The sequence below is a fragment of the Silene latifolia genome, chromosome 3 (assembly GCF_048544455.1).
Source record: "Silene latifolia isolate original U9 population chromosome 3, ASM4854445v1, whole genome shotgun sequence".
Lineage (NCBI taxonomy): Eukaryota > Viridiplantae > Streptophyta > Magnoliopsida > Caryophyllales > Caryophyllaceae > Silene > Silene latifolia.
This window is the reverse complement of record NC_133528.1, coordinates 77480345-77552433: the sequence shown is the minus strand read 5'-3', so window position 1 is coordinate 77552433 and position 72089 is coordinate 77480345. Positions and strand designations below refer to the sequence as shown.

Sequence of the window (72089 nt, the reverse complement as noted above, 5' to 3'; positions counted from 1 at the left end):
TTTGGATGAGTGTGCAGATAAGCCAGATGACGATGACGCTGTGTTGGATTTGCTTAAAGATGATTTAGATGAGCGTGAACTCGCCGACGCTGAGGGAGAGCAAGTGGAACAGATGATCAGTACCCTTTGCTCCATTGAGGTAAAGGTGCCTGAGCGTAAGCCTCTTCCCTCTCATCTAAAATATGTTTTCTTAGATGATACTGAGCAATATACAGTCATTGTTAGTGCTAAACTTGATAATGATCACCGACTTCCTTGTTAGTCATGCTTAAGAAAAACAAGAAAGCTTTGGGTTATTCCTTGGACGATATCAAGGGGATTAGTCCCGATATTTGTATGCACAGATAGAGCTGGAGGAAGATCACAAACCTTGCGAGACAGGTCGCGCCGGCTGAATCGAAGATGCAAGATGTTGTGATGGCTAAGGTAATGAAGTCGCCGACGCAGTATTATCTATTTTGTTGGTCATTCTAAGTGGGTGAGTCCAGTGCAGGTGGTCCCGAAGAAAGGAGGGACTACCGTGGTTAGGAATGACAAAAATGAGTTAATACCTACTAGAGTAGTGACTGGTTGGCGGATGTGTATAGATTACAGACAGCTGAATGCCGCCACCAAGAAAGATCACTTTCCCCTTCCTTTTATTGATCAAATGGTAGAAAGGTTAGCTTCTCATAAGTTTTTCTGCTATTTAGACGGGTATTCAGGGTTCTTTCAGATCCCTATTCACCCAGATGATCAAGCTAATACTACTTTTACTTGTCCTCAGGGCGTGTTTGCTTATCGCAGGATGCCTTTTGGTTTATGTAATGCCCCTGCCACCTTCCAAAGGTGCATGATGGGGATATTTTCAGAGTATATATTGAGTCTATCATGGAAGTTTTCATGGACGATTTCAGTGTTTATGGAAGTGATTTTTCTAACTGTCTGTCTAACCTTGATAAAGTGTTGCAGCGCTGCATTGAGGTTAATCTCGTTCTTAACTGGGAGAAGTGCCATTTCATGGTCAACGAGGGAGTTGTCTTAGGGCACTTGGTTTTTGATAGGGGAATAGAAGTTGACAAAGCAAAAGTGGAAGTGATTCAGCAATTACCTCCTCCTGTTAATGTCAAGGGAGTGAGAAGTTTCCTTAGTCACGCCGGCTTTTATCGCCGGTTTATCAAGGATTTCTCAAAAATTGCTAAACCACTTACACACCTGCTACTTAAGGATTCCCCTTTTGTATTTACTGATGAGTGTCTTTCTGCTTTTAACAGGTTAAAGCAGGCTTTGGTATCTGCGCCGATCATACAGCCTCCCGACTGGGAATTGTCGTTCGAGATAATGTGTGATGCCAGCGACTATGCACTAGGAGCGGTGTTAGGCCAAAGGAAAGACAAAGCTTTAAATGCAATCTACTATGCGAGCCGAACTCTGGATGAGGCTCAAGTGAAGTACACCACCACTGAAAAAGAGCTGCTAGCTGTAATTTATGCCTTAGAGAAATTTCGTTCTTATTTGATTGGGTCAGAAGTTACTATTTTTACTGACCATGCAGCTTTGAGGCATCTCCTTGCTAAGAAGGAGGCTAAACCACGGCTATTAAGATGGATACTCCTTCTTCAGGAGTTTGATTTGCAGATAAAAGATAAGAAAGGAGCTGAGAACGTTGTAGCTGATCATCTATCGCGACTGTCGCGACAAGAGGGGGAAGATTCTTTACCTATAGATGAGTCTTTTCCTGACGATTCTTTATTTGTTGTATTGTCTTCTATTGTTAACCAAGAACCTTGGTATGTAGATATAGCTAATTACATTGTCAGTGGCAAGCTGCCGCCTGACCTTTCTCATCAGCAGAGGAAGCATTTTCTGTATAACGCTAAGCAATATTTCTGGGATGATCCTTATTTGTTTAAGGAATGTGCGGACGGTCTCTACAGACGGTGTATTCCGCAGTGGGAGACCAAAGTAGTCCTAGAAGGCTGTCACTCCTCTCCCTGTGGTGGTCACCATGGTCCATCGCGCACCGTGGCTAAGGTACTTCAGTCTGGTTTTTACTGGCCTTCTTTGTTTGCTGATGCTAAGTCTTTTGTTTCAGCTTGTGATGCCTGCCAACGATCAGGGAACATTTAAAAGAGACATGAGATGCCACAAAATGGTATCTTAGAGGTTGAGGTTTTCGATGTCTGGGGCATTGATTTCCAAGGACCGTTTTCGTCTAGTAAAGGTAACAGGTATATTTTAGTAGCTGTCGATTATGTGTCGAAGTGGGTTGAGGCAATTGCCTCACCCCATTGTGATGCCAAGACCATGATTAAAATGTTCAAAAAGGTCATATTTCCCCGATTTGGTGTCCATAGGGTCGTCATTAGTGATGGGGGAATGCACTTTAAAGAAAAGAAACTAACTTCCATTCTGTCTAAGGTTGGTGTTCAACACCGGCGTGGTTTAGGGTATCATCCCCAAAGTAGTGGTCAGGTTGAGGTCTCTAATCGCGAGATTAAAGAGATCTTGTCTAAAGTAGTTTCTAAATCACGGAAGGACTGGAGTCTTAAATTAGAAGACACATTATGGGCCTACAGAACTACCTTTAAGACACCGATTGGTGCATCACCTTATTGGTTGGTTTATGGGAAATCATGTCATTTACCTGTTGAGTTGGAATGTAAGGCTTGGTGGGCAATTCGTGAGCTTAACTTTGATCCTAAGTTGTGTGGTCAGAATCGTCTTTTGCAGCTAGATGAATTGGAAGAGTTTAGGCTCAATGCCTATGATAGCTCGCGCATTTATAAGGAAAAGACGAAGAGATGGCATGACAAAAGAATTCTACCTCGGGAATTTCATGTCGGGCAAAAGGTGTTGTTGTTTAATGCCAGACTGCGATTATTTCCTGGCAAGCTGAAGTCCAAGTGGAGTGGTCCTTATACGGTGACAGTTGTTACTAAATTTGGATCCGTTGAGCTAGAAAGCCCCGAGGGAAATCGGTTCAAGGTGAATGGGCAATATGTGAAGCATTATCACGAAGCAAATGAAGCAGACAATCGTGTTGAAGTCTTGTACTTCGACGAGCTTGACACGCCAGTTAATTGATGCCAGAAAGGTCGTGCGGGACCTCTTAAACCTGCGCTTTCCGGGAGGCAACCCGGACTGTTTTTATTGTATTTTTGTTGAACTATTTCTCTGCCTTTAGCTTTTTGTTGAACTTTAACCGCTAAACTATGCGTCTTTTATACTTCCCTTGCTTCTTATACGTGTTTTGCAGGTGCATCACCTCGATCGAGTAGTTTTTTCTACTCGATCGAGCACTTTTGCTTTGATAATCACTCGATCGAGTAACATTATTACTCGATCGACAAGCTGCAAATCCACGACCACTCGATCGAGTAATAATTTCACTCGATCGAGCATTTCTGACACCATTTCACTCGATCAAGTTGTTCTATTTTACTCGATCGAGCTGTTTCGTCTTCCAGCTGATAGTTTTCATCTGTTGAGCTGCTGTGTGACTACCTATGACCTCCCATGTTCATGGTCGGTTTGGGGAGGTCCCTCTTCATGACGTATTGTAAGTATTCTGACTCCAGTTATCCTTTTCTCCTTAGTTTGCATTCCTTTCCCTATTTTTGGTACAATGAGGGCATTGTACGGTTTGGTTTGGGGAGGTATGCATCCATATCTGTGTCTGCATGTTTTCTTGCATTTCCGTTTGCACGTTTATTTATTTCTGCATGCATTGTCGTTTTTATATTCAAAAAAAAAATCACATAAATTTCAAAAACTTTCACGTTTAATTGAGTCGGAACGTTTGAACTTTGACGCTACATTGAATCCCTACCTTCGCCCTGCATATTCTTGACATTTAGTTGGCATGATAATGTGCATAATCTATGAGTTTTTGTTTCTCTCTTATCTGAACGAATAGATTTGACTCACATATTGGCAAGCTACATTACATTCTGAGGTTAGAGCTTTATAAACTGGTGACATTCATGACCGGTTTCATTTAGGATATGAGTAGTACTCTCTGTAAGGCATGTAACATCAATTTGCATAAGCATGAGTCTAGTCTTCTTAATACCTGTATGCATTCGGTCTGTGGATGGTGACACATGTTAGGAGAGGCAGTTCCCTTTATTTCATTCTGCCCATGAGCTTCACATAGCCAAATTGCCTTTTTGTCCTATTAGCTACATCCTATAATTTCGCCTACCCTAGCCGAGCTAGTGATGAGTAGCTGTTTGGACTGCTTTACTGCAGTTTGGTTACATATATCTGATTTCAGAAGTTGGTGGAAGAATCGAAGGGAATGAAAAGAAAGAAAATGTTGTGAAAAAAAAAAAAAGAAAAAAAATGAATGAAAATGAAAAAATAAGGAATTGAAGAAGAAAAATGAATAGAAAGAGAAAAAAATCATATATGAAAAATGAGAAATTGTATAGATGATTTTTACTCCCATGTCTTATTTATATTTTATGGGGAGTTGACAAGTTTATGGTGTTTTGTGAGTTGAGTGCATCGAATTTGCACCGTTCTGTATTGTTATATTGAGTACGAAGTTGGGATGCAGTTTCATAATTTGGATCCGTGTTGCTAGTTTGGCTATTAACTCCACATTTCCAAATTCATCTTAGCCCCTTCTTACACATTACCTCACTTACCCAAATATAAGTCCTCGGCATGTGTCTTGGTCATTAGTTTGGTTGGAATGCATATGTACGGTTGTAGAGACTTTATTCATGTTAACTGCATGCATGTTTTTATAGGTCGAGTTAGGTGAGTGTCTTTACTTCTTTCTATCCTTCACTTATATACTCACCCTGTGCCTAAAATTGAGTGATGAGCGACCCGTGAGAGTCCGATATCTTTGAGTCTTGCAAGGTCGACGGTTCAGTAAGTTTGAAACATTGATTTAACTCGTTTGCATTTATCATTTGCCACTTGTTAGTTGTTGCATTAAACTGGTTTTGGCGGATGATTTGTAGCTAATGCGTTGATCCCGTTCCACTGTTTATTCTTAGTTGCATTCATAGTTTGCTTGAGGACAAGCAAAGGTTTGGTTTGGGGAGATTTGATGCGTGTATTTTATATAAGGTTTTTACCTCATTTTTACACGCATTTATGTACTATTTTACGTGGCATTTAGCTACAAATACCCCCGAATATTCTACTTTGGTTTGTCTTGTGTAAATTGCAGGTATAGACTGAAAAGAAGATAAATCGAGCCCAAACTCGTCCCTTTTTGCATACATTTATGGAGAACAAGGAGCCGGAGCTTGGAATCTATCACTTTGAAGACGCGTGAGCTAATTTCGGAAGGTGTCATAGTGCCTAACGCGCCAAAATAGCTCGATCGAACATCATTCTAGTCGATCGAATGCTTTATATCATGAAGATCACTCGATCGAGTAGTTCTTATACTCGATCGAGCAGGCAGCATTAAGGAGTTACTCGATCGAGTAGTTCTTATACTCGATCGAGGGGAATTTTGCTTAGTTTACTCGATCGAGTGGTTTATTTCTACTCGATCGAGTGGTTTGCCTTGTATTTGTATTTTTCCACCTATTTTCGTATGGGCTTTTGTAATTAGGCTTTGGATTAGATTTAAGGGGGAGATTTTTGTGTGCTACTAAAAGCAGTAGACTGCGTAACTCTTTCATACTTACCTCTCCTGGATCTTACTGACGGCTTCCCTCCTCTTTACTCTTTTCTACTCGGATTCAGATTTGTAATCGGTATTATTATTCCTTTTTAATTTCTTAATCATAATTGCTATTTGAATTCCTTCCTGTCTATTGTTACTTTCATTATTGCTTTATTCCATCTCTTTATTTTCATTTTTATCATGTTTAATTCCGATTGTCTATATATTATTGTTGTTGAGTCGATAATGATGTGTAGCTAATTCCCCCTTGCTGAGACTAGGGAATCCATGATTATGAAGGAATAGTAATCGCCATATTAGGTTAATGCTTGTGTAGTCTTTGTTGTTAATCGCTACTATCAATTGTATCTGCCTAATTGAGTCGACGCAATTAGGCATTTTAATCCTAGTGAACCTCGACCTGGACCGGAAGGTTGGAAAGGGTGAGACTCGTAGAGAACATTAGGGCACCGTAGTGAGGGCGGAAGCTAAGCTATTTGTGCTTTAGGGCGAATTGAGACCGGAAGGAGATATTCACTGCCCTTTAGACCATACTTGCATTGACCTGAGACCTAGATTGCTTGACTGAATGATCATGGTGAACCGACTGTCTTAGCTGCTTTCTCCATATTTGCTTAATCTTTGTTCTCTTGCTTTTCCTCTCTTTCTTAGTCTTTTTAGTTTAAAACAATCAAATTCAACCCCCCAAATTGGTTACCGTGACGAACTTAGACAAAGCCGACATTTTCCCATCTCCCTGTGGAGATCGACCCGACTTCCCTAGCTATATTAGTTAGAGCCAGTTGGTTATTTTTGATAGGTATACGACAACCCTGTCAGGAATAATCATGCTTAATCTAATATGTTTTCATAATTAAATTGCTAGTTTGTTGTAATGTCAACCTATGCACATGTTATGTTTGATGAAATGTTAAGCCTATGAATCCTTGCATTTACAACCATCTCTTACCTTCTCAACAAGACTTGTAAGATATAAACCAACTCGAGTCTTGTTAGACCATGCATAGAAGTTGAATAGGAGGAAAGTAAGTCGACTTGTAGGTGTTGTACAATCTAATCGATTCGGCTCCGGGACCCAACTCTTCCTATGAACCGTAAGACATAAACCAACTCGGTTCCTTTACAACATTAATTGCTTGCAACTTTGTGAACATGTTTGTATGGTTAACGCCCATGAAGCCCTTATGAACCCATGATATCCTAGCACTTTTAATCATTTGTTTACATCCTTCCTTTTATTGCTTGTTTACTTTCCATTGCTTGCATTAGTTTAGACTCACCAGCTACAAACCCAAATCAATTGTGACACTAGCATAAATTGAGATAGATAGACTTAGAACCCAAATCACACCGTCCCATGGATCGACCTCGACTTAACCACTAACTAGTTGTTTTGTTGAGAATATAAATGTGTTTGATTGGGCGTACAACGACACGCTCACGTCACATGCTATGTTTGATGAAATGATAGATTATGAAACCTTGCATTTACACATCTCTTACCTATTCAACAAGACTTGTAAGATATAAACTAACTCGAGTCTTGTTAGACCATGCATAGAAGTGACTAGGAGGAAACTAAGTCGACTTGTAGGTGTTGTACAGTCTTGACCGACTCGGCTCCGGGACCCAAATCTTCCTAGGGATTGTAAGACATAAACTAACTCGATTCCACTACAACAATAATTTGCTTGCAACTATGTAAACATGTTTGTATGATCACCACTATGAATCCCCTATGAACCCATGACATCCTAGTGCTTTTAATCATTTGTTTACATCTTTTAATTTATTACTTGCTCCATTTTATTGCTTTCATTAGTTTAGACTCATCAACTTCAAACCCCAACAATTGTGACACTAGCATAAATTGAGATAGATAGACTTAGAACCCAAAGCACACCGTCACGTGGATCGACCTCGACTTAACCACTATCTAGTTGTTTGTTGAGATTATAAATGCGTTTGATTGGCCGTGTGACGACAACGTCTCATCAAGAATATAAGTGATTATTATGGAATAAAATTATAAGAACGCTGACTAAAAAATAGAACTTACTAAATTTATTGGATTTCCTTTTCATTAATGTAATCAATTAATTGAAAAAAAAATCCTAATCACGATAATGGGGGGAGTGAGAAGAATAGAGGACGAGGAAGGTGACGATACGAAAAACACTATAGAGTAAAGAGAGAATGAAATCGGAGGAGGAATGGTAGTCGGAGAAAAATAAGTAGTAGGAGGAGAAGGGGAAGGAGGAGAATGAGGATGAGGGGAAAGGAAAAAAAGATTTCGTCGATAAAGAGAATGAGGGGAAATAAGAGGAGGTAGATATAGGAATATAGAAGGACGCGAACGCTCGACTAAAAAATAGAACTTACTAAACTTATTGGATTTCCTTTTCATTAATGTAATCAATTAATTGAAAAAAAAATCCTAATCACGATGTCATTTTCTTGAATGAAGCATGATGAAATTGGAGCTGTAAGAGGAGGCGGAAAAAAGGGGAATAGAGGGGGAGATGAAATAGGAAATGGAATAAGGAGGATGAGGAGACGAGAACGTTATAGATAATGGGGGGAGCGAGAAGAATAGAGGAAAAGGAAGATGACGATACGAAAACGCTATAGAGTAAAGAGAGAATGAAATCGGGGGAGGAATGGTAGTCGGAGAAAAATAAGTAGTATGTGAAGGAAATGTAGATCTTTATACATACTAACATACTCATATATGTCGAAATTAATTTGTCATAAAATTAAATACGGATTTTATGCATGCAAACAATATGAAAATAGAGGAGAAATCATATTCTTACATTGTGATTTCGGTTTATATGGGCACAAAAGAGATCTCCTTCTCTTTTGTTCTTGTGCTTTCCTAAATGGATGAACAAGGACTCAAATGTAGAATCCCTCCCAAAAGCATATACCCAAGGAATACATCTTAAAGACTAAAATAATATGATCTAGTATTAAGATTAGTCTTACTTAAAAATTTGACACAAAATATTATTGTTCTCTCATATATTTCGGTTGAGAGAGAATGATTTTTGAGATTTTTATTTCTCTAGAGTTTCCACATAAGATAGAGAGAAAGCCATTTCTTACACTAGAAATGTTATGTATGAATTGTGAATGAATAATGATCAAAAAGAAAAACTCTTCTTCTTTCCTTAGGGTGGCCGAAATTATGGCCTTGGGTAGCATGCCCAATGCCTTTAGTTTTTGCTCTTCTCAAAAGCTTAGGCTTGCAAGGCTAGAGATTAGGCTTTAATAATTATGTTTTCTCATATTAAAATAATCAACATAATTATTCCACTAAATCTCCTTCTAATTTTCTAAGACATACAAGATAAAATGGAAGGTCCATTTTATTTTGTCATTTGTCAATTGTGACATATGTGATATGTTACTTGACATGTGAATTTGTAATGTATTTTTAACATATTAAAAATCAACATACTCATAAAATATGTCATTTACAAAATCGACTAGTAATTCGTAATTACTTGTACCAAAAATGTTTCCAAATTATAAACTACAACATTCTGTATTTATAATAATTTATTCATCCCGTTTCAATTGTTTCTATAAACAATAATTTCATCCAAGTAATAAAATAGTTCGATTACTTAGACCGTGTCTTATTTAATCATATTTACAATAAGATACGTAAATTTTACTCACAAAATCATCCGTCAATTTTAAGCAATTTAATTAACTCGTATCGGTATACGATTAATTAAATAATCAATTAAGAGTATTTCCCTATAGGTATGACCTAAGGGGATCAACTGATCACCACCGTCGCACGACAGTAATGTCAAACTCTAGTCAGCCAATCATTACCGATATGTGTGGACCAGTTGACTGTAAAATATTACATCCCACATGTATTCTTAAAATGAGATTTAATAATGATATTTAAATCATTTGATCGCACTATTGTTGAGGACACATTTCCTAACAATCTCCCACTTGTCCTCGACAAGTGTGCGTCACCAATTCTCTTGTCCTATTACTATCTCCCACTCAATGCAAGGTGTCTTTCAGGTCGTACTTGCAAGTGATCATATCGAGAGTGGTTTCCTCGATCTGGAGAATAACCGATTGACCGGATTTATCCACTCTGGATACCTTCCGAGCGTGGCCACGCATTTCCAATTCATTACTCCTCGAGTGGCCCCGAGATATTGTTTTAACCCTGACAAGGGGATGGACAATTCCTATCGCACTCATTCCCTTCGACTAGCCACACCATCATAACCCAAAATATGCCCATTTGACCCCATTTACGAAGGTCGTAGTAACACAAATCAAAGTTAATCAAAAATCGTGCCATCTTAGGTGAATAGTCTTTAGTCAAAAGAATCGACTCATTTGAATACTATAGTAGCTCTCGCCACGACCAGGCTATATAAATTGCCAGAACTCTATAAGCGGTCATAAGGCCCGACAAAATGTTCCTAACAGTCTGCCTATGTGATCGACTAGTCATCTCACATGACTCTATGGCACTTGAACTTGCCATCAATCGCATCACACTCTAGTTACTTCGAGACGTCACCTCATACAAGTAACTATGGGCAAATACAATGTTAATCCGTGTTCACTTTAACGGGGTTCAATTGTCTCCACAACCCGTTTGGATGTAACAAAGTATAATAAAAGAGTTTTAAAATAAAACTCGAACGACAAATGCGATCATCACACATGAATAGTCAATGCCTGATTACTATTTCATGTTCTATAATCTAATTTGATCTTGTACGTAGTTGTTCATTTCAATTCAATTGAAATGACATGACTCATCATGTTTAGCCTATGAGAAGGCTTTGGTTAGTAGGTTTTATCAACTTCTTGTACCTTACTCAACCTCACTACATACTCGTTTTCCTTTGTAATGTATACATTTGCATTACAAAACTTTCTGAGTACGTGTCGAGATCCAATCAAGACATAGGCCCTCTAGCCTAAGAATAGCTCCCACTGTTTTCATAGTGTGCGGGACTTATCCTTCTTGCACATCTCATGATTGCAAGTGTGCTCAATTTCCGTTATAAATATCTCTTATTGTTCTTTATTGCCTAGAACGATTCTAGAAAATCTATTTCTTAAATAACATAACCACAATGGTATCTTAACCATCCTAATGTGTTTTGATTATGGTTTTGTCGGAAACCATGCGCAATCTCAATTGTCAATTGTCACTTGTGTAACACCCTTACACAAAATTGCATCATAAACACTTTGCATCATAGCCTTAATGCTTCTGCAAGCACTTAAGGGTAATCTTTATAGCTTACTTGGTAAAGATTACTTAAATTCGATTTTGAAAACAATTCATCATACTCAAAGCATATGAAGCGTTATACATCATTTCTCATTTAATTGATCCGGCAGCGGAAGCAAATGGAATCAATCAAATATGTTCAATTTAATTGAACTAGTCATGAATCTTATTAACATAAGACTTCTTATTGACGCTAATAACATGTGGATTTATCTTCATAAATCTGGATATTAAAGATGTATTGTAATACTCCAAAAGTCTTAAATCATTCCTAATGATCAATATGTCATCCACATATCGGACTAATTAAAATTTCCGTAACTCCCACTAAACTTCATGTATAAACACAACTTCTCGACTTATCGAGAAATGTTTTATCACATGATCAAAATGTTGATTCTAACTCATTGATGTCCTACTTAAGACCCTCTCTTAAGTTTCACATTATCTTAGGATTGCAAGAATCTACTAAACTCATGATATGTATTGAATACATTTCTTCTATTGAAGAAGTGGGTTTTAGATTCACTCGCTATGTATTTCATAACCTCATAATGAAACACAATCCCTAAGAAGATCCAAATAGACTTAAGCATTTCAATTAGTGCAAAACCCTTTGCAACCAATCTTGCTTTGAAATCTCTCTTTATTAGTGCAAAACCCTTTGTCACTAATCAAGCCCTTCTATTTCGGATTTTCATGGCTCTAAGCCTTGTATTGAGTTGTGACTTAAGCCTTGTATTAAGTCATATGTTCATTACTTTATAGAAGTAATCAACTTGAATCAAACAATTTCTTTTGTAAGTTATAAGCTCTTTACTTTCTTAAAAGTAGCATGAATTCATCATTTTTAACAAGTGACGAATTTAACCTCCTAGGTTTTAAAGAAACAATATTTTACACAAAACGTCTCATGTAGCCAAGAAAGACCAGTTTCTTGTGACATAACATTCTTTGTGGCTCTTGAATAATTTTCTCCCACTCTGTCTTCTAGAAATAAACTTGTATTTTAGAAAGACAGCTTCACGAGCCACAAACCCGGTGTACTCGTGATAATTGAAAAAGGGAAAAATGAGCATTTGTTTCTTGTGAAAACTTACAACCATGGTACTCTTACCATTTCATATCTCATATGATTCGATTTAGTGGAAAAATAATTTAGACAAAAATGATAAAATCCCCAAAAGGATCAAGTAACTCAAAGTAACTTGATTGAAGTCCAAACCTTATCGAATAGCGTTTGAATTCTTATCCATCCACACATTATTTCATAATGCGTGCTAAGAGAGATTAACTTGTGATACTATATCACATTTCCTTTGGCTTATATCAAAGTCTTCACTTTGATAATCCCATCACGACTAAATCGTGATTCCTTGAACTCTTGAACTTCTTCAAAGATTTCTCTATTTACCTTATTAAGTGAACACACTAGTGTCAACTTAAATCGTTGGTAAAAGAAAATGATCAACCTATTTTGGATCAATGATTTACAATCTCGATCTCCTTTTTCAACCAAAAGGCACGAGATATCTTGCTTTGAATACAAGATACGCATATACCATTAATAGTCTAATGGTTTCAAGAGTACTTGATAACTCTTTGCGTTTATCATTCCAAAAATTAAGGTTTAATCTTGGGTTACCAATTTGAATCTTACATCATCTACATGATATGTCATTCTAGTTTGGTTTAGAATATAATCACCTTGATAATGGGCTAGCCATTTATCAAATCGTGGTGTATAGGGTCACAAAAGTGAAAACCTCTTTTGTCTCTTAACAAGTTTATATTCTTATTTAGAGTTTATGCACTTAATAGTCACAATTAAGCACCACTTTAAATCCAAAAACTAGATTGAGTACACAATTACTCTATCTCTCGACTTCATTGTTGCTAGTCGTCATATTCTAATCATCCTATGTATCAAACATAATGATGAAAACCACCACCGGTTTCTAATATTGACGAAGTAATACTAGCAAAGTTTATGTTTAATCAAATAAACATTTAACGAAGAAGGTCCCATTAGATGTCCCACAACTAACTTGTTGATTCTTCAATAATTTGGGGTAGTCCTTTCTCGTGTCTAACATTTAAGACAATGGAAACTTTATCGGTCGGGATTGATATGTTTAGTATTGTCATTCTCAACAACTTTACCTTTAACATAACCTTGTATCAATTCCATTCTAATTTTACTTCTTTAACCTCGTCCTCATCTTAACGGTTTAAGAGAATGCTCCCACTCATTTCAATGAGTCTTTACTTAGAGAAGCAAAGGTGAATCTTATAAAGATTACTCTTCAATTTAATCGTTTTAGTCTTAAAACTTTCATTGAAGTGGTTGCGTTATTTTGGTCAATTACGAATTCTGACAAAACTAATCACCAAAACAATTTATCGCTTCAAGGTACTTAATTCAATTAAGTATATGAAACATAATCCATTGTAAGTAGAAGTGTTAGTCAAAAATCAAAAACCTGTTTGATAATGAATAACTTTAATCTATACTCTTTACAAGAGATCCTTAGCAATGGTTCGTTTGAGGTTTTAGAAGCAAATTCAAATTTTGTCTTTAGTTACGATGTTTTAATGGAGATTTGTATCAAAATCGAAATGATATCGTATATGAATTGTGGTAAAGAAATAGAACAATATAATAACGGAATAGTGGAAAACTTAACATTTATCGTTTTATTAATACTTGTAAAACAAGTATAGCATTTACATAGTGACCTCTACCCAACTATGATAAATGATTCCAAGACCCAAATTCATATTAACTTAGGGCACGGTGTGCCAAATTACCCTTTATTAACATAACTCGGTGGATTAACCTTTTAATCGATTCTACTTTTAGAACTCTTGGTCGATGATGTTTACATTAATATTCATCTCTAGCCCGAAACACATCCGGAAATCGTCGTGAATACTTTCGTTGAGTACAACCCAAATTTTGAATAAATGTGTCCATAATCCAAACCCATATCAATTTAGGGCACGGTGTGCCGAAATACCCCTTATTAACATGAATTCGGTGGATTAACATTCATCACCCACTTCCCCTACGTAACAAGGTTTGTACCCCGGGGTAGCCGAGCGCACTCCCTCGCGAAATAGGTTTTCATGGTTTCTACTATTTGGTAAGGCTATGTCTCAATTGATTGTTTTAGCGAGAGGTCATGTCAATTTATTATCTATCACGTTTTAAGTGAACTAAAGCGGTGAACTACGATAATTCTAATTGACACGGTCGATAAACTCGATAAAATAAGGATGCATGTCTTAGTTATGGCGATTTAGCGATGCATGTGACATAAAATAAAATGCAAGCATAAAGATAAATAAATCCTAGTATGGCCTTTCCTAAAAATAGAAAAACTATTTAACTATTACATATTCGGAAACCAACTCCATTGGTCCCTTGAACTTCGGTTGTGACACGCATCTCGAGGTAACACCGTCTTTATGTATCGCCATTCTTGAAGAAATCCGTCTTTGGGAACTCCGGAATGAATAAAATTACATAATAAATTACATAATTTCCTATTATACATATGTAACTAATATAAAATAAATCTATTAAATTACAAAACGGTGATACGAGATCACAATAAAATTACAACCGAATCGATATTCCCATACATTTCGGGAAATACCAATTAAAATCTAAGGCCATACTAAGTAAAATTACATAATTCAAAATTACATAAATTAAAATTATGACAATCATAAAGAAAAATGCAGCATTATAATATGCATGAACATGCTCAATTTTATGCTAAATCGCCTTTAATTAGCCAATATCGTATATTACTCGGTTTTTACGGATTTGCGTGATTTCAACATTTTATAATCACAAAATACATAAACTCATATTTATGCATAAGTTAATTACCCTAACCTCTTAGGACTCAAAATTTAGTCTTCACTAATAATTTGACCATAATTAACCCATATTAACAAAATTGTTCATAAATGGACCAAAAATTACAAAAATAAGCTATTAAACTTCAAATAAATCACAAAATTTCAAATAAATTCAAAATTTGAAATTTAAACTCATGAACATTCTGGAAAATTACCATGACACTCATAATGTTCAAAATCTTAGGTTAAAAATTTCGAAATTTTCCCGGAAAAACAATGTTGCGGTTTATCGATTTTTAATAAAATAATCATAAAAAAAACATGGAAAAATTATTTTCATTAACTTTTCAATTTTAGATCTGAAAAATATAATAAAATGCAACATTAGACGTTTTTCCTAAGTCATAGATTATGTTTTATTAATTTTTCACTAATAATGTCACTATTTATGCTATTTTTCTTCAAAAATCCATAAATCATGCAAAAAGACTTCTTTATAGCCAATTATTTTACACACATCTTGTAAAATTGCATGTGACAACATATTAATTTTCTATGACCAGATTCGAAATTTAACTCATATTAACCTATTTTTCACTTAAATCCGAATTTAATAATGAAAAATTCATTTTTCGAGCATAACAAGTCCAAAAATTATGAAAATTTACAGGTTATCTCAAAATAATATATGTGACAACATATCCAAAAATCAATGGAAAATTCGAAGTATAGCTAATTTTAGACCAAAAATGACATTTTTACTCATAAAATCACATTTAAATGCCATTATTGTAAATTATGAACAATAAAAATCCGAAAAATTAACCAAAATATCCTAAAACATTTTAGGACCAGAAATATTAACATGCATGGATTAATTTCGTGATATCTCATAATAACACAAATTTTACAAGTTTTATTTGTTATTCTTATAACTCGGAAAAACTTTTAACCGATTTGCATGCAAACAACCGTGGCTCTGATACCGATTGAAGGAAATGTAGATCTTTATACATACTAACATACTCATATATGTCGAAATTAATTTGTCATAAAATTAAATACGGATTTTATGCATGCAAACAATATGAAAATAGAGGAGAAATCATGTTCTTACATTGTGATTTCGGTTCATATGGGCACAAAAGAGATCTCCTTCTCTTTTGTTCTTGTGCTTTCCTAAATGGATGAACAAGGACTCAAATGTAGAATCCCTCCCAAAAGCATATACCCAAGGAATACATCTTAAAGACTAAAATAATATGATCTAGTATTAAGATTAGTCTTACTTAAAAATTTGACACAAAATATTATTGTTCTCTCATATATTTCGGTTGAGAGAGAATGATTTTTGAGATTTTTATTTCTCTAGAGTTTCCACACAAGATAGAGAGAAAGCCATTTCTTACACTAGAAATGTTATGTATGAATTGTGAATGAATAATGATCAAAAAGAAAAACTCTTCTTCTTTCCTTAGGGTGGCCGAAATTATGGCCTTGGGTAGCATGCCCAATGCCTTTAGTTTTTGCTCTTCTCAAAAGCTTAGGCTTGCAAGGCTAGAGATTAGGCTTTAATAATTATGTTTTCTCATATTAAAATAATCAACATAATTATTCCACTAAATCTCCTTCTAATTTTCGGTACATACAAGATAAAATGGAAGGTCCATTTTATTTTGTCATTTGTCAATTGTGACATATGTGATATGTTACTTGACATGTGAATTTGTAATGTATTTTTAACATATTAAAAATCAACATACTCATAAAATATGTCATTTACAAAATCGACTAGTAATTCGTAATTACTTGTACCAAAAATGTTTCCAAATTATAAACTACAACATTCTGTATTTATAATAATTTATTCATCCCGTTTCAATTGTTTCTATAAACAATAATTTCATCCAAGTAATAAAATAGTTCGATTACTTAGACCGTGTCTTATTTAATCATATTTACAATAAGATACGTAAATTTTACTCACAAAATCATCCGTCAATTTTAAGCAATTTAATTAACTCGTATCGGTATACGATTAATTAAATAATCAATTAAGAGTATTTCCTATAGGTATGACCTAAGGGGATCAATCGATCACCACCGCGCACGACAAGAATGTCAAACTCTAGTCACCAATCATTACCGATATGTGTGGACCAGTTGACTGTAAAATATTACATCCCACATGTATTCTTAAAATGAGATTTAATAATGATATTTAAATCATTTGATCGCACTATTGTTGAGGACACATTTCCCAACAGTATGAGGACAAGAGGAAGGAGGATAATGAGGATGAGGGGAAAGGAAAAAAAGATTTCGTCGATAAAGAGAATGAGGGGAGATAAGAGGAGGTAGATATAGGAATATAGAAGGACGCGAACGATAAGAGAAAAAGGGACAGAGGAAGAGAATGAGGGAAGAAAAGAAAGACAAAATATAAGGAGTAATATGCAAGGAGCAGTAATATGAGTAGAATTGGCCGAGAGGAACTAAAGGATTTATATAATAGGACAACGAGGATAAAAAGGGGGGTGGGGGGAGGATGAGGTGGTTGAGGATGCGATGACACATTGGAGAGAAAAAGGAGAGAGAAAGACGAGGATAAAAGGAGATGGAGAGAATGAAGGGGGAAAGAGGAGGAAAAGGAGTAGGAAGGAGGAGGAAAAGGACACGAGCTACGAGGATGATTGCTGCATAGGCTTTCATTTGTTTGTTTTGACGTCAAATGATAGTCCTTCTGAATTTAACTAATCTTCCGTTTTGAGGCCATAGATTCAAATTTGATTGCAAATTTGCTAAAAAATTAAAAGCATATTGCGTTACTTTGTAGATACAAGTAATTGTAAGTTATATACTATCATCGAATCAAACTACTTAGAGACCACATGCTACCTTAGAGTGTACATTTGCTACGATGAATGAGTGATGGACTGATGGATACTATAATTGCAGTCAAATGGATTTTTTACCTTATTTGTTGTACTTTGTTGGTGTCCTATCAACGTCAGATACATACTAGGTTAGTTACAATTTAGTGTTTATGTACGTTCAAACTATATATAACAAATGTAGGCAAACAGTATATGGAAGGTGTAAGGGAAGAGGAAGGGGAAAGAGAAGGAGAAGGAGGAGGACCACGAGGATGAAAAGGGGGGAGAGGATGAAGTAGTTGAGGATATGACGACACTGGATAGAAAAAAGAGAGAGAGAAAGAGGAGGACAAGGGAGATGGAGAGGAAAGAGGAAGAGGAGTAAGAAGGGTTAAGGGGACACCGAAGTCTAACAAAATTATCCATTTACACAAATTTATCCCTTTAGCTCGATAAAAAAATAGATTTATAGCTAATGATAATAAAAAAAAGGAATATATCCGGTGCAACTAATGACCATATAACTCGATAAAAAAAACTGATTTATCAAATGGCGTTACATGCGTTCCTATATACATACATTATGGCCAGCATGCCAGGACACTTCATAGGAAGCCAATATGTGAGCCAGGATTTGGAAGTAATCATCGATAAACTTCTGCAGTTAGGATCCCTTGTGCAAAGTATTCGGCCTGCACCCAGTACGGTTGATTCCAAGGTGAAGTTGTTGAGTTTGGTCAAACTCCCGAGCACAGAGGCGGCTATAGAGGGGGTGCAGGGGATGCACCCGCACCCCCTTTGTTAAAAAAATAAGTCTAATTTGTGTAATTAGGGAACATATTAATTATGTTGGTTTAGTGGTTTTGTGTAGTTTTTCTTTGTTCAAGGTCACGGGTTCAATTCTTCTTGTGAACATTTTTTATTCAATGTTTTTTCACACCATTTGTGTTATGTATATTATGCCCAATCACATAACAAATTATTATCTTAGAACCAGATTTCTCATTATAAAACATAAATCCGCAACTTTCATAATTTCATTAATTTTCCGCACCTCCATCGACCGAATCCTGGAATCGCCCCTGCCCGAGCATCATCTATCTGCGTTCAAACTAGAACAGATGTTTGAAAAATTTCATCATAATCACTTTGAGTTAGACAATACGTAAGACAATTGTTATGTTAGCAGTATCATTCATAAGTTATGTGTACTCTAAGGATTCAAATAATAGACACGGACGTTGTAGACAAATTCGATTCTACCTAAGGTAATCGTTACGTTCACTAACATAGTAAGGTGAAAAAAGAAATTATGCGTTGTATGGAGGCTTAATATCTTCAACATTGACGGAGAAACAACTAATTGAGTAAAATAGGTAATGTGAAAACAAACTATTTTTTTTTTTTTTAAGACAATAGTACAGTACTTTGTGTGTCTCCATCTTTCAAGTTTATTTCAACTACAAATCCAACTACACATAGTGGAACATTAAATTTGAGTAGTTACTTTTGTTCCCAAACACAAATGGTTCCCACATTTTTCGACTGTTCAAACTCCTCTTTCTCAATCTCTACCTCTTCCACTCTTTTGTACTCGAATCAGTTTAACTACTACTAGTACTAACTTCCATTACTAATTTTATTTGATTATTCTTCCAATTAATTGTTACTTTGGTTTGAATGGAACACCATCATCATATGTCTTTGCAATTCCTACTCTTGTTGCTCCCATTTCACCTCTCTTTATCTTCCCAACATGTAAGTAAGATCACCGCTTCTTCTTCCTGCTTTTTCTTTGTTTTCAATTTCCCCAATACCCTTTTCTTAGATTTCTATTTTGTTGCCAGTTTTCGAGTCTACATGCCCGACGTCTCGCCGCTTCAAATACACCAGGTTCATTTTATTATATATGGAGTACCATCTTATCATATTCATACCCGTATCTATCAAGTATAAGTGAGAATGATGGCAATTCATTTTCAGGGCTAAACTGGAGATTAATGATATTGTTCATAAACTGTACTATTATAAGTGAGACACTGACTACATACCCAACACACACATGGGTTAGGGCATCATAATCAATACTCTCAATCAATACCAAAATGCACATTACTTGTATTCAATTCAGGTCGCATAACCTGCCCTATATTTGTTGTCTTTCTAGGACATTGCCAATCCAATTGGATTCTCGGTGTAAACAACACTAAATGCTTCCAGTATATACAAAAACGCAAACCATGGGATGATGCAGAGATTTACTGTACACATCATGGAGGACACTTGGCTTCCTTATCATCTCTTCCAGAATTGATTCAACTTCAAAACTTGTGCCAAAACAATCTCACTGGTTGCTGGATTGGTGGCCGATCCAACTCTACCAATGCTCACACCTGGACATGGTCTGACACTAAATCTCAGCGCAACGATTCTCTTTTCCCAAATTGCACTAACAACTCATGCTACAAAAATGCAACTAATTCATGTACACTCCTCACTTATGGAGCTGCCTCCCTCAAGCCGGAAGGATGCAACAAGACTCATGCTTTCATATGCATGCTTCATATAGGTACACTCTCATTTCAACATTATCATTCCTGTGCCATTGTACCATTCTTAGTTTTTGCTCAAGTAGGCGATTTGATTACAGCTATTGTGATCTCAGCTCACGATTGCTTGTATGTATATCGCTATGACAAACTCTATTGCATTGAAACTTAAATGATGAGAATTAGAAACAAGTTGTTGTAGTTGAAGTCATCTTTGAAGGTAATGCTTGTCTAGGTAGTGTCTTGTTGCTTTTCTTCAAACATACATCACAACCAAACATACCAATCAAGTGAAACTACCGCATACCCTGCACATAATTTCACTCTATCCTCTAGAAATGCTTTGCTGCTATTAAGCCATTAGTTCTGGTTGTGATAGATCTAGTCATCTAGATGAGGCTATCTGATATATTAAGGACTCTACAACAACACCACCAGAGCCTTAATCCCAAAATGATTTGGGGTCGGCTGACATGAATCATCCTTTAGAACCGTCCATGGGTGAACGCACACCTCAAAATGCGAAAATATAGAAAAGAAAAAGTGAAAAACGAAAGGGGAGTGAAACATAATACAAAAGAAGGTAAACTTAAGGTTTTAAAATCGTAGTCCGGATTTCTTTTATAAATACTTAGAATTTAAATCGAGAATAAAGATTAAAACGATTTTGAAAACCGAAGTAAGACTTAAGGGTCCGTAAAACCTTAAAAGAGAACTAAGTATTAATATATAGGGAAGCTGTTGGTAAAAAGGTCTAATAAAATCGAAAAGAACAAATACATTTTTAAAAATTAAATAAAAAACATAAATATTTCAAATAACGTCACCTACTAAAAAACCACATGTATCATTTCCGTCCATTGTGCCCTCTCCGTCACCATTCCCTCATCAAGCCCGAGAAATCTCATATTGTGCTCTATCACTCTCAGCTAGGGGGAGAGTACGGATCGGAAATCCGATCCAAAGTGCTAGTTCGGATCGGATATCCAGATTGGAAAATCCCGAAGGCAGCTATCCATATCCGATCCAAATATTTCGGATATCCAATGTTTCGGGTATCCAAAATAATCAGATCGGATGTGGATATCTATCGGATATCCATACTTTTAATTTACTTGAAAATTGAGTTTGAGACACTATTGAATTCATCGTCTTCCATGATGATTTTCTTTAGTTTTCTTACTCCAATGATTTTGACATAAAATTTAGGTATAACTAACATAGTTTTGGTACACTTTTTAACGTTAATGTATCAAATAAAAGTGTGCTATTAAAGAAGAATGCTTAAAACAACGCTAAAAGTTAAAAAAATAACACGGAAAAAATGGAACGGTTTAAAATCATAGTCCAAACTCCAACGTAGGATCATTCTAAACACCCTAGTATAAGAACTACAATCTAAACAAGCTCATTTAATAAAAAATTGGTCATAAATGGCAAGAAAAAACAGTAAATACTAGAAAAATATTTTTTCGGATCAGATCGGATATTAAAACGTTTTCATTTTAATATCCATATCCGAACCAAATACCAAAAGTTTAGGATCGGATATCCGATCCAAACTTAATTTTCAGATCAAATATCCAAAAAATCGGATCGGATTCGGACCGGATATCGGATCGGTTCGGATAATCGAATTTTTTGCTCAACCCTACTCTCAGCCATGTCTGTTTTGGGGTCCCTCTACCCTAGCAACCTTTTCTGTTCCCCAGGTCTCCAACCTCCTAACGGGTGCGTCCATAGGTCTCCTTCTCACATGGTCAAACCATCTTAGTCGGTTTTCCATCATCTTGTCCTCTATTGGCGCCACTTTCACCTTTTCCTTAATCACCTCATTCCTTAAACGATCTTTCCTTGTATGGCCGCACATCCACCTCAACATACGTATCTCCGCCACACTCATCTTTTGAATGTGACAATGTTTCACGGCCCCGGAGCCGTAAAGTAAGGCAGTCCTAATTGCCGTGCGATAAAATTTTCCCTTTAATCTTTGGGGCATATCTTTATCGCATAAAAACCTTGAAGCACTCTTTCATTTCAACCATCCCGCTTTAATTCTCTGAGTCACATCTCCGTCTAACTCCCCATCTTTTTGAATAATAGATCCTAGATATCTGAAGAAATCTGACCCCTCAATAACATTCCCATCGAAAATAACTCCCCACCTCTGTTGATCTCGACCCCGCCACGTTAGTGAACTGGCACCTCAACAACTATGCATGAATAAATTACATGCTTACTTGTTTTACTGTTGCTGAAGCCATTATAGCATACACATCCTTGACCAAACATTGAGAAGGTATGTTTGCACTGGAAAAGAAATGAAATTTTTTCCATTCAATCTTTAGGGCGGGCCGAGCTCACGTAGAACACCAATATTTTCTACTTCAACTAACCTGTTTTGTTCTAACCAGTTTCCTATCCTTTTGACTATTATATCCTAGATAGTGAAAAAAGTCACAATCTTGGATTTACTTATACTCCATATTTCAGGGGTTCTTTTGCCTAACCTAAAATCTCTAGATTAAGCATGTCCTCCACAATTCCGACTAACTTTTAGCCTTTTCTTTGTTCTCGACAATCGACACAATGACATTGGGAAACATCATATAACATGCTGAAGTATATTGCCTTCAATAATTCAATTGATATCTTCAATCCTTTCATGGCCGTGGCAAAGAGAAAATGATTAAGTGCATAACTTGATGCACTCCAATTGGGAGCTCCTGTACTAGCCTCCTTCATGTCTTATTATGTCAATACATTTCCGCGAAACACATTTATTTGTTAAAGCCCATCAAAGAACCTTTCTTGATGCACTATCATATGCCTTCTCAAAATCAATTAAATTTGTAAATTTTCCATTATCTGTCTAGTAAGATAGATTGCCTCCATGTGGTTAGTTTAGAAGTGTAAAAATCCCATAGGGTAATACTGCTGCAAGTGCTGTTGCTTCATACAAATTAAAGAGGTGCTGATTTTACATCATCCAAATCTTATTGTGACTGTAAGAGCAATCTGGGTATTCAAGTTCTTCGAAACTAACTTAACATATCTCAAGTATTAGGCTGTTGGTTATTGCAAAGAACAGATTGGATCATTGGAATAATTTTGAAGATCAAATTTTGTTCCTTTGGTTGACATGGTACTGTAGACTGTAGTGTAACTATGATGTAAGTTGTGTGTTATGGTACAACATGCATGAGTTAACTGCAATGTTGATTGTTATTTGTTAGGGCGTGTTTGGATATATGTAGCAGAGAGAAGGGAGGGGAGGGGGAAGGGAGGGAAAAGTTCTTCCTACAAATCTCTCTTATGTTGGAGGGATTTTGATTTGTCTTGGATGAGAGAAAATGGTCCCTTCGTTCCCTCTCACTCCATTTCCGTTCGACCTTATTTGCTCAAAACAATTGAATTTGTGTCCCCCCCCCCCCCCCCGCGCGAACAGCCTGAACTGCGAATTGTCATGTAACTTTTATTGAACGTGGTGAAAATAAGCCAGGTCTCATACTCATTAATACTCCGTAGTTCAGTTCATCATTTATATTGTATCACTCGGTTTTTGTAAGAAGTTGAGTAATTCAGCCTTATTATCGTTGATTCTAAGGCCTAGGAGGTAGGGAGCTTCTAAACTTTTGTAACTCTTAGAATCATCCACAGTTATGAACTTGATATTTCAGAGGTAAGGTTTAGTACATGTGAATTCCTTACCATTCCCTTTGACTCCTTTTCGGGGGTGGGGTAAAGTTGCTACTGTTTGTTAAGATTTAATGTAGCGCGCCGGATAATGTTGCGGTTGTTTTTAAAAATTTGGTAGGCTTTTAAGGAATCATAAATTATCTTGCATGACTTAAATTTTCTTTAAAAAGCTGAGTAATACAGTACAATCTTGTTACTGCTGATTCTCAAAGCAAGGTAGTTTTCTAAAAAAAATTAATTCACCACTTTCTGAACGTTAAAGGCTAATGCTTGTATTCTAAAAAAACTCCCAAATTTTAACTAGCTAACATAGTCCGTCCACTAATTAATAACGCGGCAGTCTTAGCTAATATTGCTTTATATTTTTAACTTAAGATTAGCCCCTTTCCATTAAAACTTGTTGGTTAGGTGTATTCATTTTTATGTTGATTCCAGTATTCCAAGGAGCTTTATTTTAAAATATTGCTACAATGATTTTCGTCATTTTTTTTTTTACCGTTTGTTAAACAAATCTGGCATACCTGACTAAGTACTTGTTCAAGAATCAGGACTCCCTTGTGTTGTTATTTGTTTTTAGCTGAAACTTGGATTGTCTTCAAGGAAAAACTAACTGTTTGCAAGACTTGGATAAGTTCATCGTACCATTTGTTGTTTAGAGTCTCTAGACCAAGTTAGTTCTATTAGTTTTCATACTTGGTTTTACTTATGTAAGATTTGTTACTAGTTTCGAAGAATTTCTATTCTCAATTTAAAGGCTCACAACACTTTTTAAACTCAGTTTATCTTTTAGCTGAAACTTGATGCCTTTGAAGAACTAACTGTTAGCAAACTGGATAAGATCGTTGTTCTGGTTGCTGTTTCCACACTATTTGAGTTCTGTGGATTTTCGGTTAATCTTCTATGACTTCTAGTATTCTTGAAGAACCTTTCTTTTAAGTTTTAAAGCTCCCTCAAAAGCTTTATAAACTTACTTGAAAACTTCGAAAATTTCATAATCTAAGCATAATGATGTGACATTCAAACTTTGCAAGGCCTAATATTTAAAAAACGTGGGTGACCGCATATGCTACCTTCGGTGTGCATTGTGTAAACATCAGCCATACATAATAGCTTGCCGATTATGCGATAACGAAGCCATACATGGAATAAGCGTGACAAACTTCAACTCAGGTGGTGTAATTTCAAGCACAATTGCTCCCATTTTGTATTGAACCTAAGACCAATGGAAGTTTCTCTACTTAACCATTTCAGGTCTTTGGAACTATCTGTTGGCTTTGTTTTAGACTTCGTCACAACATAAAAATGAGTGCAATAGATTTTCACCTCGTTTTTGTCTGTTTTGTTTGCCTTTGTGGATATTATTGACTACTGGTAAATTAAAATAATTGTATTTTTCATGTAGAGGACAAATGCTATGGAGGACAATGCCATCACATATATGTAATAATCCTGGCAGCTATTAGCGGTATAATTCTTTTTACCACATTAGCTTTTGTGCTTTGGTTGCTTGTTTACAAAAGGAGTAAGAAGCATAAGAGGTCCCGTAGGCAATCTAGTCAAGCAACTTCAGCTTTAGTCTCTCCATCCTGGAAGGTCTTCACAATTGAGGAGCTCCAGTCTATGTCGAAGAATTTCAGTGAAGGAAATCGTCTTCCAGGAGATGCAAAGACAGGAGGTACATATAGTGGCATCTTACCTGATGGGTCAAAGGTGGCTATAAAGAGGTTAAAAAGGTCAAACTACAAGAGGAAGAAAGAGTTCTATTCTGAAGTCAGTAGAGTTGCCAGGCTTCATCACCCAAGCCTGGTAGCTGTTAAAGGATGTTGCTATAGTCACGGTGATCGCTATATTGTCTATGAATTTATTGTGAATGGACCTCTGGATAGATGGCTGCACCATGTTCCAAGGGGAGGTAGATGCTTGAATTGGCCTATGCGAATTAAAGTTGCCACAACCCTTGCTCAAGGAATTGCGTAAGTATTTGTTTATTATCTTTGGTTCTTAGTCTTATTTATTACTAGTATTGGTGCCCGGCTTCGCCCGGGCTACCTCTACTTACCATTAAATTTTTCTTTTTATTAAATAAAATTACTTAAAGTTGCATAACCCATAAATTTATCATTAATATATTTTTTTATGAAATATCCTAAAATTACGATGAAATAAATTTTAAGACAAATTCACTACTCCCGCTATTAATATTTTACTCTTATTAATGAAACAATAGTAATAACATTTCACTACTTTCCCGTAATCATTGTTACTTTCATTACTCACGCCGTAGTTATTGTTAGTGTCACTACTGCTGCATTAATATTGATAATTTCACTACTTCCGTTGTAATTATTGTTACTTTCATTATTGTCGCGTTAATATTGATTATTTCACTACTCCTGTTGTTGTTTCTACCACTTTCACTAATCTTGCTGATACTATTGTTACTTTTACTATTCAAATGAGTGACAAAATTACTTTTACTACTTAGGCATGCAATTTTAAGAGGATTATATATTTATAAATATATTACATATTTGCATTAAATCAAATCGAAAGAATTATGCAATATTATATATTATGGAATATAACTTGAATTATTTATAACCTACTTATTATATTTTTGTATGTTAAATAATTAACATCTTCATACATCTAATAAATTATAAAGTTTAATAAAATTGCATAGATTTTAAATTTAATTATAATTTTATAATGATTATAATTAATACCATAAGTGTGCATGTTAATACTAATTAATTATTTTATTTTAAGGATATTGACCAACTTCTAGTCTTCTATAAATATTTAGGAAAATTACCAAGCATCTTCTTTCTTTTAGTCTCTTTGAAATTGACCATCTTAATTAATTATTTTATTTTAAGGAAATTGACCATGTTTTAGTCTCTTACAAATGTTTAGGAAAATTACCAAGCTTCCATATAATTTAATTTTAACCCGAACTATATAATATTTGCATTGAGATCCCTTAATCGGGTCCATCACACGGTGCTATTGATTTAAAACTATATAGTATAATTAATTTGCATAACTTTCTTTAATTACATTGAAGTCCCTTGGTTTCTGGATTTAATATATAGTATTGATTATTACTTCCTCCTATTCTTTGAAGTTCTCTCGCTTGCTTTTGGCAATAAAAATTAGGATAGCAAGTGGTGTAGACTATAGCTAATGGTAAAATCGGAATGATGGTGGTTAATTGGGTGAGTCATAAGATGTGTTAGTTTAAGTTAAATTTTATGGTAAAAGCAACGTGTTTAACAAACCTTTGTTAAAACTCAAAACTATAAATGGGGCAATTGCATTGAATTGGCAAGAAAAGAAAATGGAGCCCAGAGAATTGGAGTAGGACCTTTTGTTTTCCTTTTATATTAGTACTTGATTTACTCTTACGCATACAAGTACAGAACAGTTCACACCTCTCTTAAACAACTACCATAAATTTAAGAAAAACAACTACCGCTCATCTACAAAACAGCCGTGTCCATGTCTACATAAAACTTCAAGGCACTTTGTTTTACAGTATTTGCCTGTTGCTTAATTTTAACAAGTAACAACATAGTGCCAGACACTCTGATACCGAGTCTGTCAGCGAGTCCTAGTAACAACATAGTGTTCCATCTTTGAACATTTGGCCTCTAACGGGACAAAATTCCACAGATAGTGTTTACTACTGTATTTATCAATAGTGAAAGGATTGATGAGATGCCCCTTTAACCCGCTGAAAAATTGCAAATTCTAAACTGCACAACAGAACAAAGAATCTTAAGGTTTCAATTTTCCCACTTTTTTTTTAAGTGCTTGGTCATCATCAAGCTCTCATGTGATCTGGTTTTCAGCCGTGAGCGTTTTAGTTTGTGGTTTAACTGTCTGTCTCCGTCCTGAGTTTTAAACTTTTCAGCTGCTAGCTTTATGTACTTGTATTGAAACCTTAAACCAGTAGATTGAAAATTGTGCCTGATATTCAGTAGAGGAAATCATGGCGGCTATCAAAAGCGACACAGATTTCATTATGGGTCATCTGACCGGAAACAACAACCTGTGTTCTTCACACGTGTACATACGACCGCCCCCCTACCCCACCATTATTTGCGACCATTGAGGAGTTGGGGTTTTCTTGGTGGTTGATTTTCTTGTTGATCATTGTTGTATTGGCCTTAGAAACTGAGACTCTTTTGCAAACTTTATACTCTATTACAGCTTTCTACACGATAAGGTCAAACCACAAGTCGTACATCGAGATATCCGTGCAAGCAATGTGCTACTTGACGAAGAATTCCGGGCTCATCTGATGGGCGTTGGCCATTCAAAGTTTGTCCCATGGGAAGTTATGAAGGAGAGGAACGTAATGGCGGGTGGAACCAACGGATACCTTGCTCCAGAGTTTGTCTACCGAAATGAGCTGACAACAAAAAGTGACGTGTACAGTTTTGGAGTACTATTGCTAGAGATTGTGAGCGGGCGTCGCCCAGCTCAAGCCGTTGATTCAGTCGGCTGGCAAAGCATATTTGAGTGGGCCACCCCTCTTGTGCAGTCTCACCGATACCCTGAACTGTTAGATCCTGTCATGTCTAGCTTGTATGCCGAGATTCCAGAGGCCGGGGTCATTCAGAAAGTCGTTGATCTTGTATATGCATGTACTCAGCATGTCCCTTCTATGCGACCTCGTATGTCTCATGTAGTCCATCAGCTTCAGCAATTGGCTCCATCCACGTCTACCACTGTCATAGAGTAACTTGTTTCGAAACGAGACATGTATCATGTTTAGCTACTAGACCAAGATAAAATATGTTTACTGAATTAAGTAGCTGAAGTTCTAGTGTAGGATAAAACTTGGGGAGGAGATTTAGTTTTGGAGGGTTCTCTTCGTTCTGGCACCGCATTCCTCTCTGCCCCTCTGCTTTGGAAGTGAATTCTCCCCCCTTTTGTGTAACATGTAATATGTACAAACATATAGCAATATTGATCCCAAGGTAATGTGGGTTGGATGCTGGTCAGTTTCGTCGTTTGTATGAGAAATATTGTCGAATGACCCGTAAACTCGTACAGAATTAGAAAGAAATGGCAGCAACACCAAGGCGTAGTATAACCTTTATCCTCTCTACATAGTAATTTCTCTTTACCTGAAGAGTAACTAACTTGAAAAATTTATACTCCCTCCTATTCTCAAGAACTCTCTCACTATTTCATTTTCCATCTATTCATACAATACCTTCCCTATCTCTATTTTTGGAAAGTGTGTGTAATTTAAATTTAACGGAATTACTTTTTCACATACGGATTTTACTATTTCACACACACTTTTTCATTAACTTTCCATTTCATACCCTTTTCCTAAACCTTATATGTTGAGGGAATTGTTTTCTTAAGAGGAAAATGTATTGTCCATTCAATTTCAGCTAACAATCTTTTCAATCTTGTTATCAAGATATTAACTTATTAACATCTGCTCCATGTAATCTTTTGCCGTGGTACCTTTGATATGAATCAATTTACACATTACAATATGATTTGATTTCATGAAGGTGGCTTAAGACTTTCGTATTCTTGTGTATAACAAATCACCCTGTAACAACAAATGGAGAAATTGACGTACATTCGGATCTGGAAGTACATTTAATTTGAGTCTACACACTTGGTTTGCACATTCAGATCTGGAGTGCGTGAGAGGGTGACTGACTAGGGTTGTTGCGGTCCGCCGGAGCGAGGTTGGTCGGTGACTGGACTGACCGGAAGCGTTAAACGGAGGTGAAGCGAGAAATAGAAGGGAGAAAAAAAAAAGCAATTGGTGAGATAATGAAAAAAATGACAAGGATAAAACGTAAAAGAGGTATGTGAGAGTAAAATCCGTATGTGAAAAAGCATGTCCCATATTTTAAAATCCGTATGTGAAAAAGCATGTCCCATATTTTAAAAAAGTTCAACCTTTACGAAGCTGCCCTGAATGGTACGAAAGCATGCGTTAAAAAAGTACTCAGTTGTGTTTTTTATCGTCTCTGATGCTCGACTCGTTTAGTCGTTTGACTGATCTAGCTTGGACACAAGCTTTTAAGTAGTATAGCTATTGCAGCCAGCCACAGAATCATTGCTTCATTTTTAGACTAGTGACTGTGGACAACATTATGAGCAGATGCATAATTCTGACAAGTGTCGTCGGTGTAAGACGAATGCAGAGTCTTGAAGGCATTTTTTCCTTGGATGCGCATTCTTCAAGGGAAATCCGGCAACACATCATGTGTCAAATTCTCGTCAGGAGACGCTATGATTATGTGGATGAAGTCGAAATGGATTATCACAAGAAAGAAAATACTGGAAACTAAATTATAGCTCAACTGTTCAAGTGATGTCTTGCAACAGCTGTCTACCTTCTATGGTCAGAAAAGAACATTAGAGCATTCATTTGCAGTAAGAGTCTATGCACTACAAACCAATACCAACTAAACTTTACCCACTCGAGGTATTCGACAAGGAGACCCACTTTCGCCATATATATTTATTATGTGCGCCGAGATTTTAGCAAGATCTCTACAAAAAAATAGTGATGTTAGCTCTAGTGATATTGATATTATAATTGGATCCGGGGTGGAGAAAATTCCGTTTCTCACTTTTGCGGATGACACTATCATTTTCGCTAAAGCCTCTAACCAGAGTTGTAGAACTATTAAGTCTATTTTAGATAAATTTTGCACGATTTCCGGACAATTTGTTAATTTTGACAAATCCACTTTTCAATGCACTAGAAATATTGAGCGTTATCTTCGTGAATCCTTTAGAGGCATTCTTCATATGAACGAGGAAGCTCATTTGGGTAAATATTTAGGATGTCCTATAATTGATAGCAGAGTGACTAAAAATACTTTCGAGAACATTATTCAATCTTCTTGCACTCAATTATCGAAATGGAAAGCGAATTCTCTATCTCAAGCAGGTAGACTAGTTCTTGTCAATGCTAATTTAGCCGCGAAGGGAACTGTAACACCCCCTCAAGGTGCCTTACCATTACCACCCTACCATGAAAGTGAGTTACCATCTCGGTTGCCCGAGGTTAGTACATATCAAAAAGCGTCTGAACTGAGCACATTTATTAAAGTACTGTAAAATGTAAAGTTTACAACATCCCAAATCCAAATACTGGTTTAACAAAATACAACTCCAAAGTTTAACAATAAAAGAAATCCAATCTAAGACTCAGACGGTGATGCTATGACTGGTGATGGCGATACTCCCAAGACAGTCCCCAAGCTCACACTAGCAATACCTGTCAAGCCTGCTCACCATCCCCCGAATGGATCACCGCATTCCACAAACAACACGGGGTCGGATACTCAAACATTAAGACAAACAAACGGAGAAATCAACTGATCATCGCCAATTCTCAATCCTCCATTCTCACACAGTAACCGACTACACACTGAAGGGTGTAGCCCTGCCAGATTACCCATCGCAACAGGTAATCCTCGCCGCCAGTGGGTGACCGCAGCCGATCCCACCTAGTCCAGCTCCTCAACGAGCGACAACAATCCCTGTCCCTTAATGTGCACATCCCCTCCCGTGGCGGGTTCCACGGAGGGCGAATTAGGGTGTGAAGCCACTCCCGCAAGTGACTCCACCACAATCACAATCACATGATATCACAGCCATCTCAACACCCTCACACCAACATCGTCACAACAATATCCATACTCCGATGATCAACAGATAACAATAATCACAACAAACATGTCTTACAAGAACAGTAAACTGAGTAGGAAACCCTACCTTAGAAATCAACAGTGGAAAAGAACTTGAACACTCAGAAAGGCTCCTCTACGAAGTCTTCTCCTATAACATAATCATATCACACAATTACACATTGCACAACCCCCCATAATCCCAGTTCCGTAAACATACAGTAACCCCCAACGAACACAAATAACGTAGAATAAAACTTACCAACAGTAGGATGAGGATTTGTACGCAAGGACTCCAAAGGTTTCACAAACAACAAGGTTATGGGATGATTAGGGAGTGATTAGGGAGAGATTAGGGTTAACGTAGAAATGATGAAGTTGAAATGATGTTTTGAAAACTGACGCGGGATATAAAATAGATCTTAAACACTCTCTAATCAAACCGTCAAAATAATACTCGCCAGACCGAATACTCGGTCGAGTAAAGTTATACTCGGCCGAGTATCCTCTACTCGGTCGAGTATTCACTATACTCGGCCGAGTATTCATCGGCAGAACCAAAACAACTCATAACAACAGCACTACTCGGCCGAGTAGGCTCTACTCGGTCGAGTAGTCACCAAAGAAAATCCGTAGTGTTACAATCTTCCCCCCTTAAAAAGAACTTCGTCCCGAAGTTCACACTCTACTATAAAACAAAGCACAACACTACAACACAAGACTATACTAACCACATATAACAACACCAAGGAACTATACAAGTCACCACAAAAGTCATTACTCCGACTCAAAGCAAACAACAAACAAAACAAAACACGACCGCGACCATCTCCTACCCCCCTAAAAGACAACGGTTACGTCCCCGTAACCAAACATACCTGATCAAAAAGGTTAGGAAAACGTTCACGCATAGCTTCTTCGGGTTCCCATGTGGCTTCCTCCACATTATGATTAGACCAAAGGATCTTGAGTAAGACCGTCTCACCATTCCGGGTCTTACGAACCTTGCGATCAAGAATCTCCTTAGAAATCTCGGCGTAGGACAAGGATTCATCAAGCTCGATGTTCTCCATCTCAAGGATATGCGACGGATCGCTCACATACTTCCGAAGTTGAGATACATAAAAAACATTGTGTACTCTATCCAAAGCTGGTGGTAACGCTAACCTGTAGGCCACCTCGCCAACACGGTCCAAAATCTCATAAGGACCTATAAACTTTTGGCTTAGCTTACCCTTTTTCCCAAACCTCATAACACCTCGCATAGGTGACACTTTTAACAGAACCTTGTCACCTACCATAAACTCAATGTCCTTGCGGTGCAAGTCGGCGTAGCTCTTCTGACGATCTTGAGTCGCTCTCATCTTTTTGCCGAATCAACTGGATTTGCTCAACCATATCTTGAACCAGCTGTGGCCCTAAAACCACCGTCTCGGAACTATCATCCCAACAAACTGGACTTCGGCATTTCCGGCCATACAAAGCTTCAAAAGGTGTCATCCCAATGCTTGTATGATAACTGTTATTGTATGAAAACTCGATCAAATCAAGCTGTCTTCCCAATCGCCCCCAAAGTCCATAACACATGCCCTCGGATGTCCTCTAAGGTCTTGATGGTCCGTTCGTCGACCATCGGTTGCTTGATGAAAGGTCAGTACTCATCTTTAAAGTTGTACCCATCAACTCTTGCGCTCTCTTGCCAAAACTTGGATATGAACCTCGCATCACGATCAGAAACGATATCTTTAGGTATACCATGTAACCGAACCACATGCTTCCTATAACCCGATGCCACCGCATCTTAGACCAAGTATCTTTCATGGGAACGAAATGGGGTGACTTGGTTAACCGATCAACAATCACCCAAATCATGTTGTTACCTTGTTGTGACCTAGGTAACCCCACAATGAAGTCCATGGATATCGACTCCCACTTCCACTCGGGTACTTCCAAAGACCGAATCTTACCTTGTGGTCTCCTTTGTTCACCCTTGACCTTTTGACAGTCAAACATCCGCCACAAACTCCGCTACATCTTTCTTTATGTTTGGCCACTAAAAAGTCTTCTTAAGATCTCTATAAAGCTTGTCACCACCCGGTGAATCAATAGGGAGTGCAATGAGCCTCCGTCAAGATCACTCTCCGCAACTCGCATCCTCGAACACACCATCTCCCATCAAAACGAACACTCCCATCTGGATAGATAGAAAACCTGGAAGCCGTTCCACTCTCTACCTTTGACTTCCACTCCTGAATCTTAGGATCAAGCTCTTGCTTACTTTTGATGTTCTCATACAACTCTGGCTCGATCGTCAAATCCCCGATGGTATCCCCCTCTCGAATCATAAAGATCCCCAAACTAGACATCTCATCCCTCAACTTCAAAGAAGGACATAGCTGTACATAGCGAATGAACGCTCTTCCTACTCAATGCATCAGCAACAACATTAGCCTTACCCTCGTGATAGATGATCTCCATATCATAATCTCCGATCAGCTCCATCCACCGTCTCTGTCGCATGTTAAGCTCCTTCTGAGTGTAGATATACTTTAAACTCTTATGATCCGAGAACACCTTAAAAGTTGCTCCATAAAGGTAGTGTCTCCAAATCTTAAGAGCGAACACAATCGCACCCACTCCGGATCATGAGTAGGGTAGTTCTCCTCATATTGCTTCAACTGCCTCGAAGCATAGGCTATGACTTTCCCTCCCTGCATCAAAACACAACCAAGACCATTCTTTGAAGCGTCGGTATATACCTCAAAGTTATCACAACCCTCTGGCAAGGCTAGGATAGGAGCTGTTGTCAAGCGTTCCTTTAAGGTCTGAAACGCCGTCTCACAACTCTCATCCCAAACAAATCTGACTTCCTTTCTCATCAAAGATGTCATAGGCCGCGCTATGGTAGAGAAATCTTTCACAAATCTCCTGTAGTAGCCGGCAAGGCCTGAGAAACTCCGAATCTCAGCAACATTCTTCGGCGATTCCCACTTGGTAACGGCCTCAATCTTACTAGGATCCACGAATACCCCCTTCTTAGATATTACATGGCCCAGAAAAGCCACTTCCTCTAACCAGAACTCACACTTGGATAGCTTGGCATAAAGCTGATTATCTCTCAAAGTCTGTAGAACTATCCTCAAGTGCTCCTCATGCTCTTCCTTAGTCTTAGAATAGAATAAGATATCGTCGATGAAAACAACCACAAACCTATCCAAAAACGGTGTAAAGATCCGATTCGTCAAATCCATAAAAGCTGCTGGCGCATTGGTCAATCCAAAAGGCATCACCACGTACTCGTAGTGACCATATCGAGATCGGAACACTGTTTTAGGAATATCCTCATCTGCTATCCTCAGCTGGTGATACCCCGACCTCAGATCAATCTTGGAAAACACACCTGCTCCACTTAGCTGATCAAACAAGTCATCAATCCTCGACAACGGATAGTTGTTCTTCACTGTGACCCGATTGAGCTCTCGGTAATCAATGCACAGTCTCATACTCCCATCTTTCTTCTTTACAAAAAGAACTGGAGCTCCCCACGGTGACACACTAGGCTTGATATAACCCTTGCCTAACAACTCATGTATCTGCTTTTTCAACTCTGCCAACTCCTTAGGTGCCATACGGTAAGGTGCTTTAGATATAGGACCCGTTCCCGGCTTAAGCTCCACGCTGAAATCAATATCCCGCTTGGGAGGCAAACTCGGTATCTCCTCCGGAAAAACATCTTCGAACTCTCTCACCACAGATATCTCAGAAGCTGTCGGCGGCTCTACTCGGTGGTCTCTCACATGACAGAGAATCAAAGGACACTTCTTCCTCAAACATGACTTTAAAGTCATCACAGCTATGAACCTACACTTAGGCTTTACCACAAACCCTCTATAGGACACCCTAACACCCTTGGGACCCTTTAAAGACACTCTCTTTTGTCGATAATCTATCCTGGCATCATACTTACCTAGCCAATCCATCCCGACAATCACCTCGAACCCATCCATAGGAAACTCTAACAGGTCTACTGGTAAATCTACCCCTCCAACTACCATGGATATTCACTTAAATAACTTTAGACACGACACAGACTCCCCTGAAGGTATGAACACATCATCTTTTACAACCTCAAACTTCCCCAAACCCATAGACACAGCATGACTCTTAGACACAAAAGAATGTGTAGCCCCGGAATCAAACAAAACAAAGGACGGTACATTATGAACAAGAAAGGTACCGGTAACTACATGAGCATCATCCTGTGCTTCCTGCTTGTCCATCATAAAAAGCTTTGCACTGTTATTCTGTCCTCCACCCTGAACTGACGCATTGGAGGTACTTGGCTTGGCTGCCGAATCCTGAGTGGTGTTGTTGTTCTGGCGCTGATAAGATCCACCACCACCGCGGTTGTAACCGCCCTGGTTGCCCTGTCCACCTCTGTTGCTCCATGAACCTCCCGGTCGGTTACTAGCAAAACTCGAGTCGGCCCCGAGAAAAATTCCCGACCGCGCTCCCCGAACCAAAGGTCGGGCTTGTAGCTCGTGCATTCCCGTCTTTTGTGGCCTATCCCACCACAGTTGAAGCAAGTAAGGTTGGAGTTGTCACTCACAGCCCGACCCCCATTCTTTCCTCAGCCACGAGATCCTCCCGAGAAACCAGCTCCACCAGAAAAAGCCTTAGCATGGTTGAAGTTCCCTTTCTTGTAGGTCGGGTGATCGTTGTTTCCACCATCACCCTTCCTCTTTTCAAAGAAGAATTCCTCTCATCGATCTCCCTTGAGAGATCTACCATTCTTTCACTTGACCCGCTCTCGGTACACTTCCTTGAGGTCGGTAGCAACCCCACCGGCATACGACTCACTATCTTAGCAGATAAACCCCTCTCAAAACGGAGGGCCAAACCTCTCTGTCCTAGCTGCATGTCTTCCACATAACGAGATAGCTCCAAAAACCGATGATAGTAGTCAGTGACCGTCATCTCCTCAGACATGGTGAAGGAATCAAAGTCGGATCTCATCTTGTGTCGGATATGCTCCGCACAAAATCGCTCTCTCATAGCACTCTTCAACCTGCACCAAGGAATAGCTCCTTCCGCCTGGTAAAAATCTCTAGCATCTTCCTTGACATTTTGCCACCAAACTGCAGCCTCACCTCTTAGGTAGTACACTACCTGCTCAACAATCATGTCCTCGGGGCACTTAACCATTTCCATGAGAGCTTCAATCTCACGGTGCCACTTCTCGAGTAGCTTTGGTTCACCTACCCCGTCATATGTGGGAGGGTTGAAGCGAGCAATGATGATGCTGAGCTGAGTTGCATCCATCGACTTCTCGTTCCCCTTTCCCACATTTTTGAGAGCTTCAAGGAGAGCCTCTTGTTGCTCAATCATGCGAGCAACCTCATCAAGAGTCATCTCTCGAAGCTTGGATCTCACGGGAGTTCTTTAGGGCGGCATCGAGCCGACAAGAAAGACGGAAACGTAAACACAAAAGTTTACGACTCAAAACGTAATAATCTTCCGCCAAAAGAACACTCGGCCGAGTATAAAACACACTCGGTCGAGTAACGACTACTCGGTCGAGTATCTTAGATACTCGGTCGAGTATTCGACTTCAGAAGCGAATGTCAAAAACTCAAAAACATCACTCGGTCGAGTAAAACAACACTCGGCCGAGTAGACACTACTCGGTCGAGTACGCTTTCTTACTCGGTCGAGTTATCACATACAGTAGCTACTGCTACTCACTGCAAATCAATACTCGGTCGAGTTCATGGTTACTCGGCTGAGTGCTCCCTACTCGGTCGAGTACCTGCCCTGCTCGGCCGAGTCACAGAGTAGACGGGTATACAGTATAAAGTTCTCTATCATGCTTACTATTCCCGCAACGAACACACAACATAAAGGACTTTAATGCCACGTTATACTCACATCAGCATACAATTCAAATATCAAGAACCTTAATGCTACATTATAATCATATCAGCATACAATTCATGCATATGCTAAATCCAACATGACAAACATTCACAACCCGTCACATCCACCATTCCTCCTGTAGACACCTCGTTTCTGCACCCCTCGCAAACCACCCGGTGATGATTGGGCCGCATGTTTGGTTCGCGGAACGATTTGTGACAGTTCGTAAGATTATCGTCAAGTGATTGCTCAAATATTAATGTCTACCTCTTAGTTGTCATCTACGTCCCGATACGGTCGTTTTGGCAGTAATTAGAGTACATTTGGAGTCCGGGTCAAAAACCGTCTTCATATCCTAAAAACCGTCAAATCCCGAGTCAAAGCAACGTGCTTGTCTACCTAAGGTTAGGATGTCATAAAATGTTGAGATTATATCTCATTTTGAGTCTCAAGTCACTTCATTAGGCTAAACTAAAAGTTTACATTACAAAATGTGCATTTCATTTAGTTAAAATGATAACCTGACCTTTAGGCCCGTTTTACGAGGTCATAACGAGTTTTTTGGGTCAGGCCTATTTCACAGAAACTTCTAGATCTCTTTCTTAGCTTTCCAACGCCACCGAAATCACCTTATTCCGAGTCTTGTAGAGAAAGTTATGCCTAAAATACGACAGGCTGTCAAACGCGTTTTCTACGCGCAGAGGAACCTACCCGGGAAAGGACGCAGCAGGTGTTGCGCCTCTTCCAAGGGACGCAGCTCTGCTGCGCCTTTTCCCAGGGCTTTCTTTTTGTCCAAGATTCTGTGTTTTAACCTAAGTCGGTTATTTCCGGATCTTTCCTTCCGTATCCTAGTCTTACCATAATTCCGTCGCGTGATTAGTATAAATAGGAGCTTTCGTTCCTCATATTTCTCACGCGAGTGTCCGCCCTTCTCTTTTCCCTTTGCATTCTAGACTTCGTTCTTACTAATTGGCGCCTACGTGCTTGGACTTCCGACCACGTAAGCTCGGATCTTTCCGGGTACCAGCCTCTCCGTTGCATGACCGACCAATTTGACCAACTACACTCAATCAATCTTAATTAATCAATTGTTTTCCTCTTACGAGGGCACTCTCTCTTTGCATTCGCGTCGAGCATCACTAATCGATATCTTAGTTCATCTCGTTCCGTCAACATGTAAGTCTGAGGGTGTATAATCCTTATTTGTTTATTGTATTTATTTTTATTGTATCACTCATGTAAGGTTTACGTCGAAAATTCCTCATTAAAACCGATTTCTAAAACCGTCTTTAAAACCTCTTTTTACGGATTTTCAGAAGACTGACAGTCGAGAAAAGACGCAAAGAATCGCTGCGCCTCTTGAAGGAGCGCAGCCTCTGCTGCGCCTCTTCGTGAGGCCGCCGCAGCCTCGCTTCTTTTCTTCTTCCTTCGTCCTCTGTAATTCCGTCTTCCTTATTTGTTTTCATATGTTTGTTCTTTAATTCTTCGTCATAATCGCATATAATTCACATGTATATAATTCACCATTTATTAATATGTTTTATTCGTTGTTAATCCGACCTTAAATCCCAAGTAATCAATATTTGCGGGTTTTCGTCATTAAATTCATTCCGGGTTGTAGAAATTCAATTCATCAATATTGGGTTTCTGGAATTCGTCTTTGATATAGTTGTCATCTGTTTGTTCACATGCTCATCATTAATTTGTTGTTAATTCATCATGTTTAGACTAGTTAATTGATTTCAATAGAGGACTCATTAGTATTATTCACTTCTGTAATTATTCCATCTTTAATTAATTCGTTTGCATCCGTCTCATTCGTGCTTTACTGCTTTTATGACCCATTCACATGTAATTAATCTGTTAATCACTTTCATCCGAGTAAATGGTATCAATCGATCATTAAATTCATCAATTCAAATTAATGATTTGCAGTTCCGGCTTCACAGCCAGAACTCACCCTTGGAAACAGAATGCACGCAACTGCTCACGCGCTCTTCCGAGGGCGCATCTCTGCTGCGCCTGTTCCAGGATGAGTTCTGTCTCTGAACTCCTTTTCTGCCTTGACGTAATTAATTAGTCTACGTATTAACTAACTAATATCCGTAGTATCACACTAATTTCTGTTCGTCTTTTATTCTTTTATTCTTTTTTCTCAAATTATCCGTTTTAGCGGTATTTTCGACATAAATCGCCTAATCCAATGTAATTATTGTAATTTTCTTTATTGTATTTATCATTATTTCTTGTATCATTCGTATGTTTTCACATGTAAATCAACATTAACTCCTACTTCGACCCAATTGTATGCTAAATTACGTATTTCACCGACTTAGTCTAATTCTTCACATGCTAGGATTAATCTAATGGATGTTGCATTGCATGCATATAATCGACGATATATCAAGTATAGACAACTTCCCTAATCATTAGTAGAGGCCGCTATCGAGGCGGGCGGGATTAGGTGTTCGATCAAAAGAGCTTCCTAATACGTACCCTCACCCCTTACTCCAGATCTCCGTGAGCACCCGTGTTCATTGGCATCCACGAGAGTCATTCTAGACATAGAATGCTAAGGGTAACGATTGCTTAGTGTTCATGTCACTACTTTGTGTCTTGACATGACACGAGGTATTCGAACGGTTCCAATTTCCCATAAAAATTGGTGGCGACTCTTTACAAAATGCAAACGCTTGTTTCGTTTCTCACCAAGCGCCCCCGTGGGCGGCCCGCTGTCCACACCTCCCATCACCACATTTACGAACTTCAACACACATACTTTCAACTATCAACTTTTACCAACATACATCTTCACATACATGTATATACAAAACCTAACTCTCTCATCACACTTCCCCATGTTACCGGTTCGAGTTAGTGAGGGCCAAATTGCGACTCCGGGACGTCTCCCGAGTCTTTGCGGTAGCTCCAAACAACTCTCCCCGGGTTCATTTTATTTAGACTCCCTAGGTTCATTAAATTCATTTGTTTAGGTGCCGGAATCTTCGGCTCTGATACCACTTTGTAACACCCCCTCATACCAAGGTGCCTTACCAGGACCACCCTACCATGAAAGTGAGTTACCATCTCGGTTGCCCGAGGTTAGTACATATCAAAAAGCGTCTGAACTGAGCACATTTATTAAAGTACTGTAAAATGTAAAGTTTACAACATCCCAAATCCAAATACCGGTTTAACAAAATACAACTCCAAAGTTTAACAATAAAAGAAATCCAATCTAAGACTCAGACGGTGATGCTATGACTGGTGATGGCGATACTCCCAAGACAGTCCCCAAGCTCACACTAGCAATACCTATCAAGCCTGCTCACCATCCCCGAATGGATCACCGCAGATTCCACAAACAACACGGGGTCGATACTCAAACATTAAGACAAACAAACGGAGAAATCAACGATCATCGCCAATTCCCAATCCTCCACTCTCACACAAGAATCGACTACACACCGAAGTGTGTAGCCCCGCCATTACCCATCGCAACAGTAATCCTCGCCGTCGATGGGTGACCGCAGCCGATCCCACCTAGTCCAGCTTCTCAACGAGCGACAACAATCCCTGTCCCTTAATGTGCACATCCCCTCCCGTGGCGGGTTCCACGGAGGGCGAATTAGGGTGTGAAGCCACTCCCGCAAGTGACTCCACCACAATCACAATCACATGATATCACAGCCATCTCAACACCCTCACACCAACATCGTCACAACAATCTCCATACTTCGATGATCAACAGATAACAATAATCACAACAAACATGTCTTACAAGAACAGTAAACTGAGTAGGAAACCCTACCTTAGAAATCAACAGTGGAAAAGAACTTGAACACTCAGAAAGGCTTCTCTACGAAGTCTTCTCCTATAACATAATCATATCACACAATTACACATTGCACAACCCCCATAATCCCAATTCCGTAAACATACAGTAACCCCAACGAACACAAATAACGTAGAATAAAACTTACCAACAGTAGGATGAGGATTTGTACGCAAGGACTCCAAAGGTTTCACAAACAACAAGGTTATGGGATGATTAGGGAGTGATTAGGGAGAGATTAGGGTTAACGTAGAAATGATGAAGTTGAAATGATGTTTTGAAAACTGACGCGGGATATAAAATAGATCTTAAACACTCTCTAATCAAACCGTCAAAATAATACTCGCCAGACCGAATACTCGGTCGAGTAAAGTTATACTCGGCCGAGTATCCTCTACTCGGTCGAGTATTCACTATACTCGGCCGAGTATTCATCGGCAGAACCAAAACAACTCATAACAACAGCACTACTCGGCCGAGTAGGCTCTACTCGGTCGAGTAGTCACCAAAGAAAATCCGTAGTGTTACAGGAACTTTTCAGATGCAAAGCTTCCTCCTCCCTTCATCGATCCATAATAGATTAGATAAAATTAGACCTGGCAAACGGGTCAACCGAGTCGGGTTCGGGTCGGGCCAGTTTAGGTCGGGTCATTTCGGGTTTCTCAAATTTTCGGGTTAGTTCGGATCGGGTCAGTTCATTTCGGGTTACGGGTCTATTTCGGGTTTGTTGGTCGGGTGTGTTTCGGGTCAAGCGGGTCGAGTTAATTCGGGTCAGGCCATTTTCGGGTCAAAGATTAAGAGAAGAGAGGCATTTCAAGTCTATTAGAGTCAATTAAAGTTATATTTTGTCGGGTCATTTTCGGGTTGAATGGTTTCGGATTGGTCGTTTCGGGTCGGGTCTGTTACGGGTCTAAGAAAGATCGGGTCATTTTCGGGTCGGGTCGGGTCACTTCGGGCTTCGGATGTCATTCGGGTTCAGCAATTCGGGTCAATTTCGGGTCTCGGGTCATCCTTTTCGGGTCGGGTCAACCGGGTCGGGTTGATTTTGCCAGGTCTAGATAAAACTAATAGAAACTTTCTTTGGAATAAAAATCCTTCCCAGCGTTCTCCTAATTTGGTTGGTTGGCATAAAGTTTGTTTACCAAAGTCGGTTGGTGGTTTAGGAATTAAATCTTCTGAAGCAGCTAATAAAGCTCTTCAAATGAAACTTTTATGGAAAATTCTTATGGATAAGGAAAGTATATGGGTCAAAGTGGTATCTAAAAAATACTTGAGAAATTGTTCACTCTTTGATCATAAGCCTAATTCAGCCTCTTCTTGGCAATGACGTAAACTAATGAGTCTTCGGACTCTATTTAGAAAAGGACTGAGATGGTAGGTAGGTAATGGTAGCAACATTAAGTTTTGGTCTGATAATTGAGTTTTTTCACACCCACTTACAAGCAGTATGGTTGATGATGATAGTAACCGTGATCTTAATCTTTTGGTTAAAGATTTCATAACCTCAGACAAGCAATGGGATGTTTGTAAATTATCCAGTTTAGTGAATAACGATATTGTTAATCAGATTACTAACATTCCAGTGCCACATAATGATATTCCAGATAACCTCATTTGGGGGTTGTCCGTAGATGGAAATTTCTCTACCAAAACAGCAACTTGGTTAGCGCAAGGTTTGTTCGATCAAGCTCTTGACAAATGTGAATTTTAGTGGATTTGGAAATTGAATATTCCTCCTAAATTGAAATTTTTTCTTTGGAAAGCCTGTGTTGACGGCATTCCAACGAAAAGTAGACTTCTCAAGAGTTATATTGATGTCCCACCTCATTGTGTTTTGTGCAACAATCCTATTGAAAACAAAGATCATTTCTTTTACGAATATCCCTTGATTGAGTCTGTCATCCAAGACCTGAACATTATTAGTTTCAACGAATTTTTGTCAAATTATGATACTATTACAAGTCTAAGTTTTCTAACGAAACTTAATTATCTCAAGGATTTAATTCCAAAAGGTGATTTCATTAAGATTATTTTTATTTGGTGGAATGCATGGTTTCATAGAAATGATATTATATTTAATAATGTTAATTTAAGTATCAGCAAACTTATTACTTTATGTAATAATAGCACTAAGACCTGAAATGTGACTAGATTTAAGGATCTCAACAATCCCGAGATAGAATGGTCAGCTAGAAACAACTCTAGTAAGGAAGAAATTTGGTGGGAAAAACCTAGAAACGGTTTCCTAAAGCTAAATTTTGACGGATCAAGAATAGAAGGTAATAAAGCTGCTTTAGGATATTCTATAAGAGATCACAATGGTAAAATCGTTTTGTTGGGAGCAAAAATGTGCGGATCCAATAGTATCCTTGTTGTAAAAGATCTCGCTTTAAAAGAAGTATTTTAGCAGCTAAATACTTAGGAATCTCAAAGTTAATTGTGAAGGGTGATAATTTATGTGTTATTAACTCAATTCGAGGTAATTGGCAAATTCCTTGGGAAATTTTTAGTATTATCAAGGATGTAGAATTAGACCTTCGTTTTTTCGATAAAGTGATAATTAAACATTGCTTTCGTAAAACCAACAAGGTTGCTGACTTCATGGCTACTATTGGACATTCATGTCCAACTCTTTCGAGGTGGTTTGATAGCCGGTGGCTTCAACTTACCTCCCTCATTCGAAAGGATGAGATAGGTTGGTCCTACTCTAGAGGATCAACCTAGTTTTCTTACCTTAAAAAAAAAAAAAAAAAAAAAAAACTTTATGGTTACAACAGATTGAGCTTGAAATTTCTAATTTGGCTCGGATTTGTGGATCCTTGACATCGTTTCCCAAAGACCACGGATATATGACCAACAAATTTGGGAGTTTTCAAAGCAAAAGGTAAACATGTTGACTAGCCTATTGGAATGTCGTGATTCATGGCTAATTACATAGCAAAATAACCAGATGGCAAGAGGGGCAATCATAATTTATCAACTCTATTAGACTCAAACAAGCCTAGGCGCCATCTATACCTAGAGGCTTGTGAAAAACTCCCGGGCCTCGTTGTAACGCTCGAGGACCAGATTATACAGAGGGTGCGTCGGTTCCAAAAGGTTGGAGTCTGGGCCCAACACTTGCTGTGGCAAAGGTGAAGAGTGTGAGCCCATATATTGGCATACTGAAAGGCCGCTTAAACAATAACAAGTATGGTAGAAATCTCGGCTTTTTCCGGGTTTGTCTCTAAATCCTCCGTCCAAAACCTGCACCAAAAATAATTCACAATCTTACTCAAGTTGAACAAATAATCAAATTTAGTGGTTTGATTCCTGTATTACTATTAGCTTTATCCCTTGTAAGTTGTAAGGTTGCTCAGAATCTAGCGAAGAAGGCAATGAGCATGTAATCTACGAGTAATTTTTGATGGCTGTCAGAAAAACAAATTGTTATCCTTCAACTATGAAAATACTTGATAAACATAAATGGCAGATTGGTCACCTTGGCTATCTCGAAAAAAAATGAACTGATACATATAAATATTTGAAAAAACCAAATAGAGCATTATACGGCTTAGTAATTTCATCCAACAGATATTTTAAGTCAGTGCTCTGTCAACACAAAATCAGGTATTTTAATTCAACAGTCATTGCACAATTCAAATATTGGATGATCCAGAACCTCATGTAGTTTACCAAACAGGCTATTGGACAGCATGAGTGCACGTACAACCTCAGCTCAGGTTTGAGGTTCCTAGTTTCTATTGACTTCATTTAGAGATGTATTATTTTTAGTCTTGTTTCCCCTGGTGAGGTTATCAAGCGGAAAGAGTAATTTCTTGGTGACACTTTCTTTGTATTGCAGGTCATAGTAGTAACATGTACATCACCAGTGGTTAGGCTAAGTTTTCTTGCATGGTACTCCAGCCCATTCTGAGCGTTCTTTCCACTTTCCATCCAAGGCAAATTCGAGGGCCAGACTAATCATACTACCTTAACTCTTCAAACAATGTTGTTGGAGATGCAAGATTATTTTACACCGTAGGTCTAATATGAGAACGGTAAGAGGGGAAGTATGGAGGTTTCAAAATTGAGTATGGTGGTTGGGGGGCCCTTGGGGGGATGGAACTAAAGAAAAGAGCAATTTGGTCATTTAAGCGGGCGATGTTAGCGCTATCACGACGACAAAAAGAAAACGTGTTATTGTTACTTTATGGCCCAAATATTCGGGATTACCCACTAATCCTAACTACTAATCCCAGCTATTTCACCCACCATACCCCCTAATCTCCACTCTTGAGTCTTGACCACCGAACCACCACCAGACACCGTTTCTTACTATAACCCTCTTAGTGACCACCTTGTTTCCAAGGACCAGTATCATAACCGACGCCCGTGTTCGTCATTGACCACCACCCCTGACAATCCTACCATCACCGACCACCTTTACCACGCCCTCATTTGACCACAAGTCTAATTGTTCAGATCTCTCTCTATTATCTCTTATATCCCTAAATCTATAAGCAATCATCAAATGCCAATCTCTTTATTGTACTCTCCGGTCTCTAATGCATCCAATGGTGGTAAGTGGTGCTCCAAGGGAGTCGATGGTCTTGACGTTGGTAAGTGGTACTCCAGTGGTTAAGTTGCACACGGTAGCTTGGAGTTAAGGTGTGGTTTTGCGGTGGTTTTGGTGAGCTAAGTGGCGGTGAGCGGCATTCCGATGGGGGTAGTAGAGGGTGGCTAGTAGTGGCGGTGGATGTTTACGTGGTGGTTGTCATGTTGGTATATCATTAATCAAATCATGTTTAAGAATGACGGTAAGTCTGATTTACATACAGTTCAAACAGTTGTATTCATTTCATCCTGTCTGGATGAGCTTGACGGTAAGTCTGATTTACACAGTTCAAACAAGGGCTAAGTGCACTTGACTTTAAGAATGATTTAGATACTCACATAGAGGTTTGATATTCCATCTAGCGGGAATTAGAGATTACATCCATCGAACCACAAGTCCTAGAGGTAAAGAGAACACTAGTAAAGCATGCAGGAAGATTATATGTCTTAACCAAAACACAAAATTTACTCGCTTCAAAGCATTTGTCCACATGTACTTCACCAAACTAACTGTCTTCACCTTGACATATCAAAGCATACAATTCTACAAATAGATCTCCAAGAGCCTTTTCTTTTATGAGAAAATCGCCTTTCTTTTTTATGAAAACCAATCAGTTTTTCTTTTTCCTCTTTGAGATAACTAGGGCAACACGGTGCAATTAGCACGCGGAAGTAGAAAATCTCCAAAACTATTGGTTTTTAATCATTTTTCATCGGCCTAGTTTCACATTGTCCATGGGTCTGATACAATTTATTTTCATACAAAGAGCAAGATGACCGGGCTCCAAATCTTCTTGACAAGATGAAGCTTAAGTTGATTGATACAAGGGAAGAAATTACTCCCGGCTGCCAATCAACACTCTAGGAGGAAATAGGGGCCTAGGGAATGAAATCTGGGATTAATCATGATATAGTGGCTCCTAAGAAAAGTCCTCTTAATAGGGTTTGATGTGGCAGTATTACTCCCTTTTCCTTTGTCTTTGAGGATATCTTGTCCTTTAATCTACATGCTCTCTCAAATTTTCTTGATAAAAATTGTTTTATCTATCAAAAAAATGGTTATGAATTCCGAACAATAACCTAACACGCACACATAATATTACCTGAGAACAGAGAATAATGTACTGCTGCAAAGCAATGTTATGGAAGAGAATTCCCCCATCAACAGGTTTCTTGAGAAAATCAAGACCAATTTCAGATATGTTTGCAAAACTGCGATTATGCTGCACGGCTGCATAAGCAAGAAAAAAAAATTGTCAAATCCAATGTGCTTGAGAAAAGTGGAAAATAATACATCAAACAAAAGGCAGCTTTCCAAAGTAAAAAGAATTCTTAAACCATTTCCATTTATTGAAGACCTTTTTTTTGTAAAAGAATGTTTTAAGAACATGTCTAAACTAAATAATGGTCGAAGCAAAAACAAAATCTGTCATCCCTCAAACCATGTGGGAAAAATTTAACAGACACCCTAGCAGGAATAGCTAAATACGCAGACATATTGGCGAAGGAAATAGAGGTAGAATAGTTAACAAACATCCTCAACGACTGAATACCAATCCTGTCATTTGTGGATTTAACATATAGCAACAAAAAAATATCTTTCTAGTTTCTGTAACTTCCTTTTAATTTAATGAAATCAATTTCTTTAGTCTTCAGTATCAGTATCAGTATCATTTGGATTTTAAATTGTTATGCAATGTCAATTCCTTTCAACAAACAAAAATATAATGTAACTGGTTTTCACTTTGAGAAGCTCGCAAAACTATGGCAAGATAAGATTTGAAGGAAGTCCACATGCAGTAAATGGTACAAAAAGTAATATGATACTTGCCAAATACGACTCTTATACACTTAATGTTAAGCCAACAACATGAAACATTTTCACAAGATAATCGTGTTGATCCTGGACAATTTGACATTAGGAATCAAGTTTTGAGTAACATAGGTTATGAACTTATGATGTGTAAGTCACATATTTGCAGTTTGAGAATGCTTTTCTCAGACTCCAATTTAAACTAGAGCACTACACAACAGCTACGTTTGTCATTTCTTTTCCTTTTTTTTTCTTAATTTTTGAAATGGATTAAAGCAAAGTTAAGATTCACCAAAATGAGCAAATACAATTTTGCAAGTGTGCTAAATTTTAAACAAGAAACCTTTGATTACAAACTCTGGCTGGACACCTCACCTCATTGCAAGCTAGTAGAACGAGCTCAAGGAAGTAAATGGAAATAGAGAAAGGAGGCGTGATTTCGTATATCTGTTTTACTCTTTGAAAAAGGGGGTTGGAAAATCTAATGAGTTAGGGAAACCACCATTGCAAGCTATTCTCATTATGGGTCTCATAGCAACACAAGGATAGGAGTACAATTATTTGAAAACCCATACCCATCTGTAAGCAATCCTATATTCCCAAAGATTGGATTCTTTGATGCACTATGGTAATGTTATTGTTACGAAGGAAGTGGAAAAACTCGCTAATATTTAATCACCGCACATGCAGGGCATAACTATCAGAATGAATCATGACTATTTTTATTTCACAAATGGAATTTTTCATGAGGTAGGCATGGGTTTGAGGTTTCAAACCTGCAATATCCTTTTCATTTTCACAAGTATGCACTTACAAAAAACAATTGCGCAAATCTAACAATAATGGAGCGAATAAAATTCGGTTGTCTCAAACAAGCAATGCATCAAAGTACAGACTTACTAGTTACCAAATAAAATATACATGATGTGACAGGGTCATGTTATAGCATTAGCTAGATTTGAGTGTTATGTAACCCTGTTATATAAACTTGGCTATGCAAAATCCTCATTACAACTGAACTCAACAAGAGAATTTAGAAACACATCAAGTCACATTCTAATAATATAAATGGTCAATATATTAGCTCCAAACAAATTTAACGTATGGAAAGTCTTTTAAATTTCTGGTTAGTTCTCTTAATTACATCTACTTCACAAAAAGGGCTCAAATAAGAAATAGGAAAATGATGGTAAATGGAAATTTCCTCACCTTCTTGTTCAAGTTGGGTTTTGTTGATCACACAAGTCACTTTAGGTAAAGCACATTCTGTTTCGGCCAAATCAATTTGATGTACAATTTCTTTTCCCTCTGTGCATGTTACCTCAGACTGCTTATCAAGAAGCTGCTCCAATCTTTGGATTAACGGAAACACGGCTCCCTGAATCCATCAATTATGTGTCAGGTCAATAACTGAAAGCAAATTAAGCAAGGAGCTTGAGTTTAATAATAATAACCTGCCAAAACGAATAACAACCATCTACCAATTTGTTGGTTCTTCCTTGAAATCCACCCTCAACTCCTTGCCGAAATACTACCCAATTCTGGTACAGTAAATACAAAATCCAAAAGCCACATGACAAAATGTCATTATAAAAGCAGGGATCTATCAAATAATCACATTAAGGAATCTATATTTGTGATATCTCAACTATTACTCCCTCACAAGTCTCATCTACTCTATATGGTCATTCAATTAGAAAATAAGTTTACAAAAGTAACTTAGTTTCAAAAAAAGCAAAAGATGCATCGAGGAAATAAAGAACTAGAAGTGCGCATTCTGTCTATGAAGCGCACACGGAGAAAACTAAGAAAGAAAAACAAATTAGTCTTGTCACCAAACTTATACAAGTCAACCACTTTGAAGCTAACTGGTTAGTTTCGTTATGGCATAAAATCCAGAAATCAAAACATAATTCATGTGGCATCAAGTTGCAATTTCTAGTGGGGGTACAGAAAAAGAAGAACAACAACATCAAAGCCTTAAACCCAAAATAATCCGGATCGTCTAACATGAATTACCCTTGGAACCGTCAATAACTGATTGCATAAATAATATTAAATGAGAGTAATAGAGTACGGAAAAAAATAGCAATACTTTTTTGTTTAAGAGATATCATCAAAATGAGAAGGAGACAAGAATAAAAGTAAAAATAACCCAACCACACAATGGCCACTTTTCATCCGCACTTTTTAAAAACACAGACGTAAAGATACATATGCTTTTGCACAACATATGATGAGGTAATATGCCCACAGAAGCAACTTAAGGCCTTTGTATCAAATTGTGTGAAAAGGTACAGAAGCAAGAAAGCGCAGGAAAAAAAAAAAGTGATACTCTAGTAAAGAGATTTCATCAAAACTAGTAAGGAAAAATATAAACAAAATTACAACCCAGCCAAGCAATGGAAACTTCCCATCCCCTCTAATAAGAACACATTTTAAGATACTCAAACTTTTGCACAACATATGTGGTGATACGCCCACCGTAGCTCCTTGAGACTTTTGTATCCAATTGAGTGAAAAAAATGACACTTCAAAATAGATGAAAGATCCGACCCTTACGAACATCAAAAGTGGCTAATAACCCTAAATGATCTTACCTATATTTCATCCTTGATCTCCAACCGCAGCCAGATATTCAACAAAATAGCTAAATTACCCTATTGATTCTCACAGTTTAGCCAAAAAAAAAAAAAAAACTTAATTTCACAACTTAGTTCTGAATTCTTTTTAAACCTATGGTATAAGGCGCCTCGATTTATATTCAGAAAGGAAAATAAATCTACAAAAGTACGAATAACAAATAGAACAGGTCTGCAAAATAACCTAACTATTTTTTTACTAACTACAGGTCGCAATCTACTGTCCCCGCGGATCCTCGGATTAGGTGCTTCTATCCGGGTCCAAGTAAGAGTGCTGCATCCGAATGGAACCACTGCTCTGGGTGTTGCAAGCGGATGCTTTATAGTTTATACTACTACAAGAGTCCCAGTAGGGCACCTGGTGTACACCACTTCAGGTAAGAATATGCGTGGCACCTAGACCTAGCAAACAGGTTAACCGGGTAGGGATCATTATCAACTTTTCGAATTGGGGGATATGATTGGTATACCGTATACTTTATCTCGGTTCCAGTTCAATTCAACTTTACTTCACTATAAGTCTTTTCTGAGTCAAGTTCTTCAGCTTCAATTAAAATTGAATCCAGTGAAATTTGAATTAGGTCATGCAAGATGAATGAGATAAATTAAACTAAAATTTAGGGACAACATGTGAACTCGTGAAGAAAACATCTACATTGATTATATATTCTAAACTAATATGAACTTCACATTTTACAACTGCATTACTGTATTGATTCCTTTTTAACATTTGGGATTTTAAAAGTTTGAGACATCTCAAGATACGGGCTCATGTCAAATAAATTTGGTTTGGGTCAATTCTGGTATGATAGTTTCGGCTTGAGTTTGGTTAGGTCAGATTTGATTCGGTACCAAGTTATAAGCAATATATCCTTCTCACGTCTACATTTCAAATAGGTTTATAGGTCTGATTCTCTTTTGCTAGATCTAATGGCAACTACTCCAAGTCTAGGTAGCACCAAAACAGACACGGACACGTGGACACGGCATCCCATGAAATGTAGGACACGGGACACATTATTTAAATTTAATAAAATGTATATTGTATAGTTATAATTAACGTACCATTTTATTTTTGTAAATGTATTTGATATTAAATTTAAATAATTGAAGGTAAAATTTGACTTTTACTGTAACTTATTCTCATTTCCCGCTCAAACCCGTCTTCTAATCAATCTCTTTCAGTCTTTCAACATCTCATTCCTCATTTATAGGTATCCGACACATTTAGGCGTGTCCGTGTGTGTCCGGCGAGTGTCGTGTCGGACACTGCTGATCCGGAGGAGTGTCCGTGCTACCTAGCTCCTAGTTCTACTAAGACTAGAAAATGGATAAATTCTAACCCGCAGAAGATTAACAAATTTAGCTAATACTCACATCGTCAATTATGACATGACCATTGACACAAATGGACTAAGGGGCTTATGGGCAAAATAAGTATAAACAAATGATAGAACTCGACCTGACTGATTTCACTAATATACTAAACCAAACATCTGAAATGATTAACTTGAAGAGCAGAAATTAGCAGAGAAGTAGAGTGGGTTCATCGTACAATTAGAGCATGTAAGTCCAATCGATGAACTTCGTCGATGAGAACCATCGTTGCCAGCCCACAGAAAGTATACCTATTGGGGAGAAAATTGTTAATGGGTTAACAGAAAGGGCAGTACAGTAGCAACAATATACATAAAAAAAATATAATACATTATATATTTACGGAGTAACATACCCACCATGAGCTTCAGAACCAGGCTCACCAGCAATGCCCCCTTCATATGTCTGACAACTGGATAAACATGCATGTTACACTAAAAGACAAAAATTGCATTCAGAAACTAGTACAAATGCTACGCATGATAATGTTGAAGGTTCAAGTAAATATCTCACCACAAGATTTGAGCCATTAATACCACACATTATAGGAATAACGCAGCTGTCTATATCAGGAGGAACTAACCTGGCTATGTAAGTCCCAACATTCTCCACCAATTCACAATCCAAGATGTTCAGGATACTTGCGGTCTGAAAAGATGGATGAGTTAACAGATAAACAACAGGAATATTGGTAATATCAAAACACTACACAGCATCACAGTGGATATCCTGCTAACGGAGGGACTGGGCCTCTAAGGCTCAAATGTTTATAGGTGTACGTTCACCTAATAGAAATGATATTTCCATAACACTCAGGAGGCATAAAAGAGCAAATATTTGCCAAGTGCTGAAGGTCTAAGTTCCAGATCTTTTAGAAGAAAAAGGTGTTGGGGAATTAGAGAATCTGACGACTATTGTCAACAACGATAGTAGTTTAAAAACATGGGTTTCCAAATAAGGAAATGATTATGTTGTACGAAGTACTTTTTTGGATGGAGGACTGGTTTTTCCTATTCCTTTCTGTATATTCATCCTCTCACACAGTTATTATATTTTCTATATATAATCCTATTAAAAATGGAGAAAAAATAACCCTTTGTTCATCTGTTCCAAACCGCACAAGAAAGTTTTTGTATTTTTTTGATAAGAAGATTTTTGAAGGAATAGTCATCCAAACAGTTAAAAGCATTTTCTCATTAAATCATTACTGGTATGGAAAGTTGGTATTAGTTATACAACAAAGTGAAGCACGTTACCATATGAATCGTTAGTAAGAATGAAAGGGATAAATTTAATTGACCTGTGTAAGCCAAATAAACTGATGTACCAGTTTCCTCTTGCAATCTTGCAAATTTTAATGACGAGAAGCCAACAGACAATCTCAGAGAACAGTCTTACTAAATATTTGAGAGGAGAGATGGCCCGAGATCAAATGAGTTCACTGTACAAGTGATGAGTTTGCTAATTGAGCTGTTAAGGGTGTGACACCTCATAGCTTGGAGAGTACACTAGGACGTGTCAAGCGTACTTTAAGACGCAACATGAGTTTGCGTACGATATGTGCATGTGCTAGAAGTGAAGTATACCCACGAAAGCAAAAGTGGTAATCATGGACGTGTGGACAGTAATTTATCGTGACACACATGAGGCACCCGTGAGAGAAGTGAAGCATAGCCATGGATGCATAGGTGGTTTGGCGTGTTCGGGCACAATCCGTGGTCATGCAACTTAGCGAAGAATGCGGACGAATCAAGGGTGACGAGGAGTTAGCGCACCATTTTCTATTCACAATGACATTGACCCCTAACTGTAATCAAATTAGGAGTACACGTAATTTCTACAACTAATCAGATTAGCTAACATGTCAGTGACGTCAGCATAGAGTATGTAACTTGGCGTGATGATGAATGCAGGTCCTACTTCTACATAGACTTGGACTCTCGCGCTAGTCCCACTGCTCAGAAAGGATGCACACCACAATCTGCTCGAGGAGGTTATAGAAACACGGCATACTCAGGCCCTCTGATCCGTCCAAGAGAATAGAGTCCATGTAGGAATGTTAGTTTTATTGTACTTCTAGAAATATTGTTTATCTTCTTATTATGAGTCTAGAATAAAAACACGTGGAGCATCCATGGCTATACTCCTTGTATATATTGCAACCCCTACTTTTGACTAACATCTCACTTGCATACATAGTCGAAGCAACTATAAGTACCGAATTGCTCAACAGTTTGTTCACCAGTTCATTGTGCTTGAAACATCCACTTTTAGGCTACTTTTCCAGTATGATTGAAGGGAGAAATCATTGGTTCATTGCAGTAAGGGGAAATAAAAACACCTTTGAGAATAGCAAGTTTAAGATCAAAGAAATCTTACTGCAATAGCAGTGTAGCAGGCCCTCACATCAGTTTCTCCCTTTTCATGCATCCTGAAGGATCAAAAGAACTACGATGAAACAATAACAAGCTCATCATGAAACAAATGCATCAGAAGAACTTTTATCCCATCAAAAATATTTTTTTATGTAAATTAAGAGATCATATTACTCAACTAGCCTCATTTTTCAAAATTCTACCTCACATGAATACACAACCAGGGATAATTGAGTGAAATAGAGGAAGTAAGAAAGAAGAAGAATACAGAAAATGTAGGCTATCCTAGAAAGAATTCCACAATTCCTGTTTAATTCTGCTTCACGGCTATATCTATAGGTCTTTTCAGCAACAACCGTAGGAAAACCTCTTTTGGTAAATCAAGACTCTAAGAATATCTTTGGAAATAAGTATCCTGACATTAGTATCCCTCCATGAATTACCTCGAATGATAAATCCCAACATAAAACAAAGATCCAAAGTCAAATGCAGAACTAATAGTTGCTTGAGATAAAGTCCTTAAAAGAAACGACAACAGACAAAGTAACCACACACAAGCAAACAGGACATTAGACATTCAAATTACGGATAACGCAATTTTTGAGAGAGCTTCCTTTTATTAAAAATATAGGGTGGATTCATAGTAATTTGATGTATAGGAGAAATTTTTTTTGATACAGCAGTGTCGAGATCAACTGCTAACTATCAATGATAAAAATACTTTTATATTGTTTGTGTTATAAATGAAAAGCTTGCCTTTACACCATAAAAAACATCAGCGACATTCAAAGGAGAGAGAGAGAGGCAGAGGGGGAGGGGGAGGATCCAAACATGACACACACCAAGCAAGAGAAAAAATGACAAAGAGAGAACCACTTATACCTGAAAGATCCATTAGGGTCCTTCATTCTTTGCAAAAATGCATAAAGAGCATCTCTGTACAACACAAATACACATTACTCCCTAGTCATGACCAAAAACAATAACATTAATCAGTACCTCAAGGGCTCTGGTGAATTATGGGTAGGGCATAACCCTGCATTAGTAACACATAGAAGTTGTTTCTAGATGACTCACTACAAGACATGCGTCAAATGAATGCTATTTTAAATATAAAGAAGCACGGCCATTCTGTTATATTCCATCACAATCCAAAATTAAAGAATAATGAGTTTGTTTCTAGTCATGATCCCTCAACAACATTATCGTATTATCAATGATCGCAAGAAAAGTAGCGCACCGCCTCACACAAATATCTTAATTTCTACTCCTTTTCATAGTGTTCTTCCCATTTGCTTTTTAGTGGTCAAAGTTCCAAAACTTTGACCGTCAATATATTAAATAATATAATTAATTATGATATGATACAAAAATATTTACATTTGTTGTTAAAAATTCTGTTATGAAATTGTATTTTCAGACGAAAAGTAATACTCTCTCTGAGTGAGGAGTGTTGTTCCCTATTTCCTTATTGGGCCGAGTTGACTTTTTTTCCAATATTTCCTTATAAGTTTCTAACATGTAATAAGACCAATACCCTTGTCATTTTCACTATTAACTGCCATTATTAGTCAATTTACCCACATGAGTAACACTCCTCACCCTTTCCCCACCCTCATCAGAGTCACCACCTCTCCACAACCAAACCCACCAGTCCACCACCACCCCTCCGCCACAAGTGACACCCCATCCACCAAAGCCGACATCACCTCTCCTCGAAAACCACCATGCTTGGCCCCCACAGTCACCACCCTTCGTCAATACTCCTCAAACCAGTCGGAAAACCCGCCCCAACCCCAAGAGACAACCGCCCCACTTCATAATCCCCTACCCTACCCTCGAAAACCCTAGATCTAGGGTATTTGAGGGTTGTGATGCTCGGACTTGGATATGAGGATCCGACACGGGTACGGATCCGAGTGTCGGATCCTTGTAATCTCAAAAACAAGGACTTGGATACGAGGATCCAAATTTAAATTTGGACTCGGCTAATTTTTATTTTTTCTGAAAAAATTGATTATTAGTTAAAAAAATCAAAGAAAAGAAAGGAAAATTAGTTTCTTCACGTTTAATATGAATGAAGACTTTATCACAGCATTAAATTCATGTTAGGATCACTCTTGATATAGGGGTGATGTACAAAACACAGGATAAGAACAAAACACTCTCACACCAAAGGATCCGATTTCTCATAGAAGGATCCGACAAGGGATCCATGTCCGGATCCGCGTCCGGGCCGGATCCACAGTCCGAGCATCACAGTTTGAGGGTAGGGGATTATGGCGTGAGGAGGTTGTTTCTTGGGGTTGGAGGTGGCTGCTCTGGTTGGTGGGAGGCGTTTTTGACGGTGTAGAAGGTGGTTTAGGGGGGTTGGGAATGGGTATCGATGGTGGGTTAAGTTGGGGTTGTGCCATAGTGGCTTTGGGTAGTGATTCACTTGGTTGAGCCTCGGGTAAGTGAGGTTGGGGCTGGGGTAGTTGGTGTTGGAGGTGATGGCTAGGTGGGTGGGGAATGTAGATTGTGAGGTTTGTGAATGAGTGTGTAAACTGTAAACTTAAGGGGATGGTAAACGGTAACTGAACCATTATTTCTCCCCTTTCTTATTTTTAGAGCCCAAACTAAAAGGGAGAAGACTCTAACTTAAGAGGTAGTATATAGGTACAAATATTCATGATCAAATTGGAGACCGTGAAAAGCAACTGGGAAGATCACTATGGAATGGAGGGACTTAAAATGAGTGTGACACTTGCAGCCATAACAGACCAAATACTAACAAATTTTATCCTGTGAGTGTCAGCTTGTAACATAATGAAACAACATAACTGCAGTAAACTAACCACCTATGGATGGATGACAACGCCTTGTGCCCGCCCAATGTAATAAGTGAATTGACAGCAGCATATGTGGTAGCTAGATGAGGCATCTACGGAGTAAACCACACAAATAAATTAGTGAAAACAAAATAGAGGAGAAGGTAATCCGAGTTTTATTAAAACTAATCAATGAAATGGGAACGTATTTATGAACTATTCTTCAACAACCAGCACGAAATCAGTCTTGTTAACAGCGGAATATTAGAATAAAGAAAGGTGAGTTTTATAAAAAGAGCACTTGATTCAGAGAGAATGTCTTTAGCATGAATCTCAAGAGTCTCAGCACTTCACAGAGTCCAGTCTAAAGAGGTGCTTGGAGAACTGGTTCTCCTCATAATAGAAAAAAGCTTAATTATCATAGAGCAAAGAGAGCAAAGAAGACGGCCACGAGTCCTTTCACAATAGAAGATTTTCTTTTTCAAGTTATCGTTGACAGTATATTACAGTACAGACAAATGGAGTTCATTACTTGATAAGAGAATGAGAGACTCGAGCAAAAGAACTAGTTCTTCATTCTTATAAAAAGGGGAGACAAGGAACAAGGTGCAACATTGGGATTTGGATTCCTTTAGTAGGGGGAGAGAAGGAGAAGTACTAGAAAGACGGCAAGCAATGACCAACGAAAACGAAAAACCTTTGATGATTATAGTTCTTGTTTCACAAACTCCGTATCAGTATTAGCACTTTAAGAGACAGCCAACTTTGTGTCCACTACGACGAGTTAAGGACTGTTGTCCATATCTTGTGATGTAGTGTAAACTAGAGCCTCCAAGATGATAACCCTATATGAATAAGGAAGTTGTTTTTGAACATTATTCAGACACATTAGTATCAAAAGACAACCAACTTCTTTCAGCTGTGATGATTGTTGTCGGTGTCTATGTGATGTCTACTAGTTAGAAAATAAGTAAGCAAAAAAATCTCAGACGGTGTTCTGTTACTTTTGTATATGGACGATCCCACATGGCTAACATTAAAATGCCCGGGATGATTACTATGGCGATTTTTCCCACCCCAAGAGAATTTCTTAACTTTTACATGTTTCTATATGTGCATATAAGAGCTTTCACTTCTGTGCCTTGAAAACACTTAATTTTTAAAAAGTACTCTTACATTGGAACGTTTTTTTGTCCAATTAAAAAGAAAAGCGCGCAAATTAGTAAAGAAAAATGACTATATTACTACTTCATCCCAAATAGAGGATAGAGGTAGCTCATAGCAAAATAGAATTTGAAAATAATGCATTTCCAATTATTTAAAACAATTATGAACATGTTTACAATAACAGGTTCAACAGTTAGCCACCAAATTTAGACCCTACAACAATAAACCCCATCATACATACAGTAAGGGCAGCCCGGTGCACGATGGCGTCCCCGCTAGGCGAGGGTCCGAGGAAGGGTCCCACCACAACGGTGTAATTGGGGCAAGCCTTCCCTTGCCATTTTGGCAAGAGGCCGCTCCAAGGACTTGAACCCGTGACCTCACGGTCACAAAGCAACACCTTAACCGGTGTGCCAAGGCTCCCCTTCCCATCATACATACAGTAATCATAATAAATCGAAACAATATAAGTTCGACATCTACACACCTGCCCTGGTCCACCACCATATCCACCGTTTGGATCCTACATGCACATAAACGACAAGTTTCAAGATAAGGAAATAAACAGAAAATAAAATTATCATAACTACTCCATTTCGTAATTGATATACATGTTTCGTATAGTGCTTTGACCACCTTGCCAAGGGTTAATATGGTGTTTTATACACTCTTCGGAGCTATTATAACTCACATCTCGCTTCTAGTTGCGGCCAAGTGTTCTTTTGTGACTTTTGCCGGATTTGATGCTTAAGTAATTTCCTACTCATTTGGAGTTATACAAGGTTGGTCATGCATAAGGGCGAGGCTAACGCTAACCCCAACTTAGAAGGCTAATAAGTGTGACTTCGGATTTTGGAGGAGAATAATCATGCTCCAGCCTTACAAGAAACTTGCAGAATATAGAAGTTTGTCCCTTGCCATTGCGACGATCATCCTTAGCTACCGGGATGAATTTAGACGAATAAACAAAAGAAAAATCTTCCAAACTTGTCTAATCCAACCTTTAATTTCATCCTTATCTTCCAAGCAAAAAAAACGAAGCAATATACAATGATTACTTATAACCCGATCACATCTACTAGTCCAACCTTTTTTCATCCTTCTCTTCTAGCCGAAAAAGCGTCTTTAGTCTTACTACAGTGAGTCAGTGAACCCACCTCACACCAAAAAGAAACAAATACCACACAAAGAACACTAGCTAACTAACTGAAGTCTCTCCTCATAAACACGACTGGGGGATTGTTATCACCCTAAACATAATCTAAAAATTACTTCATGACCTAACAAACTAGCATACAATAATGTAAGTGACGACACTCCAAACCTAACCTGGCACTTGCTGAGAAAATCAATAGCATCATTTTCTAAGGCATCATCAATAGGTTCCCTCAAGAGGGCAAGTGAGTGAAGAATCCAATAGCAAAGCCACGGTCGACTGCAAAACCAAAGTATTATCCTTTAAAACATAATTTGGTTGTATATGATTTTGTAAAGGAAAAATTATATGAGATTTTGTGGAGGAAAACTCAATGAAAATTAAGTCTAAGGACAAAGGAAAGAGAATATCAACACACGGAGAGCCAAACAACAAACAAACAAAACAAACAGACAGAGACCCTTAACTCTTAAGGGTTACTTTTTAGGCAACTGAACTATCTCTGGTGCAGAAACAAGAAACAAAATAAGCATATAAGTGGCTATTCCATCCATGGTTATAGATTGCCGTGACACCAATTTGCGGTCAAGATATCAAGGTTTTATTGGTTACCGTGACCGCGGGTGACTCTAATTTGAGGTAATATTGGCTGCATTTAAGGAGAATGGGCAACAACAACCAATACAGCGTCCGTGATCGAATATTATGATTCCATCCTTTACAAACATACGCACACATTCACAAGCTTCACCAATATAATCATGAAAATATAGGTGAGAACACGATGAATAAAGAGTAATCCAAATAGTAGTGACTGATATAGCAACAAATTGGAAATCTTCTGCTCCAAAAGTGATGCACTACATCAAAATCCGATGCACCATGTATATTTATATATTTATAAACAATATATATCGAGTAACTTATGCTTCCTTAAGATAATAGTGTATTCTCCAATACTTCGTCAAACTCCATTTATTTTTCTTTTATATAAGTTTTGGGCACCTACCATACGTAATAATCTCCCCAATCCATCTAAGCTCTCTCTACATCGCCAATCATCTATCCGAGTATACGTTTCACAACGATCAACTCCAACATCAAACTTTTCACCGTTCCCATGGCTTACTCTAAAACAATTTAAACATTCATGGACAACAATAGCCTAAAATCCAACAAATAAAGCGTGCATTTTTCACTTTAAAGTACATATCAAAAGATTAGACACCTCTTAACTCTTGAGAAGGGACGTATATGTCACAGTTTACAATAACTCCCAATATGGAACGTTACATTGTTAGGTGTATATTAAAATATTGAATATACTTTGATAGATTATAAATTTCGTTACCATCCTTTCAATGAATTACATGAACGGAAACTTAATTCAACACATTTTAAAACACTAAGAACAGGCTTATACTACCATCGTACGCTCCTGTAATTAAAAACAAAGGGCAATTTCATATCATAGACAATACCAATCATTGAAGCAAGTGACAAAATTTATAGGTTAATGGGTGCCAGCAGGTCCTGTAATTAAAAATCAAGATACCACCAAAAGAACGCAACAAGAGGAAGAAGAAGAACTGACTTAGCATCGAGGACGCAAAAAGAAGGCGGAAGGCGACGGAGGGCCGTGGTGAGGTAGTGGGAATGTGAATCCCTGGCAATTTCCAACCTGAAAAAAAAAAATGAAATTCATAGAAAAAAGAAGAAGGATAAAAAGATAAGTGAGAGATGCAAGTAGATACATGACAGATTGGGGTCTTTGAGGAAGCTGTGAGAAGTGGTGAAATATGCTGAACACATGAGACTCTACCATACGCTGTTCTGTCTCCGTCACCGTTGCCTTTATTTCCTCCATTTCTCTCAAGACGATGATGATGATGATGATGCTTAGAACTACTGCTAATTGTGTGTGGGTTTAACACTAGTTTTGTGGGTGATGTAGGCGGGGGATGCTTTTCTCCCGGAGTTACCTTGCCCCAATTATTTGTACACTAAGAGCATCCGCAACAATGGGGTTCCCCATATTTTATCTCTCTTTTTCTTATTCGTACACCTCATTTTCCACTAATTTTTCCATCTACCCTCCTCAATCTATAACCACATTTATACAACAATGGGGTTTCTCATTTACCTATAAAAAATTGGAAACCTCCCCCAAAGGAACATAATTTACCCTTGCTTTTTTTTGGGAACCCTCTCTATTAATGGTGGAACCTCAAATTATGGGGAGGTTGGTGCATTAGTGAGGTTTCCCATATGAGGAGAAAAAGTGCATATGGGGAGGTAGTTCTACACCTTTGCGGATGCTCTAAGGATGCGTTTGGTTCGCTTGTGGGCTAGGTTGCACCAAAACGGACACGAATACGGATACGGATACGGACACGAGACACGGCGCTCCGATTTTTTCAGGACACGGGACACGGCAAAAAAAAACTAATATACATATTAAAATAAAGGGAATTTAAAGACCATTACAACCAACATCTAAACTTTGGTCATTTAAAGGTCACAAAGTCCTAAAACAACCAATACAAATGTCTTATACATGAAAATCAAATGTCTTACAAACAACAAAGTTCCAAATTACAAAGCCAAATTTAAATAAACTTTCAAGTCTTACAAAATCAATAAAAAGCATGAAAAGTTTCAAATTACAAACCCCATCAAGCATCATTACCCGATGTACGATCATCTAACTTACCAAGGTCACCAAGGTCACCAATCTCACCATTATTACCAAAGAGCATCATTTCCATGCCAGGCTCATCAAGGGAGAGATTAGCCACATCAAGATAACCAACATCATCAAGATTATCATGCTCATCTCCACCAACATCCCACATCTTGGTTCTTCCCTTGATATACTCTGCACTATTTCTAGAAAGTAAGCGTAAATTATTATGAATTCTTACCAAGTCTTCGGCTCGTTTTGGAGTAAGCCTGTTTCTAGTACAAGAGTGAATAAACTTGTAGATACTCCAATTTCTTTCACTACAAGAAGAAGAAGGTTGGCCTAACAACTTGAATGTCAAACCTTGAAGATTAGGATCAATGGAACCATAAGTAGCCCACTGATGCTTTGCTTCCATTAGAGACATGTCTTCTACACATTCCAAGTCTTTAAAAATGTCATGATCTCTTCTCGAAAAGATGGCATACTCGGTGTTGGCTTTTCTTCTATCATCCGCACATGGGAAAAGTCTCCTAAAACAAGACAATCTTGAAGACGAGACTTCATTATCAACATGTGGAGCACCTCGGCCGGGAATTTCATCAAGCCACTTTTGAGTGTAGAACCTTAGAGAAAAAAAGTAACAACCCGGATTATAAAACAAAGGATAAACGTAATATAAAGTAAATATCAGAGTATAACACTGATAAAAGGGTCAAGGTGGCGGAAACACCAAGCCCAAATCCGGATCGATACTAAATCCAAAACCCAACTAATACATTATTCGAAGGTTCTTAAAATATAAAGCAAACACCTAATTTATTATTAAGCTCGCTTCGCACATTCCCCAAGCAAGCATCAACCAGTCAGCAACAATCTGAACAACCTGAGAATGGGGGTCGACAATCAGTCGGGAGTAACTAGATGCTCTCCCAGTCATGTTTACAACAATTGAATATAACCAATAATTATTAATAATTGAAATGCAAAACTAGTAAACATGTGAGATCATCTATGCTCATGAAACCCAACACAAACTTACCATAACTTCAGCAACCTTAGACGGATGCAATCATGCAAACCTGGAGCATATGCAACCACTAGACCATGAACACTTACAAGACTAGTAGCGACAGACGACCCACATCAACGAAAGGCACAAAGCTAGCATTAAAGCATACCAAACATGGTGACACACGATCCACAGCAACAGAAGGCACAAAGCTATCATCAAAGCATAGCGAATAGAGCGAATGTCGTTAGAGCGTATAACGCACTGCCTCTAACTGCTAGAGCGTATAACGCACTGCCTCTAGCTGATGGAGCGTATAACGCACTACCTCCATCGGTGTGGAGCGTATAACGCACTGCCTCCAAGGTCCTATGTATAGCATATAACCACTACCTATATGTCTAAGACCTGGCTAGACCTCTCGATGCAACAACTGTACACCGAACGACACTCGGGGAACAGAGCATTTAACGCACTGCCTCTGCTACCCCCTGTAGATACCCGATATCTGCTGAAACTCCAACAAACACCCGATAATTATCGGACTACAACATGCTTTGGAATCGCGGCGTTTGATCGACAGTTCGTGTATAACTTTACGTCGGAAAACTTAAAACGATTTCAAAAATAAAACTTTTCAAAAGTACCTGGAGTACTTAATGCATGACGACGGGGTCGCAATGACACTAACTAGAGTCAAAACCGACACCGGACCAAAAACCGACTCAAAATTCAAATCCCGACTCCAACAACGAGTCAAACACAAAAAACAAACCGTTCAAATGCTTCCATGTTAAGATTTCCCGGATTCATGTATGGTCAAGTACCAAACATGTGCATACAAATCCTAGGATAGAACAAATCATGATTGCATTTGTGTGAAAGCGACAAGACACCTCGAAGACGTGCGACGTGGCTCGCGCCTCTTTGAGCAGCCCAGGTGGCCACGTCGCTCAAAACTTACACAACCACTCATTCTCCTATAAATACCCCTCAAATGCCACCATTTGAGAACTTACGCGAGTGTCCGCCCCCTCTTTTCTCTCTTAAAATTCTAGACTCGACTTCCTAAGTCACAATCTGACACGTGTTTACGACCTACCGATCGTAAACACAAGCCTTACACATTGTTTGGTACCGTCATCATGCATTAAATCACTTGACCGACCATCTCGACCACTACACCATCACTAAACTTAATAAAACACTCTTTTTATTTACTAAAACGGTTTTAAACCGAGTCTTTTCCGACCAAACGAGTTGATACACTTACGTCGGTTTCTCGCCATAAGCCAAGCATGTAAGTATGAGGGTGTAAAAATCCTCTTCTTATCATGTCTTTACTTGTTTCATGACTATAACATGCTAAATCATGCATAACATGGTCCAAAACATGGGAAGAATGAGCCAAAACCGGACTTTTTGGTTGAGGCAGAGGCTACTTACGTAGCACATAGGCTCGCGCCTAAAGCACCCCGCTCACCCTTAAGTCCAATCCGTATTTGGTCTCTTCTTTTCTTCTATTTTCATATTCATATTTGTAAACGGTTTTTACCATTTCAAATATTTTTAAATCCTTTTTATTTTTACAAGTTCTTAACCATAAAACATTTTTCACCCTTGGTTCTTAATACCATGACGGTTTAATCCGTGTTTCGGTGATAATATTTGGTTAATTACATTTAAAAGGTATTTTAAAGCCTTTTATTTCATTTCTTTACATTTTGGAAGGTATTTTAAAGCCTTTCATCATTTCTTTACATTTTCAAAATAAATGTATTAGTCACCAACACAAAGTCATCCTTGGTTCTACATACCATGTCGGATTTTAACCCGAGTACGATGATGAGTATTGACTAATTATATTCAAATGAACTTAAAACAATTAGTTCATATTCATTTTTCAAAACTATTCATGTTAAGCTTACAAAGTCGAACCCGACATCGAATACCGTCAAAACAATGACGATTATTCAAGTCCCGTTCTTCAAATCAACACAAATACGGCCTAAACGGTCCTTTCAAACCAAAACGGGTTCAAATACCCATTTTTTAACACGTTTTATAAACGTTTTTCAATGGTCAGAACACGTCATATACCGTTGACTGACCCGCGCCTAAACAGGCCATTTCTTTTCCTATTTTCAAACCAGGGGAGACCCCCTTATATCGTCAATAGGCTCGCGCCTCATCTGGCTGCCTGGTGCAGGGTCTGTTCCCTTTCCAGCATTAGTGTAGGACGATCCCGACTCCGGCTAACCCGGATATAGGACAAATCAGACGACTAACTTACTCATTCAAAAATCGTATTTGCACAATGCCTTACTAAGACAAATGGATCACGTTATGCATCATAAACCTAATTCGGTAAATGGATGTTTAATTTTCGTCTTGCATGCAAATCAATCATAAATCCAACTCGACATCTTATACTTGATACTTGGATTAAATCAACCAACTTAGAAAGCTCTCACGTGTTAGGTTTAAACTATTGGATGCGCATTCATGCATTTAAACCGTTTTATCAACTTTTGCATTCAACCAACCAAGATCGATCAGTAGAGGCGCTACATGGCGGATTGGGTGTCTGATTAAAGGGCTTCCCAATACGTACCTTCACCTCTTACTCAGAAACTTTGGATAGTGGACGACCTTATCCAGGGCGTACGAGAGTCTTTCTAGAGATATGATGCTAAAGAGGGACAATTCCTTATCTTTAGTACCTATGTCAAACACTGCTTTGTGCTTCGTTTGACCGAGGTATAAAGTGGATTCGAACGGGTACCAAGCATCCCACAAATGCTTGGTGGCGACTCCGAACATCTCTAATCGTTTCAAGACCCTTGCCGAGATGAAATCGACCGATCTAAAACGATCCGGTCGAAAGCATTTTTACGCCGCCGAGCGTGGCTTTCAAAAGACCGTTGTATGTCCACGGATCGGCTGGGCGTGCAGGTAGCTGTGTCCACAGATTGGCGATTCCGCTGGGGATTACTAGTACACTTGTGTCTTTGTGATCCCTAGATGGTGAGAGTCGAACGAGGTCTTGGTTGGAATGCATTAATTGATATTACGGTCACGGCCGGGTTCCTTGTCCGGGCCCACAACCTAACCCTTTTCGACCAATTGGCTCGTCTCGTCGGCGTGAGTTTTCTCACCCCCGCGTTTCGAATCCCGATTGAGTCAAGCATACCATTGACGTTACACATTTCTGTTCCGTCAAAGAGTTTTCATCACCTTCGAGCACGAGGTTAGGGCACCCTCCTTACACATTTTGTTCGGATTGGTATCCCTCTCGCAAATCGGGGTTTGATTGCTTGGTGTGTAACCCACCCTTTTAAGCCAAAACCCGTGTCAGCATAATGCATAATATAATGAAACTGTGAGTGCTTATGTGCTACTTGATCATAATTCCTTCCGTGTCATTTTCAAACTTTAAAAAAACACCCTTTTGCGTCGTTATAATGGCCGTTTCAAACCTCGGTCTTTCGCCGACCGTTGCTTTTCAACACGCCTTTCTAAGCCGTCGTAATGACGATTTTTAAACCCGGTTTTTATAACCATTTCAACACGCATTTCTAGGCCGTCGTAATGACGATTTTCAAACCCGGTTTTGAAAACCATTTCAACACGCCTTTCTAGGCCGTCGTAATGAAAATTTTCAAACCCGGTTTTTATAACCATTTCAACACGCCTTTCTAGGCCGTCGTAATGACGATTTTCAAACCCGGTTTTTATAACCATTTCAATACGCCTTTCTAGGCCGTCATAATGACGATTTTTAAACTCGGTTTTCTACAACCATTTCAAATCACTTTTTTACGCCGTTATAATCGCCGCGTCTAGACACGGATTTTAACCCGTTTCGCGCCGACAATGGCTCTTTCAAAACCCGGGAAAAGCACACATCCTTTTCTCGAGACACTTTCGAGATCCCGAGGACCATACACCGTCCCCGAGACCTTTTCAAACATTTCAAACCCGATTTTCAAAACATACATTTTGAATTTCAGAAACCGTCTTGGGAAACAATACATTGTTTTCCGAGCCGACTCAAACTCAAAACCGTCTTTTGCAAACAAACTTAAGACAACCTTCCCAACTGACCGACTTGCGGAGATCCCTATCTTCGGAAGCCGTCCATAAAATGACAAATGAATCTTTTTGAAAATCTCTATTTTCGAAAACTTCAGTCCAGCACTCCAATTCCGCCTCGTGTCTATCGAGTCGAAGCAAACGTACTTATGAGTCTTTACTTATGAGCCGTCCACCACGAGAATCGTCCAATGGCGTCACGCCGTTACGTTAGACGCGTGTCAAAAGTTCGGTCAACACCGTCACGTCATAAATCGAGTCAGCACCGAGGTACCACACACGGTCATCCTCGTCTTGTGAGTCTGATCTTTGTCCCGTCCCTTGTGTTGTCTGCGTTCAGTCTTTAAACCGTGTCGGTTTGAGTTGTAATGTGAGCCGTTTTTCTGCCTCAGAACCATGGCCGTCTTCAACTTCGTCCAACAACAACAATGATAACAACAGAGATGTCACAACTGCTCAGCTAGCCAGCCTACTCACTGCTCTTAAGGTCACTCTGGATCGTGTCGAGACCCGTATCGACACCCTGGAAAACAAGGAAACTGGAGAGCACAACACTCCGCCTTTAACTGAAACTGAGAAAAGCCCAAGCTCTTGGAAGAACAACTCCTAGCCCGGGGTAACAATATCCATCTTGAGAACAACCGAAGATTTGAACCTGTTGGGGATCAACTACCCGACAACTTTACCCTGACTGATGTGCCCAAATTCAAGGGAGTGGAGGACCCACTAAATCATATCCGAGCCTTCAAAGACTACATGGCCATAAAAGGGATTAAACAAGAACTTTTCACCCGGATCTTTCCATCATCCTTGGAACCGATCCCTCGCCAATGGTACTATTCCCTTGACTCGAAGAACCTTACTACCTGGGATGAGGTCGCAGTTGAGTTTGCTAAGCAATATGCCGAAAATGTCGAAATCCAAGCCAATACCCGTACTCTTGAGGTCTTAACCCAGAATGACAAGGAGGGATTCACCGAGTTCTTAACCCGTTGGAGGAGGGTAAGCACTCAGTTGGTCAGCAAGCCGAGTGAGTCAACCTTGGTGGAAAAGTTTGTCAACAATCTCCACCCGGTATACGCTAACTTACTGAGGTACCAAAACATCAAGACCTTCCAAGACCTGCAAATCCTTGGGACACGCATTGTAGACGACCTCCGAAAGGGTGTTCTAGCCAAACCCACCAGTAGAGGCTACCAGGGATCCACATCAACCGGATCTCGCCCTTATGGTCAGACGAACAAGATTGATGAGGTCAACCTCCTTGAACCAACCGCCAAGAGAGCTGAGCGCCCCAGAGAGTGTTCACCAATATAGGGTCAACTTATGCAAGCGCCCTAAAACGGCTTATGGACCAGGGAAGCTACAACCGATCGGACCCACCCCGGATCCATATGATGCTAAGAAATCCCGCTTCTGGAACCCTAATGCCTACTGTCAGTACCACCAAGGGAAAGGTCATGACACGGAAACCTGCTTTAAGCTCAAACACATCATCCAAGACATGATCGAGAAAAGGGAATTACCTTTGCCTCCACCAACTAAACCAAACAACAAGACAAACCCTTTGGGAATCCATGCTATGTCCGATGAGCCGACCTTGGACTGCTCACACCTCATCCTACCAATTGATGATGAGGTGAATGTCCTGGAGAAGGATGCCTCGGACGGGGTATTTGTGTTCAGTGCTGCAACAATGTTTGCCATATTCCAACAAGTTGAGGAAGTTATAGCCAGTCTCTCCGAAAGGATTACCCGACTTGACGATGCTTACCGCCTACTGATTTTCAATCCCCCAACACCACGCCCGAGGGAAGGTCCCCCAAGCACCCCAAAACTACCCTCACTAGGATGGATTGCTCCCGCGACCATTCTGGCATGCACCTCAGGATAACCACAACAATCACCTTCACAATAATCAACCTCACAAAAACTACCTTCACAAAAATCAACCTCACAAAAACTGCCCACCGAGGAATACCCCTCCAAGGTACCCTCGGGATCCCGAAATCAATGGCATCTGGAGAGATGATGTTGAAGATGTCTATATTGTCCTAGGGAAGGCGAAGCAGGCAAAAGAGATCGGTCATCTTACCCGGTCCGGACGCCCTTATCAAAACCCGAACAATTCAACGGTCGCTCCAACAACGAATGACCAAGTTATCCCGGACATGGGTACTCAACCAAAGGCTCCCGAGAATTCGATCCTCAAACAACTGCAAAAAGCAAAAGCCGAAATTTCAATTTGGCATCTGATTGCTACATCCTTCGAGCATCGGCAAGCTCTACTACAAGCCTTGGGAAAACTGACTGTGCCCTCTACCTCCTCCCCGGAAGAAGTGGTGGCACACATGACAAGGGATGTCCCTGATTTGAGCAACCCGGTCATCTTCTCCGACGAAGATATCCCTCCCTTCGGAGCCAACCACAACCTGGCCCTGTACATCACCGTACAGTGCCTCAAAAAGAATGTGCCTATGGTTCTTCTGGATGACGTATCCGTGGTGAATGTCATTCCCCTCAAAACGGCTCATAAACTGGGCATTAAAGAAGCTGATTTGGTCCCAACCAATCAAGGAGTACGCGCCTATGACGACACTCGTCGTAAGGTCACGGGGCTTATCACTCTAACCATCGCAACCGGACCACTGGAAAGGCAAACCAGTTTTCAGGTAGTCGACATCGACGCCTCCTTCAACATGCTCCTGGGACGTCCCTGGATTCACGCCGTCAAGGCAGTTACTTCAACTCTCCACCAGAAAATCAGGATCCCCTTCAACGTGAAAACGATCACGATTCCTGCTTCCCCGATCAAAGCCGTCATGAGAAAGGGAATAGCCTCCCAAGCCATCGAGGAAGATGACAATGAAATGTGGGGATTCCAAGCTGTGAATGCCATAACCGATGAATCAACGCTCTTTGATTGTGACCCATTTACCAACCTCACAGTCAACCGCATTTTGATGCGCCAGGGTTATTTCCCGGGATTACTCCTCAATGTAATACTACGGTTTTATGAGTCTCTGGGTACTCTATCGAGTGGGCCTTACTCTGTCGAGTAAGGGTGTGTTGCGTTTTAAAACAGTTTCTGACCTGTTGGGTACTCGATCGAGTAACCTTGATACTCGATCGAGTAGGGGGCACTCGATCGAGTATCTCAGCTACTCGATCGAGTAGCCGGTTTACGGGAGGATGATTTGTCGGGTTTTGTTAATAATGCGATTTAATATATAATTACTTCCGTCACTTTCTTTAAACACTTTTACAAACCTAATTGCTTTCAAAAGAGAAAACAAACTACGTTCTTCGCATCAATCGCATTGTTGGCAAATCCCGGAGCTTGCAAGGTCGGATTTCACCTTTCTTTATACCTTTGTGATCCTTGCGTCGAGGGTAAGATCTACGTACCGTTTTTATAGTATTTCGTTAAAGTTAGTTAAACCCTAATTTGGGGATTTGGGGGTTTTGTTGTGTTTCTTGATTGGTAGTAATTGTATGATTGTATGTTAGGAGGAGGATTCGTAGAAGAAGCCTTTTGATATCACCGTTGAGACCGTCTGATGTGTTGCTTTCCGGGTAGGGTTTCCTACTCGATTAGTCCCATAATGTGTTGTTGGTGTTTTGTGGTTGTCGAATATTATCATACTCGTATTGTGACGATTGCTGGATTTGGTTGTTGATAGTAGTTGTGATTGATTGTATCTGTCTGTGTTCTTCGGGGCGCGTCCCTGGCTGAGTGGAGTCACTTTCGGGAGTGGCTTCACGCCCATTATTCGCCTTCTGTGGAACCCACCACAGAAGGGATGTGCACATTAAGGAATTTGGGTTTATCGCTCGACGGAGATGAGCGGGGATTTGGTGGGTACGGCTGCGGTCCCCCACTGGCGGCGTGGAGTAACCTGTTGCGATGGGCACTCTGGCAGGGCTACACACTTTAGTGTGTAGTCAGGATTGTGGAGTTGGGATTGGAGTTCGGGAGTATATCTGTGATGATTGAGCTGTTTGTTTACTGTGTTGTTGGTTTATGTAAACTGTGTGATTAGTACTGACCCCGTTTATTGTTTTAAAAACTGTGGTGATCCATTCGGGGATGGTGAGCAGTTTTTGAGCAGGTATGAGTCGAGTTACATGGGATAGCTGGGATGTGCCACCGTCTGATGATAGAGTCTTCCGTTGTTGCATGATAGTTTCTTAAACATTTCATTTAGTTGAGTAGACACTTGGTTTTGAGAACATGTAACCGTATTTTTGGTATTTGGTTTTGGATTGTATTCTATTCACTAAAGTTATACTTTTAAATGTTGTTTCGTTATTGTCTTATGATTATCATTGCCTCGGGCAACCGAGATGGTAACATCTTTATACCTGGGTGGTCCTGGTAAGACACTTGGAGTATGGGGGTGTTACAAAATGGTATCAGAGCGACGATTCTGAAACCTGTAACCAATGAATCTAATGAACATAAGGAGTCAATTAAAATGAACCCGGGGTAAAGGTTGTAGGAGCTAATGCAAAGACTTGGGAGACGTCCTAAAGTCGCGAACTCGCCCTACAATTTTGAACCGGTCACATGGGGGTATATGTCAAGGTCGTATGTGATGTTTGCTAGTTTGTATGTAATGTAACGATATATGTTGTGAATTGTTGGATGTTGAGAGTAGAAGATTGAAATTGTGAATGAAAGGTTGGTGAAGTATATAACAATGTTGTTTGAATAAGAAGCATGTTGGATGTTTATTATGTGGCATTTGATAACATGAAATAGTTGTTTTGTTGATCATATGAAGAGTTGTGTAGAATTGCATGCTTAGCTATATTATAATGTTGAGTTTATAAAGTTGTACAGTATGTGGGGATATGTGAGATAACATGCGGGTAGTATAAACGAGTCAGCATGACTCGATCGAGTAGAGGGTACTCGATCGAGTAGGTGAGGTACTCGGTCGAGTGGGTCTGACTCGATCGAGTGGGTATTTGACGTTTTTATAACCAGAATCGT

The 72089-nt window shown here is 38.8% G+C and overlaps 2 protein-coding genes across 3 annotated transcripts; one reads left to right on the top strand and one right to left on the bottom strand.

Annotated features, from left to right (window-relative positions):
* Positions 1 to 19089: 19089 nt before the first annotated feature.
* LOC141647734 (C-type lectin receptor-like tyrosine-protein kinase At1g52310) lies at positions 19090 to 28937 on the top strand. The gene is made up of 5 exons (XM_074456035.1): positions 19090 to 19438; positions 19528 to 19573; positions 19848 to 20249; positions 25331 to 25901; positions 28144 to 28937. Exons 1-5 carry the CDS (start codon positions 19361 to 19363, stop codon positions 28676 to 28678), a joined length of 1632 nt encoding a protein of 543 aa, XP_074312136.1. The 5' UTR covers positions 19090 to 19360; the 3' UTR covers positions 28679 to 28937.
* A 15205-nt stretch (positions 28938 to 44142) lies between these two features.
* Positions 44143 to 61333, bottom strand: LOC141647733 (protein farnesyltransferase subunit beta). 2 transcript variants are annotated; one of them, XM_074456033.1, is made up of 14 exons: positions 61055 to 61333; positions 60895 to 60981; positions 59474 to 59579; positions 58632 to 58667; positions 57008 to 57090; positions 55050 to 55103; positions 54172 to 54223; positions 52376 to 52440; positions 52148 to 52204; positions 51971 to 52043; positions 49228 to 49314; positions 48983 to 49151; positions 47064 to 47191; positions 44143 to 44610 (listed from the first exon to the last, which is right to left on the bottom strand). In XM_074456033.1, exons 1-14 carry the CDS (start codon positions 61165 to 61167, stop codon positions 44383 to 44385), a joined length of 1338 nt encoding a protein of 445 aa, XP_074312134.1. In that variant the 5' UTR covers positions 61168 to 61333; the 3' UTR covers positions 44143 to 44382. The 2 variants fall into 2 exon arrangements, with proteins under 2 accessions (XP_074312134.1, XP_074312135.1); XM_074456034.1 differs by lacking the exon at positions 49228 to 49314 and having other exon boundaries at positions 61055 to 61274.
* Between the last annotated feature and the right edge of the window lie 10756 nt (positions 61334 to 72089).

Bases quoted from the DNA above. Each gene is read 5' to 3' on its own strand.
- LOC141647734 (XM_074456035.1), top strand. From the start codon at position 19,361: ATGGAACACCATCATCATATGTCTTTGCAATTCCTACTCTTGTTGCTC. The intron at 19,439-19,527 runs GTAAGTAAGATC...TTTTGTTGCCAG, and splicing joins TCTCTTTATCTTCCCAACAT to TTTTCGAGTCTACATGCCCG. The intron at 20,250-25,330 runs GTACACTCTCAT...TTTTTCATGTAG, and splicing joins CATATGCATGCTTCATATAG to AGGACAAATGCTATGGAGGA.
- LOC141647733 (XM_074456033.1), bottom strand. From the start codon at position 61,167: ATGGAGGAAATAAAGGCAACGGTGACGGAGACAGAACAGCGTATGGTA. The intron at 55,104-57,007 runs GTGGTTAGTTTA...TGTGTTGTACAG, and splicing joins GCGTTGTCATCCATCCATAG to AGATGCTCTTTATGCATTTT. The intron at 52,044-52,147 runs GTATGTTACTCC...TCTCCCCAATAG, and splicing joins GGTTCTGAAGCTCATGGTGG to GTATACTTTCTGTGGGCTGG.